Raw genomic sequence first — 72,089 nt, 5'->3', positions numbered from 1 at the left:
GCACATTTAATGATAAAAAACTATTGTTAAATAAATTTTTAAAATGGGAAGCAACAATTATAAAGAAAATGATATCCTATTACCTATATCCTATAGGTATATAACCTTTATACTATCAATTTCTTTTAACATCAGTATATATAACATTTTTGACGACCATCTCCTCCTGCGCTGGATTTAGATTCCCTCTTCTTGCTTTTTCAGTCTTGTTCATGGTAAACTGTGGTGATGAATAAATCAACGTGTCCTCTTCCTTCTATAATAAAATAAAATTAAGTTAAATTGAATAAATGCATCTTCATGAAAAATAGATAAATCAAATATTTCCCTCCATACCTGCTGACTTTGGTTATCATCAATGCCCACAACATGAGCTATTTATAGAGAGGGAAAAAATACATATTAAAGACTCAAACCAATAAATAATTATTTGGACCATTACAATTAAGAATGTTGGATTACCTTTGCAACAGCCACATGTTTTCTTCTTAATTTTGTAAACGAGACAAGATATGACAGCAAAACTTATCACCAAAGCCGAGATTAATAAAGAAAGAACTAATTTGGAGAAATCCTCTATGATGGCACCTAGGGAGAAAAAAAAATCTAAGTTTATTTTGTAAATTATAATTCACAAAATTTTCAATAATAATTGTTGTTTGCAAACATACTCTGGACACCCTTCAGTTTTGCTCCATTTCCAAATAATATCTGACCACATGCAGCCACAGCACAGTAATAAGTCCCAGCATTAGATATATCAGAAAAGTTGTAGAAACATGTCTGTGCAGAGGGAACCCCAGGACTCCTCTCACATTCAGCTTGACTAATTTCTTGTAGATAAAGAAAATTAGGATGAGAATCATCTGATCCAGCTCTGAACCAGTACACCCTGTTATCAGCGGGACATGTTGACCATTCTGATTTGGAGAGAACCGAACACTGTAAAGTCCCTAGGTTTTCTGGATGAATTGTTGTGGAAGGATTCTTCTGAAGTACAACATTTACAACTGATTCCTGTCCTGAAAAAAAAAAAAGAGATTTTCCCCTCATAACCAGCAAAATACTCACTAATATGTAAGAATATGCTGTTATAAAACATTTATTATATTCACCTTCAATTTTTACAAATGTTCCATTCATAAAAATTAATTCCGGTCCACTGACTTTAAGACAGTAGTAAAGTCCAGTGTCCTTTTGCTGAGCCTCATTTATATGAAGAAGAAATTGTTGTCCATTTTGTTTTGTCTGAATGCGAGGAATCTTGGAAACATCCATAAATTTAAATAATACTCCAAGAAATTCAGGCAGGTTTCCAGAAACGAGGCGGATCCAGTATAAATTTTCTCTGTATTGAGCAGAGGTCTGGCGAGGGCATGTCAGGGTTACATTTTGTCCAGCAGTTACTGTCTTTACCTCAAACTTAAATTCTTCTGAGCAAACTGGAAAAATACCGCACATATAATTTGATTAGTATAGATTATCATATGTGAATTTTACACAAAACTGAAAATAATAGCATGATAGATGTTAAACTGTAAGTTATATTTTTACATTCATATACGTATAAAAACATATATGTACTTACATCCAAATTTCAGGAAGAGTAGTGAATAATACAAAGAAAGCAACATTTGTACGGGTACTATTGCATCAGCTTTGCAATAGTAATAGCAACAGGTCACTGCCTTCTAATATAATCTTGCAAAGTGGGAGTAAACAATTTCTGGCAAACTGATTGGCCATTTTTTTATTTCAAACTTTCACTGCACTACAACAACAGTGGAAACAATGTAACCCCTTTTTCCAACCTTAACACATAAGACAATGTGCATACACTTTCCAACTGATAATGATTTCTGATGAATGGAATTCCTTGTTTCCTTTAACCCAATCTTTTCATCTAAATACTTTTCTGTAACAATAAAGAGCATGTCTCCTCTATGTTGTGTTGGAGTACTTTAACAACAGTGTTTGCAGCTCTTCTATAAGCTTGTTGTGGAGAGTGTCACAGCATCAGATCAAGTGACAGAAATCTCAAAAAGCTAATAAAGAAGGCTAACCTTTTTCTTTGAATTCCTCTATAACTTCACAAGTTTATTTTACGAAGAAGAAGTCTTCATATAATAAAGAACATTATGGACAACCGGGAGACCTGCATGGGATTCGGGAGAGCCTTCTAAGGTGTGTGTGAAATGTAAAAAAAGAGACTTTTTAACATGACTTATCTTGCAAAATGAGCAATACTGAAAGTGTGGTGGTAAAGTTTTTGAACATACGTAAAAACTTACCCTTGTTTTTTCCTTTCAAAGCAATTTGCTACCTGCAGATGCCTGTTTGATGAGCTAAAAACACAGTCAGGCCCTGCTGCTACAGGAAGCTGATGCTCCATTTCTTGACCCAAAAATTCCATAGCTGTGCTATTCTGTAAGTGGTTGCACTGAAACACAAAAAGAAAACAAATTGTATCAAAAGAAAATAAATCATTTCACACACACATATATATATATTTTGTTTCTGGCATCATTATATCAGTAAATAAGTTCATAAATATTTTTAAACAGAGCACAGATAGGTAGGGAGAGCTGAAGATTTAAAGGTGAAACAGATTTACTGGGATATACAACATGCAATAAAATTTAATTCCAAGTGTACCAGAAAGTTTACAAGAAAAAAAATTTGGTATTCTATATTTTTTTTCTGGATGGAATTGAAATTGTGCTTCAAGGGATGCTTGCTGTATCAATTTTGGCATTGGTTCGGCTCTTATTATTTTTTTCATCCATTGATGTTTTTGGGCCCTATATTTGTAATGGACTAAAAGGCATCTCTCTAACATCTATAAATATAAATATCAGTGTGTTGTGGTTTTGTCTTCTCAAAAATAGGAAAGCATTCAATACATATATATATATATATATATATATATATATATATATATATATATATATATATATATATATATACTGTTTTCTCACCCTTCGTGGGGTGATATGTGTCATCCTCAAGCTCGGGTCCTCTACCAGAGGCCTGGGAGTTTGAGGGTTCTGTGCAGTATCTTAGCTGTTCCTAGGACTGCGCTCTTCTGGACAGAGACCTCTGATGTTTTGCCTGGAATCTGCTGTAGCCACTCTCCCAGTTTGTGGGTCACAGCCCCCAGTGCTCCAATTACAACTGGCACCACTGCTGCTCTTACTTTCCACATCTTTTCTAGCTCCTCTTTCAGTCCTTGGTATTTCTCAAGCTTCTCGTGTTCTTTCTTCTTGATGTTTCTGTCGCTTGGGATTGCCACATCTATCACTACTGCCTTCTTCTGCTGTTTGTCGATGAACACGATGTCTGGTTGGTTAGCCATCAACTGTTTGTCAGTCTGGATCTTGAAGTCCCATAGGATCTTAACTCGGTCATTCTCAACTACCTTAGGAGGTGTCTTCCATTTTGACCTTGGGGCTTCCAGCCTATACTCATGGCAGATGTTTCTGTACACTATGACAGCTACCTGGTTGTGGCGTTCCATGTATGCACTTCCTGCCTGCATTTTACACCCTGCTGTTATGTGCTGTATTGTTTCAGAGGCATCTTTGCACAGTCTGCACCGGGGGTCCTGTCTGGTGTGGTAGACCCCGGCCTCTATTGATCTTGTACTGAGTGCCTGTTCTTTTGCTGCCATGATTAGTGCCTCTGTGCTGTCCTTCAGTCCAGTCTTTTCCAGCCACTGGTAGGATTTTTTTATATCAGCCACTTCTTCTATTTGTCTGTGGTAGACGTCGTGCAGCGGCTTGTCCCTCCATGATGGTTCTTCATCTTTTTTGTCCTCAATTTCGGTTTTCTCCTGCCTGTGGTATTCACCTAGCCATTTGTCTTTGGGGGCCATTTTCTGGATCTTAGTTGTTTCATCAGTGGTCTTGACACTCACTAGCTCTCAGCCTCCCTCGCTACGCTTGGTATACAGTCTCAGGGTGCTGGATTTTGGGTGAAATCCTCCATGCATTGTGAGGAGCTTTCTCGTCTTGATGTCAGTGGCCTCTACCTCCTCTTTTGGCCAGTTTATTATACCAGCGGGGTATCTGATGACTGGCAGGGCATATGTGTTAATGGCCTGGATCTTGTTTTTCCCATTCAGCTGACTTTTCAGGACCTGCCTTACTCTTTGTAGGTATTTAGCTGTGGCAGTCTTTCTTGCCATCTCCTCATGGTTTTATGTTAGCCTGTGGCACCCCAAGGTATTTGTAGCTGTCCTGAACATCTGTAATGTGGCCTACTGGTACTTCAACCCCCTCGGTTCTGATTATCTTCCCTCTTTTTGAGACCAGGCGACCGCACATGTCCAGTCCGAATGACATTCCAATATCGTTGCTGTAGATCCCGGTAGTGTGGATCAGTGAGTCGATGTCTCGCTCACTCCTGGCATACAGCTTGATGTCATCCATGTAGAGGAGGTTACTGATGATTGTTCCGCTTCGGAATTGGTATCCGTAGCCATTCTTTGTGATGATCTGGCTGAGGGGGTTCAGGCCTGTGCAGAGCAGCAGCGGGGATAGTGCATTGCTCTGGTATATGCTGCACTTGATGGTGACTTGTGCAATTGGCTTTGCGTTGGCTTCCAGACTTGTTTTGCACAGCTTCATTGAGTTCTTGATGAAGGCTATTAGAGTCCTGTTGATCTTGTACATTTCCAAGCATTCCAGTATCCACGTATGTGGCATTGAGTCGTAGGCTTTCTTATAGTCAATCCAGGCAGTGCACAGATTTGTCTGCCTGGTCTTACAGTCTCGAGTGTCTGCTCTATCCACTAGTAGCTGATGCTTGGCTCCTCTGGTGTTACTGCCTATTCCCTTCTGGGAAAGGTGCATGTATTGAGCCAAGTGCCTACTCACCTTAGCCGCTATGATGCCTGACAGGAGCTTCCATGTTGTACATAGGCAAGTGATTGGCCGGTAGTTGGATGGGATTGTTCCCTTCTGGGGATCCTTCATGATCCAGATTGACCGTCCTTGGGTTAACCATTCTGGATGGGTTCCATCCATCAGCAGTTTGTTCATTTGTGCTGCAAGGCGTGCATGAAGTGCAGTTCGTTTTTTCAGCCAGTAGGTGTGGATCATGTCAGGGCCTGGTGCTGTCCAGCTCTTCATACATGCCGCTCTTTCTTGGACATCTGCCGTTGTAACGGTTACTGGTTCTTATTCTGGGAGATTGCTGTGATCTGTTCTTAGATCTACTAGCCACTGAGCATTGGTGTTGTGGGATGCCTCCTTCTCCCATATGTTTCTCCAGTACTGTGCAGTCTCAGCCCTGGGTGGATCTGATCTTGAATTACCCTGCCACTGTGAGTACACTTTGGATGGGTTGGTGGAGAACACCTGGTTTATTCTCCTGGCTTCTGCTTCTCCCTTGTATCTCTTTAGGCGGGTGGCCAGGGTGGCGAGTCTTTGTTTGGCAGTTTCTATTGGCAGTTTCTAGAGCCTCAGGAATCGACAGCTTGTTGTACTTAGGTAACCTCTTCCCTACACCTGTCTGCGGGTCTGAGAGCCGACTAACCTCTTCTCTTGTTGCCTTGATCTTGGCTTCCAGCCCTCTCCTCCATGGGGGCTCTGGTTTGTGGCCTGTGGTGTTTATCTTATAGCCAAGCATCTCTAGGATCACTGTAGCTGTGGCGTAGGTCAGCTCATTGGTCTCAGTTAAGTCTTTACTAGGGATAGTACGTAGCGCTGCTTTTACATAGGAGCTATATATATATATATATATATATATATATATATATATATATATATATATATATATATTTGAGCTCATTTTTGGAAAATGAGTGGTGCATTGAAAACAATCCTGTTGCGGGAAGCCTGGTCTGGTTGGGAGAGATGGCATCCATCCCACTTTGGATGGAGCATCTCTTCTTTCTAGGAATCTGGCCAAGTTTATTAGTCCTCCACTACCAGTCTTTCACACTACCAAAATCTAATAAATTAGAGAAGATTCCCAAAGTAGTAAATCATGATCATTTAATTAAAATTAAAATAACATCAATTGGGGAAAAAAGTTAAAATGATTAAATGTGGTTTTATTTAACATAAGATCCAGTCTAGACAAGGGTGAAGGAAAGGTCATGAGAGATAATAAGTTCACACAGCCTCCTTCATGCCAGGATGCTAAAATGTATGTCCTTGATGTATTTAAGTGATTTTTTAGGGAATAACAAAATGTTCAAGTGTGAGAAAGGATCTTTATGCAGGGTGTGGCTTCGTTCCCCTGGGGGTAATGTGTTTGTGTAAAGTAAAACAGTATGTACTGAAATGCCTCAGTTAGAGATAGCTCTATCTCCCTCCATCCAAAGAACGTAAATACATTTGAACATTATTCTTGCAAGAAAATGCTTCCGCCTCAGCTTCCTAACTTCACAGGATTCTCTATAAATAAGATTGATCTTATTAAAATAAGATAATTAGCATTCCTCTAACTATGATTGGTTTTTCTCTGGAAGGTGAGGCAGCATCTGAAGCAGCCATAGAGTCTGAACAGGGTTTAGACTGCTGTGATCCAGTTGAACTTTTAGAGTTAACAAAACTACTGTCCTCATATAAGCCTTAGACTTGTATGTTGGATCCAACTCCAACCAGGTTATTTAAGGGAGTATTTCCTTTGATATTGTCCTCCATATTAGATGTGATTAATCTATCTCTGTTACAGGGATATGTACCAAAGGCTTTTGATGTTGCTGTAATTAAAGAAACTGTCTCTTGACCCAGATGACTTGCTCAATTATAGACCTATATCCAATCTTCCTTTCTTATGTAAAAGTCTGGAGAAAGTAGTTGCCAAACAAGTGTGTGACCACTTACACCACAATTAACTTTTTGAAGAGTTTCAGTCTGGCTTTAGAGCTCATCATAGCACTGAAACAGCTCTGGTGAAAGTCGCTAATGATTTTCTCATGGCTTCAGATAATATTTGTATTTGTCCTAGTAGATCTCAGTTCTGCATTTGATACAGCTGATCTTTAAAAAAAAATGAATATTTTGTAGGAATTAAAGGAACAGCTCTAGACCGGTTTAAATCTTATCTATCTGATCGATTTCGGTTTGTTCACGTTAATGACAAATCTTCCTCATTCTCAAGGGTTATCTGTGGAGTACCACAGAGATCAGTGCTAGGACCAATTCTCTTTATTATATATATGCTCCCAATCAGTAGAATTTCCACCGTTATGCTGATAATACTCAGCTGTATCTGTCTATAATTCCAGATGAAGCTAACCCATAACATAGATTACAGGCATGTCTTGAAGACATAAAAACCTGGTTGACTCTTAAATTTCTGCTCCTGAATGCAGACAAAACAGAAGTTATAGTTTTTGGACCAGAGACTTCTGTAAAGAAGCTGATTAGTCTGTCACTTCATTTGGATAGGACTAAACTGATTTAATATAATAAAGTAAAAAATCTTGGTGTTGTTGTTGATCAGGACATGTCATTTAGATCACATATCAAAGAGGTTTCTAGAATTTCCTTCTTTCATTTGCGGAATACTGCAAAAATTAGAAATATCCTGTCCATGGGTGAAGCTGAGAAAATAGTCCATGCATTTGTTACTTCAAGGCTGGACTACTGTAATTCTTTACTATCAGGAAGTCCACAAACTGTAGTTAAAAGCCTTCAGCTGATTAAAAATTCTGCAGCCAGAGTTCTGATGAATTTACACATTATTTAAATTTAAAATAGAGATCATATCTCTCCTATCCTAGCTCCTCTTTCCTGTTAAATCCATAATAGAATTTAAAATCTTCCATCTCACATATAAAGCCTTAAATGGCCAAGCTCCATCTTACATCAAAGATATGATTCTTCCTTATGTCCCTAACAGAGCACTTCGCTCTGAATTTGAAAGTTTACTAGTGGTTCCTAGAATTTCTAAAAGTAGAATGGGAGGCAGATCTTTTAGTTATCAGGCTCCTCTCCTGTGGAACCAACGACCAGTTTTAGTCCATGAGGCAGACACCCTGTCTATTTTTAAGGGTATGCTTAAAAACGTTCCTTTTTGATAAAGCTCATAGTTAGAGCGGCACAGGCTATCCTGAGCTATCTCTATAGTTATGCTGCTATAGGCTTAGACTTCTGGAGGACATAGGGACCCCTATTTCATCATCCTGCTTCATTCTATCTCTATTCTCACACACTGCAGAATCTGTTAGTTCAATCTCTAATGTTATGCTCTCTCTGCTTTTTCTCATAGTAGCTTCACCTTGTCTGTTCCTGTATGGCTGTGACACCTTCCTGGAGAGAAATATCAGCTGTGCTTCTGCCAGCAACAGCTTTGTTTATAGATGTTGTAGATCGGCCTTTTTTTTCAGTTTAGTCATGTTTCTCTGACTGTGAATAGCTGGATGTACTCTCTTCATCCTGGTTGGCTCAGAGCTCATGTGCCTGGCAGTGTGTTTGGGGCTGCCTTTTACAGCTGCTTTTTGTATCTCTGCTTCTGTCTCCTTAAACCCCAGTGGGCCTCAGCAGCTGGCCACTCACATTGAGTCTGGTTCTGCTGGAGGTTTCTTATTCTTAAAAGGGAGTTTTCCCTCTCCACTGTCACTACAAGCATGCTTAGTGTGAGGGGTGGCTATCGAGTCAATGAGTCAATGCACTCAACTTGTTTTCCTTAGATAGAAAATGGGCTGCAAGAAGAAATTAACAAATTAAAACTACTGAAAGGCCAAACACAGACGGAGGACATATGTTAGGCTGTGCTGAATTGTTTAAATGACAGTGGGATAAACAACAACCACCTGATTTCAGGGGCTACAGATGGGGCACCCAGCATGAGAGGTTTAAAAAGGGGGTTTGTGACTTTGCTACAGAAAGCGTTGGATCGAAATCTGCTTGCATTCCACTGCATCTTGCAGCAAGACGCACTGTGTGCACAAACATTCCCATCGAAGTCTATGGCGGTGATGAACCTTGTGATCGAGTTGGTGAATAAGATAATTTCAAAAGCATTGAACCACCGTCAGTTCTATGCATTGCTTGATGAAATTGACAGCAAAAAATTCTGATACCCTGCTACACAACAAAGTCCGATAGCTGTCCAGGGGTGAGGTTTTGTGCCCCTTTGTCGCTTGTTTAGAGCACGTTAAAAGATTTCTGAAAAGCAAAGACCTATACTACCTGCAACTTGCAGATACCGAGTGGCTTGAAAAACTTCACTTTATGGTGGATATGACAAGCCACCTAAACAAGCTCAATGAAAGTCTGCAGGGGCAGAGAAACACTGCACTGGAAATGCTGGAGGCTGTTTTATCATTTGAGCGCAAGCTGACTGTCTTTGCCAGAGATGTACAGCGTGGCACACTTTCCCACTTCCCCTCCCTGAGAGAATTCAAAGAAGCCCATCATGATCACACATTCAACGGTGATTATTTGCAAAATGTGATCCCTGATAGGCAAACTGCATTTGGGAGCAGATTTTGTGAGTTCTGAAAGGAAAATAATAACACTGTTTTTCCCTGTCACACCCCTGGAGATTGACCCTTCCTGACAGTTATAGGAACATGGAGAAATATGCATTTGGAGTATTATCCATCTTTGGATCAAAGTACCTGTATGAGCAGATATTCTCAAACATGAACTACATCAAATCAAAATATCGCACCCGCCTCACAGATGAGAGCTTGCAGTCCTGCGTCAAGATTAAAGTTACATCTTACATGTTAAGAAGCTGACCCTTGATGTCCAAAAACACAGGTAACATTAAATGGGCAAGAACACAATCCTGTCATAGGCACATTTTTTGTAACAAGGTGGCTGTTTTTATAAAGTGATATCTTTTTTTTGTCAGTTTATATTTGGAATGACACTTAGGGATAATATTATTTTTGCCGACATATTTTTTTGTTTTTGTTTGTTTTGTTGGTCCAATATGGCTCTTTCAACATTTTTGGTTTCCGACCCCTGCCCTAACCACTAAGCCGCCGCTCCCCTAATTCACTCCCCTAAGTCACTTGCCATAATGAGGGTTTGTGAACGAAAGCCTCCTTTACCCCAGTAATACACCCCTTGCTCTTGCTTATCTAGTTTCTTTATCAGGCTAATCTGTACGGCACTACTTTGCCTGGCGACGGACATGTGACCAAAATACCACTCTTTTTCACCGATAGTGTGTGTCTTATCACATGCCCAGGCAAAGTAGTGTAATATAATAGTGGAAAAAACCAAAACAAATCCTCTTACTATATCACACAAATCATGAAAAATCCATAGAAAAGCCACACCGAAATATACCAGTCCCAAAATGATGGTATTTTTTTATTTTCTGTTTTGAATAAATATTTAGTCTACATCTTGTTCACTTTCTGTGAAGTCAGTCAGCTAGAATGAAATTTCAATGCTGAAGGCTAAGCTGACCTATGATGACCAGTGAGGGTCTAGCATCTCCTTATAGGGTAATGCTGTAGTGTGGGGGAGAAAGGCAGGATACTGACGCTTGAGATTTTGGAAGAGGCAGCTCCTGGCATTTGTGGATAAATAGTAAAACATTTAGTAGTTCTGAGCCATTTTGCTGGTCCCACAGCTATTCACAACCTGGTACAAGTGACCAAAACCTCTCAGGGGAAGAACTGCAGCTTTTTTTTAGACTCTAATATGCATATTAATGTTGTTGTGTAGAACGGCTGTTTCACAATAAATAAATAAATATTTACTGTCAAAATGCTGGGGAAGCTTTTCAATTAACATATTCATGACACAAAATTAAAATTTAGAATACTAAAGCCTGTAAACACAAACCCAGAGAAGCAAACCACTAAGAAAGTGGTAAATATAAAAAATATATATATTTCCCAAATTGGTTTACTGGCTTCCACGCTGCATTTTGTTTTGATGACGCACGCGGCTGTAGGCTACGACACTGGTAGCTGGTGTTGCCAGATTGGGTGTTTTTCCCGCTACATATTAAGGCCTGTTTACGGTGTGATTTAGCCGGGGTTTCGCCTGGAGGGCTCTATAGAAATTTGGCAACCTATTGAACGAAGTTGAACTGAGAGAGCGTGCCGTTCACAGACACCAGAATGAACGAGTTCACAATAACGTTCATCAGGCAGTAATACAGTACGTTCAGTTCACGTTCAAAATATGAACGAGTTCATGAACTTTCGTTCAATGATCGCGTTCAGGCACAACACTGCGCAGCGCCATGCACAGTGCCCTAGTGCCTGTAAATTTAATGGTCCAATGAAGGTAATTTAAAAAAACAGGACATTTCCTTACTTTCTAAAAAAAAACCAGGACGCCCGGGACAGGACGTGAAATACGGACATGTCCTGGGAAATACGGACGTTTGGTCACCCTACCCTAAATGCTGTCTCAGTCTTACACGGGAAAACAAACTGGAAAAAATTGACCTGGATTTAGTAAGTAGACAAAACTTTACAGTAAAAAGAAAGAAAATAACAAAGACAGGGAAAGGGTTGTTTTAAGTTTATTTTTTATTTCTTAAGTAATAAAAATGTACATATTAATATGTTTTATTTTACCACATTTAGGGCCACAACTTCAAATTAGTTGTTTGTCAACAAGATCTACAAAAATTATTTTTATATAGTTAGATTTTTTCATATGTTTAAGACATCACTTGTGTGCCTCTCTTTGGTGAGGGTAAAGTTCAATATGTTACAGTTTTCACACGAAAATCTGCTTTCAGACAAGTTATTAACATTAGTTGTATGTCTAACTTACTCTGACACTCAGCTAGTTAATGCATAAAGTGTCCTTAAAAACCTAATTTAACTATAAGACATCATTACAAGATCTACTTTTGAAAATCGCTTATATCATACCTTTTTTTCTTTACATGTTCTATGTTCCCATAAAAAAATAAAAAATAAAAAACTGTAAAACAAATGAAACGAAGAAATAAAATGACCAGCTCTGTAAAATTGAAATTATCTATGACATAGTTACATAAGGATTTAAACTAATAAGAAGAATAATTATACATTTGGCTTCTATTAATCAAAACTTTTTTCAAATTTAGATTAATTTCTTCAAAAGTCAGAAATAAATAAAGGAATCTTATAAATCTATGTAAATCTATTGAAATGTTTTGACATCAGTGTAAACCGTTTCCTCCACCATTGGTTTTACATTTCTTCTTTCCACTTTTTTATCTTTGTTCCTCTTAAACGTTGGGGCAGAATAAATCAAAATGTCCTCATTCCTCTGAAAAAAAATACAGAAATGTTTAAAGAACAATGCTAAACATTATTAAAAATGGACTATACAAAAATATTTTTGTCTTACCTGCAGATTCTCTCCAACCCTCGACACAGGATCTGTGTGCAGAACAACCAAAAAGTGATTAACAAAAAACTCAAACCTAAAAATAATTATTGTGAATTTCAAAAATATAAAACTTTCTTTACCATTGCAACAACCACATTTGTTACTCTTAATTTTATAAATGAGCCAAAATGTTACAATCAGACTTATCATCAAAGCTGTGCACAATGAATACAGAACTATTTTGAAAGAATCTTGCACACCAGCACCTAGAACAATGAAACAAAAGTAAAGCGGATTATTTTAAAATGTTTTTTGTTGTAAAATTCCTTTAACATTTTTATCATAATTGGTGTATAAAAGACTTCTCCACATACCATTTAGTTTTGCTCCGCTTCCAAATAATATCTGACCACATGCAGCCACAGCACAGTAATAAGTTCCAGGGTCTACAGTCTCAGAGAAGTTGTAGAAACATTTCTGTATTGATGGAGCTTCTAAACTCTTCTCACATTCATCTAAACTGTTTCCCTGTAGATAAAGTAGACTGGGATGAGAGTCATCTGACCCAGCTCTGAACCAGTACACTCTGTTATCTGCTGGACATGTTGACCTCTCTGAGTTAGACAGAACAGAGCACTGTAAAGCCTCTGGGTTTCCTGCATGATGTGGACCAAATGAAGGGTTCTGAAGAACAACATTTACATCTAAATTCTGTCCTGGGAAAAAAAAAAAAAAAACTTTAAACTAGCACATATTTACAATTACGCATATGAAGTTATTAAACTTAAATATCACTCTTACCTTCAATCTTTAACAATGTTCCTTTTACAAAACTGAAGTCAAGTTGTCTGACTTTAATACAGTAATAAAGTCCAGTATCATTCTGCCAAGCTTCATTTATTTCAAGAAGAAATTCTCCCCTGTCTTGTTTTGTCTGAATGTGGCGAATCTTGGATATATCATCCATAGAGTTAAATGTTGCCCTGAGAAATTCAGGCCATTTTCCAGAAACAAGGCGGATCCAGTAATAAGTTTCTGGGTAGAGAACAGAGCTCTGGCGAGGGCATGTCAGGGTGATGTTGTGTCCAGCAGTGACGGTCTTTACCTCAAGCTTAAAATCTTTGGTGCAAACTGGAAATAAATCCCACATTTAGGTCTCACTAGTATAGACCATCATAGAAAGATCATTTTAGATACTACATACAAATTAACAATAAGGATAGATATCAAAACAAAGTAGATGATATATATTTTACATTTTATATATACTTACATCCAAATCTCAGAACGAGTAGTGCATAAAAAAATCCTAGCATTTTTTTGCTGATATACATTAGGGGCAAGATGCATCTAAGAGTTGATCATAGGAAAGACCTTAAGATATAATCTTGCAGAGTGGGAGTGAACAAAATCTTAAACTTTGATTGGCTATTTGTATTGTGTGGTTTCATTGTACTACAACCACAGTGGAAATAATATGAACATTTTTTGCAACCTTCTCACATGAAACACTGCGTAAAAATTCTTGATGGAAACAATTCTGGCATAGAAGTTACCATTAAGAGGCCAGAACAGACTCAAACATCACTGATTATCTGCAAGAAGTCGAGGACTGTTTAAAAGACCTTTGATTTTCTTCTCATGAGAAGTTGAAGTTGATTCCCTCGGTGTATAACTCGCTTTAACAAAATAACTCCTCTGTTGTGGGCCTGCTTTGCTAAGCTGCTAACACTGGATACATGAGAAACCCAGCTTTCAAAAATGGAGATGAAATGAGGTAGAGGTCTTACACATAACTCACGGAGAGATCCTAGAAAAATAAATTGCTTCTTTGACAATTTTTTTATTATTTCAAGTGTCTAATGTTGGGTAAAGACCTGCTAAAAAAATGGTCACCATAGTATGTCATGCTGGGATGTTTTGATCTGCTGTTTATGAATCTAAAACAAGATTTAATTCCTTAAGGGTTTGAACACTAATATAATGTTAATGTTTATGTGTTTCCTCATATCCTCATTCATTTTAATGAAAGGATCATTAAGTAAAAGTCATTTAATGGGGACCCTCGTGTTTACTATAGCAACTAGCTCAATCAAAGGAAGGCTAAGAATCAGTTAATTAAAGGTAATTTGTTCCTGATTAAGCAAATTATTCAATATTTTTCAAAATTATGTTATATTTGCCTCTTGGATTTGCATTGTGTTATATGTTTTTATATATTTTCAATGGAAGTTGTGATGAATTCATTTTATAAAGGTGTGTTTTATAAAGGTCTGCTTTAAAATGATTGTCTGTCTGAGCTTCATTCATACTTCCATTTTTTGGTATAACAAAAAGTGAAAAGTGAAAGCCCTTTGGGAAACTCCTCCAACTCCCATTGTCACACACAAGTGAACACTGCACACCATGAAATTGCATTTATGCCTCACCCGTGCAAGGGGGCAGCCCTCAATGGCGCCCCAAGGGAGCAGTGTGGCGGGACGGTACCATGCTCAGGGTACCTCAGTCATGGAGGAGGATGGGGGAGAGCGCTGGTTAATTACTCCCCCCAACAACCTGGCGGGTCGGGAGTCGAACCGGTAACCTTTGGGATCCAAGTCTGACACCCTAACCGCTCACCCACGACTAAACAGCCAGTACAGCTGTAGGTTGAGGGCAGATTTTCTCTTGAAGGATTTTTAGGGGGCTTTTATAATACTTGTTGTCATGTAGTCCAGAAAAGGACTGTTAAATCATGCTGTAAGCTGCAATGGAAATGCTCCCTCTGCCAAGAAGAACTTGAGGGCATCCCTGACTTGTCTTGTCTCTGCAGAGAATTGCTTACAGCGATCTAACCCAAACCTGACAGTGGCAACTCTCCAACTGCTGGACCCCTTACAGCAGGGTTGCTCAACAAATCCTGAAGGACCCATGAAGTTGTGAACCACACGTGGCACACACAGCTCCACAACTTCAGTGTGTACTTCTACTAGACGAAAATACCATCTCCACTATTAGGTCAGGATGTCGAACACGTCCTCCACCACGAAGCGGGCCCATAACTGGTGATAATTTTAAAAACTCATTCCTAATGTAGCATTTCATTATATTCAGGTAATGGCAGCATCATTTTCCTTCTCAGTGGGAATGCTTTATCCACCGCAGACATGGGACTGGTGAACTTGCCAATCTTCAGAGCTTTACCAAAGGCAGAGTTGGCCAGGATCCCACTGTCACTGGTCCAACCAATGGACAAACCAGGGTCCTGTGTCCACAACTGCCAAAAGGACATTGGAGAATTCGCATTGGTAGTTAAAGAACCGAGACCTGGAATTTGGGGTTGCAATCATCTACATATGCTGACCTACCAAATCACCGCAGCACGGAGGAAAGTTCCACCAGTTGTGGAACTCTTCAGCGATAACCATCCAGTCTTTGGTGGAGGTCAACAGAACATGTAATATAAGAATGAGGGAGATATGAAACAGAAAGAATAGAGATGACAGAAGAGTTGGAGAACACAAAAGAAAAATTATATGTCATAATTATTTTGCAGAAAGAATTAAGAATTAAAATAAGCATAAAAATATTAGTAGATTTTAAGGATTGCAATAAATTAGATTACATTAAATTATTTTCATTCATTCACCACACACTATGCTGATAATGCACACCTTTCGTTTCTTGCCAACAGCCAAATAAACTCCAAGACTAACACCAATAGAGATAATACATTTCCGTTGCAAAAATACTTTTGTATTTTCAAGGAATCCTGTTGGACCTACCTTGTTTAGTGAGTAATAGTTTTACTTATAATTTCTATTATTTTTTGACCAAACATGTGACTGGAGTCAAAATGCCACAGAGCTTTACAGTCAGCTTCCCCTGCTAAGCTAGTGCTAGATACAGGCACAAGATGGCTCTTGCACATACAACCTATATGCATCTCTATTTTACAAATGTACATGTGCATCTCCATAATATATAGTAAAATCCTCTTATCTGTTTTAAGAACATGGTGTAAAGGCTGGTCATGAAGTAAGGCTTAACAGGAGTGAAACACATCTGCTCATACTATGCATAGTAGAAGTCGCTCTATACTCACTGCAGTCAGTGTGACATAAAAAAAAAAGCTTGGGACCAGACCTTTGGGGTACGCTGGATTACAATGTTAGTTTATGTTGTGCCAGCTTACCAGAAGACTATGAATATAGTAACTAACTAGAACTGGAAGTTATAGTTAATTAATAGGTAATTCAAATCAAGTGTAAAACCAATGATTTATTATCAGTTGAATGATAATAACTGTAATTTGCTTACTGACCAGGGTATTAGCCTCTTACCTAACAGGTTGGACTTCTGAATCCTGCTGTTAAAAATCCAGTTGTCTTTCACTAATTTAGTAATTTTGGCTATTCCTATCAGCAACATTATTAACCACCAACCAAATAAATGTGTCTCTGTTCATTCAGATGCTACTGAAAAAAGAGTTAATCCAGCCTGAGTGATAAATTATTCACTGTGTAAAATCAACACAAAAAACGACGGGTTAAAGTACAATGGTACCTTTATTACCTACTAATCACGCAGTATTATATCCAATAACTAAGCAAAACTAAACAATACTGAAAATAAGCAATAACAAATACATAAAAGGGGAAGAAGGGTTTAAGAGTCAGTTCAAGGTTCAAGTGATGTTCGAAGTTTAAGGCTTAATGCTTTTGAAAGTGTCGTTTGTAATAGCAGCTGATAAAATGTCAATAACCCTGATGCAGAGATGTTAACTGCAGTCAAAACAGTTAAGTTTCATTCAGTTTATGGTGAAAAATGAATAATGACTCAGGAATATAGTATGTTGAGGCTGAAAGACCTGTTAGCTTAGCTGGCCTAAGGGGTTCTGGTTCCGGTCGGGTCAAACTGAAACAAAGAGAGGGTTAGCTCATGATGTAGCAGTAAGCCTCAGCAACACATGACTAGTTCGGTCTTTAGTGAGCATTATCATTCAGTTAAACATTAAAACCATTAGCAGTTGAAAGCTTCTTTCAAATAAAAACACCAACATTATATCTATTCTATCTGTAGTTCACCAAAGCAGAGCACTTATTAAGCATGAGATGGAAAGGAGGTTAATGGTTTTGATTTGGTAAAATGAAGGCCTTCGGCTCAGTTTCGGTGTTCTGCAGGCCCAGTTTTGGTCCAGTCCGTTCATCCAACAGGAACTCGAAGAGATTTGGATCAATCCGATGAAACAATAGGAGGCAATTTGCAAGGGGGTTGATTTTATAACTCACAGTAGCACGGGACATCTCTTGTTTAGCTATGATGGTTAGTTCGCAACCTGTAGCAGCTCATGGTCTGTGCTTATCTAAATCTCCGTCTCAGGCGGTCACGGCCCAGTGGTGTCTAATGGCTCCTTTGGCGAACAGCGATCGTGGCCCCCGTTGTTTGAGGTGAGCAGAGCCGGATTAGCTCTCCTCTGTCTCTGTTGCAGCAGGATTCAGGATAGGCTGCATACACTCGGTTTGAATCGAAGGAAGAATTACAACAATGCGCTCAGCTCCTTCTGAATCGCAGGAAAAGGGCAGTCTGACTCAGTCCAGAGAGCGAAGACTTCTCCGGTGGCACTTCGTTGCTACTTTGCGTAGCCTTCAGCTGGATACAGTTGCCTAGCCTTTTAGAAGTACAGAGCCACTGGAAAAATAGGTCGCTAATATGGAGAACTAGTCTTTTTAAAACCTATGCCGGAGGGGTGTGTCTTCAGAGGGGCATAGTTCCGGTTAGATCAGCGACATGTTTCATAACATTTATATAAATAATAAAAAAATTGTAAATCCTTTCAAAATATAATTCTTCTGTTATTACTCCGGCTTTAAACAAAAGAAATGTTATTCTCACAGACCTAAAGTTGGAAAAAGGTTTATTCACATTTCATAATCATAATCATAATTTTATAATTTCATAATCGACTGTAAAAGAGGTTATGGCAGAAGAGATCAGACAATTCACAGTGGACTTATAAAAGATATCCAGCATTTTGCTGCAAACACTGCATGACCTAAGCTTGCTCTAGAAATCTGCTCTGTCTCTTCTAGTAGACCACTTCACAGTTGGTTCCCCAGTCCATTTTGCTGTCCAGTTGAACACCAAGGTATTTATGCTCCACCACCTTCGCTTCTTCTCCGAGGATGCAAATAGGATTCAATTTGTTCCTTTTTCTCCTGAAATCTAAATGATATACCTTGTTTGTTTGTTTTTGTTTCACATTCAGGATCAGATGGTTGTTTCGATACAATGCAATAAAGTCCTTCACCAGCTCGCTGTACACTGTATTCCCCAACAGTGCTATAAACTCAATACAATTGCAGAGCTGTACTCAAAGCTGCCATATTGTTCATGCACCACAAATGTTTTAAGTTCACTCAACTGGTTACCCAGTTATTGATTATTTTGACAAGATTAACTCTTAGTATATGAGTAGAACTGACCCCCAAACTCATTCCTTTCAAGAGTGGATTGAATTTACGTCTGACGTAATAATGACGTGCCAGTTCATTGGATAGGTTCATATATATATATATATATATATATAAAAATATAATATATATATATATATATATATATATATATATATATATATATATATATATATATATATATATATATATATACAATTTGACATCGTACGACTAGTTGTTTGCAAGGACTACTGTGCACCCGGATGTAGGCAGGCAACAACATTTAGGAGATCATCAACGACATCAGCCTGCAAACCGTAGGCTCTGACGCTGCACAAAAGGTATAGTAAGAACGCGCTTGTAGGCTGCTTTGTTTATTTATTTGTTTATCGTCTTCCAGCGGGCAGACCTCAGCTAAAGCATAAGCTATGTGACAGACACCTTTTGCGGGATATGTTTTTGTGAGTTAACTAAAGTTCATTGTCTCAGCTGTGAGCCAGGCTCGCGAACGTCTCATGGTGGAAAGGGCGGAAAATTTGAAAGAAAAGCGGTTTGGGCATAAACTGGTTTGTGACTGGACTGGAATGGCGACTCAGGTAGATTATATGGATTTGAGTGGTTGGTCTCATGTTGTTAGTGGAAGAGGGAGAGGTAGAAACCGGCGAGAAAATTAAAGTTTGTTCGGGACACAAATGAGTAAAAGAAAGTTGGAAGAAAACAGTTCGGATGAAGGAACTCCTGTAGTTAGGAAAAAGACTGTTAGAGAGGAATTCAAAATAATTCTTAAATTTAAAGAAGAGGAAGAAAACATTCAGATTGGGCCGATAGCATTATCCAGATAGCTTAAGAAAAAGATTGGAGACATTTCATTTGCGAAAACAGTCAGAGACGGTAGTGTAATGATTATATGTAAAACAGAAAAACAGAGCGTTGAATATAGAAAGTATTTGCAGAAAAAAATGTGAAAGAAAAAAGGATTATTGGAGAAAAGAAAGTAATGAGGAGAGTGATAACAGGAATACCTGTAAATGAAGATTTAGAAAAACTTAAAAAGGGCATTCAGGATGTGGAGGTAAATCAGATAAAGAGATTGTTGAAAACGATAAATGCTGAAAGAGTTGAAAGTCCATCAGTAATGATAGAATTTCAAGAAAATATACTTAGTGATGGTGAAGTAGTAGCAGTTAAGGATGAAGAAAAGGTGGAAATGATAGCAAAGACTTTTATTAAAATAAATAGCTCAGATAATATTACTCTGGAAGGAAAAAGGGGGAGAGAAATGACAATATTAGAAAATAGACAGATATTAGAGAAGACAGAGAATGTAAATGATTTGTTGAATGTTCCTTTCACAAAATCGGAATTAAATCGAGCACTTCAGACAGTTAAATTAACAACACCAGGGAAAGATCAAATTTGTTATTTAATGTTAAAGTATCTTAGTGAAACATCTAAAGAAATTTTATTGGAATTTTATAACAAAGTTTGGGAAAACTGAAAATTACCAGAAAGTTGGAAAGAGGCTGTAATAATACCAATACGTAAACCAGGGAAAGATGATACAAAACCTGAAAATTATAGACCAATTGCGTTAACTTCAAATATTTGTAAAGTAATGGAGAAAATGATTAATGAAATAATGATTTATTATATAGAATCTAATGGATATTTATCAAAATATCAAAGTGGTTTTAGGAGGGGTATACTATGGATGCAGTTTAGAGTTTGGAATTTGAAATCAGAAAAGCTCAAATTAGTAAAGAAAGTATTGTAGCAGTGTTTTTTGATATTGAAAAGGCATATGATATGTTGTGGAAAGAAGGTTTATTTATAAAATTGATAAAGATGGGTATTACAGGTAGGATGTATTGGTGGTTCAAAGATTGTCTAACTGAAAGACAAATACAAGTTCAAATAGGTAAATATAATTCTGAGAAATATATTGCTGAAAATGGTACTCCACAGGGAAGTATAATAAGTCCTTTATTATTTTCGATAATGATAGATGATGTGTTTAAAAATATAGATAATGGAATGGGTTTTTCTCTTTTTGCTGATGATGGAGCAATGTGGAAGAGAGGGAGGAATTTGGAATTTATTACTAAAAAGATGCAACAAGCAATTGTTAAAGTTGAACAATGGTCATTAAAATGGGGATTTAAATTCTCAGTGGATAAGACTAAAACAATGTTCTTGTCAAGGAAGAGAATTAATGATGGTAAATTAAAATTATATAATCAAGAAATAGAAAGAATGAAGCAATTTAAATTTTTAGGGGTTTGGTTTGACGAAAGAATAACATGGAATATACACATTCAAAAAAGTTTAGACAAATACAAGAAAGTAATAAATATTATGAGATGCTTAATTGGTAGGGAGTGGGGAGCAGATAGAGTAGCACTAAAGAATATATATACAGGATTAATTAGATTGGTGATAGACTATGGAAGTATTGTGTATAATTCAGCAGCAGAGACAAATCTACAAAAACTGGATCGGAATCAATATCAAGCATTGAGATTATGTACAGGAGCAATTAAAACTACTCCAACAGCAGCATTGTTAGTAGCAATGGGAAAAATGCCACTTGCATTTAGAAGAGAGCGATTAACATTCAATTATTGGGCTAATTTAAAAGGTCATAGAAAGGATCACCCCCTCTGCAAGTAATAAAACCCTGTTGGGAAAAAGAAGAAAAAAATATTAGAAGTTTTGGTTGGACTGTGCAGGAAAAAATAACAAAATTCAAAATAGATCAGATTAGTATAAGCCAAACAGTTCCATTATCAGTTATACAACCATGGATAATTACAGATGCTAGGGTAGATTTTACTTTTTTGGAAAGAAGAAAGGATAAGGAATTCATATTAAACTCATATATAGTACAGGATTATATTAATAAATATTATAAGTATGTGAAAATTTATACAGATGCCTCTAAAAATATAACAAATCAAATAGGAGTAGCCTTTATCGTACCAGAATTTAATATTAAAATTAGGAAAAGAATAAGTGATGGACTTTCAGTTTATATGGGAGAAATGATTGCAATATTATTAGCTGTTCAATGGGTGGAAGAAGTTAAGCCATTAAGATCAGTCATATGTTCAGATTCTAGTTCATCTTTAATTAGTTTGCAGTGTAGACACTCAGAAAGCAGGCCAGATATTTTAATAGAAATTCAACAGACACTGTATAGAATAAATTTGATGGGTTTAGTTATAAATTTTGTATGGATACCGGCACATTATGGAATTAAAGGAAATTAACAAGTAGATAAGGCAGCAAAAGAAGCTGCTAAAAATGTGTCAGTGGATTTATTTGTTAATTTTAGCAAATCTGAAGTTAAAATGTTAAACAGAAAATAAAGAATAAATGGCAAAAGGAATGGGAGAAAGGAAATAAAGGATGTTGGTTTTATAAAATTCAAAAGAAAATTTGAGAAATGAGAAGAACAGAAAGAACAAGAAGAGAAGAAACAATCATTTCTCGATTGAGGTTTGGTCATACCGGATTAAATGGTACTCTGTTTATCTTAGGAAAACATAGGAATGGCAAATGTGAATATTGTGGGGTAGATGAAACAGTTGAGCATGTGATGTTATACTGTAATTAATATGAGGAGGAGAGACAGCAATTCATTCAAAATTTGAGTAAAGTAAAAGTTAAATTAGATTTATTTCAATTATTAAGAAGTTATTCAGATAGTAATATTTACAGTATAGTATTTCGATATCTAAAAATAACACATTTATATAATAGAATTTAATTCCTGAGAGTCATTCTGGTCCACACTCCATTCCAGTAGATGGCGGAAATGGATCTATCTGTTGTTTGCCAACCGCCAAAAAATATCAAAGAAGAAGAAGAAGATGTGAGCCAGCTAGCCTTTTGCACTACTTTAGTGGAAAACAGGACAGACAAACCGTATGGTTTTAGCACTACCAAATATATTTTATCATCCGTTTCTGGTGTTAAGCCTACTACTTTGGCCACGAAAGTTATAGCCAGCCAGACGCTGAAGCAATGTTTCATAACTTGAGCCTATGATAGGAAGCCAAGTTGTGTCCAAACTTGCCGACAATAGCCTAGCTTAGCATATTCACTGTCAATGTCTGATTCTGATAGGCCTACCTATGGAAGAGTCTGACTTTAAAGGGAAATAATAGTGATCATAATAATTTCCCCCTTAGGACCAGATGGCTCTGTGACATGGTTTCAGTTCTGTGCAAGGTACCCCTATCACGCAGTGATAAGTGATACTTTACTTGTCCTCCATTATAGTGTCACAATGTGTAGCCTACAATATAGCCTAATCGTACCCCTTTGCATCTCTCCACAGGAATATACAAGGCTAGGGTTGAGTGATGTTTTTATTTCAAATAAGGGATGACACTTTAGACTTAGTTTATGTGGCATTTTCAAAATGGGTTGGCTATGCAGATTAGGTGACGCCTCTTCCGAGACACAGGCTCAGTTACTTTGCCATTATCAGTTACATCACAGTCAGTTTTCAAGAGTCAGCCCATTGCCATGCATACACAACTCCTGCATTTGCACATTCCAGTCTATCAATGCACTGAAAATTCATCTCTCACGATTTCATAGAAAGACAGAGCAGGAGGTTGCATATCAGGAGCGTAAAGGAGTTAATCTTGTGTTTACATGTTGCCTATGTAATTTAAAAAAACCTTTTTCAGAGAGAACATTATTTGCCCATTTAAGAGGCCATTTGAGAACCAATGAAATGGTCGCATGTCCTTACAAAGGCTGTGGTTATAGGACTAATGTGTATTCTTCCTTCAATGCACACAAGGGTAGAGCACATTGGCATGAGATTAATGTACAGTTTGATGATGTGGCCCGTGCAGATGATGAGAGTTCTCAGGGTCAACATGGTGCAGAGCCAGTTGATGAGGGCCCTTCTCATTCTGATTTGGATGTTGACGATAGTTAGTGTGATAGTAGACAGTTGAAAGATCAGCTGCATAATAATTTAACCACTGTATTTTTGAAAATGCAAGCTATACTGCCAACCCACTAGGTACTTCTAGGAAAATTCTAGGAAAAATCACAAACTTCGTGCAGTTTACTGGGTTTTTGCTGATCTACCAACCAAATATCGATCAGCTCTACATGTGATACAGCTTGCAGTCCTGTGCAAAGTATCTGATGTCGAGAGTTATGGCTATGATCGAGTACTTGGGCCGCTAATTAAAGATATTCGGATATTAGAAGAGTGTTCATAGAGGCTCTTGGGAAATGTATTAAAGGCACTGTTCTCTGTCTTGCTGCTGATAACCTGGCTGCACGTGCACTTGCAGGCTTTGTCAAGTCCTTCAAAGCGGGGCATGTATGTAGGTGGTGTGTGGCCACAACAAGTCTGATTCAGAGTCATGAGGTGGCAGATGGGACTTTCAATATGAGAACCATGACTAGCCATGACTTGAATGTCCAAAATGTGTTGTGTGGTGATGGCACACCTGAGTGTGGGGTGAAGGCAGATTGTGTCTTTTGACAAAGCCTTAGACATTTTCACCCCATCACAGGTTTCCCACCAGACATTCTTCATGACCTCCTTGAGGGCATTGTGCCAGTGGAGTTGGCATTATGCTTGCAGGAGATGATTCGCCTCAAGTATTTTACACTTGACTTTTTAAACACAAAAATATGCACATTCCCATACAAAGGCACTGACAAGTTTGACAAACCAAAACCGATACCAAAGACTTTCATGGCAAAAAAGACTATCGGTGGCTATGCACATGAAAATGCTGCTTTGATTCGCCTTTTGCCCTTCCTTATTGGAAGTCTAGTACCAGAGGGTGATTATGCCTGGGAGGTGTTAATGGATTTGAAAGACATTGTGGAATTGTCCCTGTCCCCTATATTCACAGAAGAAACTATTTGCTACTTACAGAGCAAAATCACTGATCACAGACAGGTTCTCAGTGAGGTCTTTCCACAGTTTACTCTCAAGCCCAAGCACCATTACTGTACATTGAACACTATCCTGAACTCATCAGACGTTTCGGACCACTTGTCAACCTGTGGACAATGAGATTTGAGGGAAAACATCGCTTTTTTAAGCGGGTTGTTCATGATGCTCAAAACTTAAAAAATGTTCTCTTGACACTCGCAAGGAGACATCAGTACATGATGGCCTACCACCTCAGTTCTCCATCCTTTTTCAAACCATATCAACACACTTCACTCTTTTCCACTGTGTTGGTTTCTCAATTACCTGAAGTTGCCAAGCAGTTTGTAACTGAAAGGACTGACAGGCCTACAGTTGACAGCACAGAACAGATCATAATTGATGGTACTGCTTTCTGCACTGGGTCATATGTTTCAGTTGGTTTTGAAGCAGGACTGCCTCAGTTTTGTAAGATTGACACAATTATTTTGATCCACAGTGATGTTGTCTTAATTTGCAGGCAGCAGAAGTCAGATTATGTTGAACACTTAAGGGCATATGAGTTATGGCCAGGTAACATCTCTGTGCACACTGTCAATGATTTCAATGACTCACATACTCTTTCTGCATACAATATTTCAGGAAGAGTGTTCTTGACACCGAGGAGATTTATCTCTCGTTGACAGACACGCCTAAGCACACCTAAGCAAGAGCAAAGGTACTGCATTTTGCACATAACATAATACTCATGTTTTGGTAATTGAGAATTACAAATTAATTTTACTTTTTATTTTTATTTTATTTTTTTAGATGGCACAACCCCTGGTTTGTTGCTAAGGGTCTATATTAATGCAGACACAGCTCACAAGGTCATCTTACCAACCAGACCATCCACATTAGATGAACTGATGTCATTTTTGCAAGAGAGGTTTCACTTAGAAGGCCATTTTACTCTTCAATATGAAGACCCTGACTTTGATGGAGAACTCTGCGTCTTGACAGAGATGTCAGAGTTGCCCTCAAAGGCCGTGGTCAGGATAATAAGACCAGACAATTCAAATGACTCCCCTCCCACATAAGTCACTACCCAAACCTAGGAACGCACTCAGAGACGGCCCAATGAGTTCCCAGTTCCAACATTTTCTTATGATGTGGAACACATACTGGAGGCAGGTAACACTGCATATTATGCCACACAAACACCCATAAAACTCACAAAAGGGCAGAAACATAATGTTTTAGAAAAAATGGCTGAGGTCATTTTTAGTTTCAATGCCTAAGCCGGTCAAGACGTATTGGCAAAAGCTGCAGAGGCATTAGTGAGCAAGCACCCTTGCCTAAAACAGCATGGGAGTGATTGTGGTTGGTTGGCTTGGCAGACCAGCTTAACTTTTAAAATGGGTAACTACCGTCACAAGTTGAGTAGAGCTGGGTGTCTAGAGGTAGCAGTTAACTCAGGCAAAATAAGCCAGTCTAACCCTAATGGAGCAGCATCCCATGCAAACATAAAAAAAGCTTGCAGAGCTGAGCTAAATTACTTGCCAAACTTCCCCAAAGGAGAAAATGCCACTAGTTCTGAACAGTTCAGACTGCAGCTTCTTGAAGAAATGTCAAGGGCCGAGACAGATCCAGTTTTAATTGATAGGCTGATTGTTTTGTATGATACACCGGGTCAAAATGAAAAGAAATATTCAAGTAGATAAATGGAAGTTAGCACATAGCAACATTTATTATCAACAGGAAACTTTCTTCTTCTTCTAAGGCACAGCTCACCACTCTCTAGTGCACTGTCAGAGCGCCCCCACTGGCGAACTGTTATATTTACCTTAACTTTAGATTCACAATAACAAACAGCCTCCAACACACACAGGAGCCTACTTAAACCAAAAGTGTCTTAACACATCAAACCCGGCAGTTCTTTAATTTCGGTGTCTGGAACACCACAGCTACTTCCCTGTAAAATCAATACTTCTCAAACAATAACATTTGTTTTTTTGTTTTTTTTTTTAACAATATAACTGAAAAAAAAAAAAAAAACACTTTTCTGTTTTTAAACCCTCATTTAGAGTTGTAGTTTCAAGTTCAGTCTATCAGGAGGACGCCGGTTTCTCACTGGGCGTGTGTTACTTTCAACTGTAGATGATGGCAAGTCCATTGGTTGATTTCCAACAGTTTCTTCTTCCATCGGTTGATCCACACCTTTGGTTGTATCAAAAACATCATCATTCCAAAAATTTCCAGTACAAGAGTCTGTTTGTGTCCACTGAGCTGGATTTCCATTTACTCCCAGCATCTGATTTACATGTTTTTTTAACACACTTCCCATTCACTTCCACACTGTAAGTTACAGGACCCAGGATTTCTCTTATAACTCCATTCAACCACTTCTCCCCTCCCCTGTAATTCTTACCCAATACAGGTTGACCTACTGTGAAAACTCTAACACGTGGAAGCAGTGGTTCTGTTTTGTTTTGCATTCTCTGAGAGAACTGGGGTCTGATCAGTGACAATCTCGTTCGAACCTGTCTTTTTAGAAATAACTCCGCAGGAGTTTTTCCTGTAGTGGTATGGGGCGTGTTTCGGTACCCTAAAAGAAAATTTGCAACACAGTGCTCAAGCGACATACCACCTATGGCTCGATTCTTTGCTAGCGATTTCTTAAGGTTTTGAACTAAGCGCTCTGCTAATCCGTTGCTGGCAGGGTGGTACGCAGGTGACTTAATGTGCTGCACTCCAATTTTCTTTAGGAAGTACTCAAACTCTTGCGAAACAAAGTGAGGACCGTTATCTGTTACAACTTCTTTCGGTAACCCGTAAGCAGCAAACAAATTTCTCAATGCTTCAATTGTTTTAACAGAAGTAGTAGTATGCATAGGAATAATCTCTGGCCATCTAGCATAAGCATCCATAACTACCAGAAACATCTGCTTGTGGTCCTCTGCAAAGTCAAGATGGATTCTCTCCCAGGGGCTGGCAGCCCATTTTCATTTATGCACTGGCGCAGTACAAGGCATACTACGCTGCTTTTGACAAATAGTACACTCACTGACTTCCTGTTCAATGCACTCATCTACTGTTGGCCACCAGAATAAACTTCTGGCAAGGGATTTCATCTTCACTATTCCCCAGTGGTGTTCATGCAGTTCAGAAATCAACTGGTCCCTTAATTTCTTAGGAACAACCACTCCTAAGCCCCACAGCAGACAATCGTCTTCAACAGTAAGCTCAAATCGTCTCTGGAAATATGGCTTCAGCCACTCATCCTGTACATGTTTAGGCCAGCCAGTTAACACCAACTGTTTTACCACCTTTAGTACGGAATCTTTTTCTGTTTCTTTTGCTATCTCCCTTGCCGTGATAGGTAACTCATCATGGTAAGATACTCTGTAAATAGGGTTTGACGCCACATCCACTCTTGGTTTCATCGGTAGCCTGGATAAAGCATCTGCCTTACTGTGTTGCTCAGATCTTTTGTACTGAATCTCATACTTGTATGCAGCTAGAATTAGAGCCCACCTTTGCAATCTAGCAGCAGCTAGAGTAGGTACACCTGTTTTTGGTCCCAAGATTTTTAACAATGGTTTGTGGTCCATCGCCAAAATGAATTTCCTTCCATAAAGGTAGTCATGAAACTTCATAACGCCAAACACTAAACCAAGTTTGTCTTTTTCAATCTAAGAGTAATTTTGTTTGGTCTTAGTTAAAGTTCTTGATGCAAATGCAATCGGTCTTTCGCTTCCATCTTTCATTTGGTGACTGATTACAGCACCGACTCCATAAGGAGACGCATCGCATGCTAAGATAATTGGTAACTCGGCATCAAAATGTACCAAGATTTTGTCAGATTAAAAGAGCCTTCTTTGCATTCTCAAAGGCATTTTGACAACTTTCTGACCAAATCCACTCTGCATCTTTGTGCAGCAACGCTGTCATTGGCTGGATCAGAGTCGATAAGTTTGGTATAAACTTCCCGTAGTAGTTTAACAGAGCTAAGAATGACCTAAGTTCAGTTACATTACTGGGAACTGGAGCCCTCTGAATGGCAGTTGTCTTTTCTTTCATAGGATGAATGCCGGTGGAATCAATGACATGTCCTAAATATGAAACACTGTCTTGCAGGAACTCACATTTTTCTCGCTTTACCCTGAGATTGTAGCTTTCGAGCCTCTTAAGGACTTCTTTTAAGTTAGTCAGGTGGGTTTCTGCATCTTTACCAGTTATCAAAATATCATCCAGATAGCAGATTACTCCATCCATACCCTGAAGTACTTGATCCATTATTTTCTGGAAAATTGCAGGAGAACTTGCAACACCATAAGGTAACCGGTTGTATTGATACAGCCCTTTGTGAGTGTTTATGGTCAGGTAACACCTAGAGCTTTCCTCTAACTGGACTTGCTGGTAAGCCTGGGATAAGTCTAGTTTGGTAAATTTCTGACCTCCTGCTAATTTTGCAAACAGATCTTGTGTTTCGGGGAGTGGATACTGATCCACGTTTAAAGGAATAGTACACCCAAAACATGATTAGCCTTCATTTTCTACTCACCCCCATGCTGAACAACACTCTGGAGTACTTTTTTGATATCTCAAATGCATCTGGAGATCTGGGAGGCTTCTTGCTGTCTGCTGACATTCAAATAATGGAGGTCTATGGTGACCGAGACAGAAAGGTCCATAAAAGTCCACAAAAAACGTGTCAATATTCCTCCATACTGCTCGCCCAATGTATTCCAAGTGTCCTGAGTGGGTAGCATCCAGAATTTACTCGAAACGAAGTCATCTAGAATGTTTTTAGAGCATAAACAGTAGTGTATAGGATTTCCTGAAAGCGCGCACATGCGCGCTCACGAGGCTACGGAAGCCGGCAGACCAAACCAGATGAAAGTGCGCATTCAGCGTCTGCTCTGCCAATAATGCAAGCGTAGAAGAAGAAATGTGCTGTTTACCTGTGCAAAGAAAGAAACAACGAAAGAAAAATGTCTGAGGACTTCAGTGTTGAGGAAGAGCATGAGTTCTTTGCCGAGCTGAATGCGCTGGTTTGGTCTGCCGGCTTCCGTAGCGTCGTGAGCGCGCATGTGCGCGCTTTCAGGAAATCCTATACACTACTGTTTATGCTCTAAAAACATTCTAAATGACTTTGTTTCGAGTAAATTCTGGATGCTACCCACTCAGGACACTGGGAATACATTGGACGAGCAGTATGAAGGAATATTGAAACGTTTTTTGTGGACTTTTATGGACCTTTCTGTCTCGGTCAGCATAGACCTCCATTATTTGAATGTCAGCAGACAGCAAGAAGCCTCCCAGATCTCCAGATGCATTTGAGATATCAAAAAAGTACTCCAGAGTGTTGTTCAGCATGGGGGTGAGTAGAAAATGAAGGCTAATCATGTTTTGGGTGTACTATTCCTTTAACCATGGATTTATGGTGACCTTGTAGTCTCCACATAATCTCACACTGTCATCCTTCTTAGGTATACACACTATTGGGGCAGCCCACTCACTGTAATTAGTGGGTAAAATAACTCCTTCTGCCTCCAATTTAGTCAGTTCCCTTTCCACAGCTTCTCTTAATGCGTAAGGAACATTTCTGGGTTTATGGAACTTGGGCACCGCTTCTGGAGCAACGTGTAGCTTAGCTTTAATACCCTTTAATTTGCCTAGCTCAGGGTTGAACACTGATGCATACTGAGCACAAACATCTTCCACTGTTTCTGGAGCCACTCTATTAACCTGTGACCAGTCTAGCTTCAACTGGCTAATCCAGTCTCTACCCATCAAAGCAGAACCTCTTCCTTTTACTACAAGTAGTTCTAGTTTTTTTGTTGTTTCTTGGCACTTTACTTTGGCCACAAATTTACCCATCAGCTGTAATGACTCTTGGCTGTACGTCTTAAGTACGCAATTTGCTGGACTAAGTTTGACTGATTTAAATCTGCGCTTATACAAATTTTCAGATATTACTGACACTGCAGCACCAGTGTCTAATTCCATCTTCACTCTGGAACCATTTACACTGACATACACATAATAAGGTTTTACAACGTCACCATTACCTGTGTTCATTTCAAACAGACCAAAATCAGGACTGTCTAATGTCAGATCTGGAACAGTGTCAAAATTCGGGGCAGCTTCCATCCCGCACCGAACCACTTCCTCACTGGCTGCTCCATCTTCTCTGACTTGCTGTGACAGAAATTGGGTGTCGCCTGGATCCCCCTTAAGCTCGTGCCTATTGCCTGGCTCTGCATGCTGAGGCGCACCATGCTGTGGACCGGGCCAGCTGCCGACATCCTGCTGCTGGAGAGCGCTGGCATCCTGACAGGGTTGCTGCTTGAGAGCGCTGGATCCCCTCTTCTCCATATCCAGATGCATGGTTCCCCTGGTCGTGCTCGAACGGCCTCCTTCTTTGCGTGTGCGACAGGCTCTGGCTATGTGTCCTTTTTTTTTACACTCATGGCACTCGCTGTCTTTAAACCTGCAGTCATTCGGGTTGTGATTTTTTCCACCGCAACGATAACAGGGTTTCCCGGCAGCTGCATTTTTCTCAGCTTCGTGGTATTTTGCTTTAGCTTTCTTTTCCACTACATGAGCCTTGAAAGCTTTCTGTGAAAATTGCTGTGCGCTGTCCTTAGTTACCTCAAAAGAGAGTGCCATTTCTACAGCCAGTGGCAGGGTCAAGTCTTTAGTGTGCGCGGTACTGAGCAGTCGATCTCTTAATTCACTACTCTTTACGCCACAGACGAATCTATCCCGCAGCGCTTCATCTAAGAAAGCCCCAAATTTACATGTAGCTGCTAACTTTCGTAAACTAGCAACGTACTCACTGATGGTTCCGTTATCCTTTTGGTTTCTTCTGTGAAACTTGCACCTTTCTGCAATAAAGTTAGTCTTTGGTACGTAGTGCTTCTGCAGCAATTCTACCAACTCTTCGTAGCTTTTCTCTGACGGTTTATCAGGCGCACACAGATCCATCAGCAAGCTATGGGATCTTTTCCCCACCACCGTGAGAAACACCGACTTAGTTTTCTCCTCTTTAGTGTCCAGGTCATTTGCAGCAAAATACTGCCCGAGACGCTCGCGGTAGTTGTCGAAACTTTCCTCACTTTCCTCGAAGTGATAATCTTCTGGCTTTCCAAACGCCATCCTTTTAGCTCCGGTTCTGCAGTTCCTTTTCACCCAAAACGCTCAGCTTTCTGTCCCGTGTTGCCTCTATGGAACCACGCCGTCTGCGAACTCTGTGCCTTCCAACTTGAACAATCCCATCCTCGTCGCCAAAATTCTGTTGTGTATGATACACCGGGTCAAAATGAAAAGAAATATTCAAGTAGATAACTGGAAGTTAGCACATAGCAACATTTATTATCAACAGGGAACTTTCTTCTTCTTCTAAGGCACAGCTCACCACTCTCTAGCGCACTGTCAGAGTGCCCCCACTGGCGAACTGTTATATTTACCTTAACTTTAGATTCACAATAACAAACAGCCTCCAACACACACAGGAGCCTACTTAAACCAAAAGTGTCTTAACACATCAAAATCGGCGGTTCATTAATTTCGGTGTCTGGAACACCACACTGATGAACACTACGTTTGCACTGCGCAGAAAGCACATTATTGTGGACAACCCGTCACAACCTGTGAGTGAAGTCCTGGAAAATTGGCCTGCTCTTTGAATGGAGTCACAAGTAATTTGAAGTTATTTACATATTATATCTGGTTTGCTTAATTGGGGGCCTAGGAGCAAAGCTGGGAATGCACTCACTGTGTTTTTATGTACAGTGGGGCAAAAAAGTATTTAGTCAGCCACCAATAGTGCAAGTTCTCCCACTTTAAAAGATGAGAGAGGCCGGTTATTTTCATCATAGATATACCTCAACTATGAGAGACAAAATGAGAAAAAAAAAATCCAGAAAATCACATTGTCTGATTTTTTAAGAATTTATTTGCAAAATATGGTGGAAAATAAGTATTTGGTCAGTTACAAACAAGCAAGATTCCTGGCTCTCAAAGACCAGTAACTTCTTCTGTAAGAGGCTCCTCTGTCCTCCACTCGTTACCTTCATTAATGGCACCTGTTTGAACCCGTTATCAGTATAAAAGACACCTGTCCACAACCTCAAACAGTCACACTCTAAACTCCACCATGGCCAAAACTAGAGAGCTGTCAAAGGACACCCGAAACAAAATTATAGACCTGCACCAGGCTGGGAAGTCTGAATCTGCAATAGGTAAACAGCTTGGTGTGAAGAAATCAACTGTGGGATCAATTATTAGAAAATAGAAAACATACAAGACCACTGATAATCTTCCTCGATCTGGGGCTCCACGCAAGATCTCACCCCGTGGGGTCAAAATGATCACAAGAACGGTGAGTAAAAAACCCAGAACCACACGGGGGGACCTAGTGAATGACCTGCAGAGAGCTGGGACCAAAGTAACAAAGGCTACCATCAGTAACACACTACGCCGCCAGGGACTCAAATCCTGCAGTGCCAGACGTGTCCCCCTGCTTAAGCCAGTACATGTCAAGGCCCGTCTCAAGTTTGCTAGAGAGCATTTGGATGATCCAGACGATGACTGGAAGAATATCATATGGTCAGATGAAACCAAAATAGAACTTTTTGGTAAAGACTCTACTCGTCGTGTTTGGAGGAGAGAGAATGCTGAGTTGCATCCAAAGAACACCATACCTACAGTGAAGCATGGGGGTGGAAACATCATGCTTTAGGTGGGAGAACTTGCACTATTGGTGGCTGACTAAATACTTTTTTGCCCCACTGTATTCTACTTCTTCTTATTATTCATCTCTTCACTGCACTTGAAGTCTGTGGTAATTCATATGACCGTATAGTTAGATAACCGTAAGTTGCACTCTAATGGGGGGCTACCTTAGCTATCACATTTTCACCAATCATATGACTGACCCCACTGATGGGTCAGTCATATGATTAATTTCACCAAATTGCCTTTTTGCCACTGAAGGGCTTTAGTGCCCCAATAGGTAAAATTTGGCTTTTCACCCATGCACTATCCTTTTAACTGAGTATCCAATCTTAAAGGTTGTATCAGCGATTACAGGCCCAAAAATAATCACATTGATCTAATCTTCCTCACGATCCGCTAGCTGCCCTATAAGCAGGCCATCAAAAAAAAAACTTCTCTATAGTCAGCCTAGGCTCCCAGATCTGTACACAAAAACAATTGGTGCTACCAACAGCTCAAAACCAAAATAAATAGTGTTCCAACCAATCACCGACAGGGAGTGGGTGTTTTGTGGTTTAGCGCTCATATGCATGGCTGCACGCAAAGTCTGAACTGAAGGAGGGCAGCGTTTTTTTTCCATGATGCACTACAAGCTAGCTTGGTTTGTTTGCGATCTCGCTTCAAACACCCAACAGAAGTGACGTCACCCACAATCGCTGATACAACCCTTAAAAAACGGGACACTGTTGGGATTGTTGACCCCCTATTTTTGCCATAATGGATTGAAAGTGAAACATGTTTCAGCATTTGCATAATGTTTCTGTTGTTAAAGCAACACTAAAGTTTTTTCTAACTTAAAATAATGTTTCCAAAACAATTTCAGTGCTTCATCAACTCATAACAGGGTGAACGGCACTTCTGCATTCGCTTCGCGGGCCTCTATCGGCTATAACCGCACTATGTAAATTTACCAGATCGGGTAGCGGATCTGTAGTTCGATGGAATGAGACGTAAGAAACTACTAATTTGATTATTTGCTTCGATGTTGCAATACATCATACTTTCATAAAATCATGCAACATACTCTACCCTATCTGTGGACATTGTTATTTGCAAAGTAGGTGCTGGATAAACAAATAAAAGTGCTTTAATGTTGCTTTAAGGAACAGACTTATCCTCACTAAAGATACCTGTAGCAGTTACCGTCATCAGAATCGGACATGCTCTACAGCCAATAATATTTAGCAGTGTAGCCACCCCTCAGGAAGTGGTCTAAAACACACACCCAGTTGTGAGGAAGTGCAACGATTTTAGCATAGTTTGACCTATGGGTAGTGATGCCATGCTGCAGCAATATATAACTTAATGACATTGTGACTAATTTTCTTTTTGCATTTTCAGATTTGTGCAGAATTCCATCGCATAACAAGTATAAATTTAAAGAGTACATTTTATCCTGCATTTGATAAGTACATGCCACGGCTAATGACGATGTACCGTGAGAAAGCGGCCCGCACTGGCAAAACTTCTGAATTGCTAAGAAACATCTTCAGGACCTATGATCTCCTTGTATGTAACATTTCCTACCTCATGACAATTTGTACTATAGTATTATTTAATATATGCATATGATTAATATTCTGCTTATTCTGCAATTCTGTCTTCCCATTACCCACAATCCCTCTGTCTTCTAGAAAGACGTCGATGTTAACAGCAGACACACAATTACTCTGCAGGCACTTCCCATCTTCCTGCGTGAAGATGCTGCTGGATTTTTTAAGACCTGGAATGTAAGTTTATGATTCAACTGTGTGTACTCTTTCACTCTTTTTTCTTAGTTTGTGTTCTCTATATATATATATATATATATTTTTTTCTATTTAACCCTCTGTTACTGCCAAAAGACAACAACCACAACCTTCTTCCTAGCCACCAGAAAAGCTATTAAATCATACTGTACTACAGTAATTCTCCAAGAATGTCATATTTGGAAATTTTACCTGAACTTTTCATTCACTGGTATTTCATATTAAATACACATGTAGTGTTTTTCATTGACTGCTCTACTCATTAACTAATTACTGTCATGTTCGTTAGGCAGAAGACATTGACCTGCCAGACCTCTCGGATACAACTGTAGCTGTTCTCACTGTCTCGAATGATACAGTCTCTCTTGTGAAGTTTGGTCCTGCAACACATTCTTTTTTTTTTTTTTTTTTTTTTTACAGTGTCCTGTCTGGCATTGTGACAATAAGAATAATTGTCTTGATGCCAAAAGGAGCCCAACAGATTTTACTTTCACAAGTGTAGCGGTATGGCAATTGCCATACCGCTCCACTTGTTTCATGCATATAAATTGCTTTATTATAATTATGCAGGGAGTTTTACAGTTTATATCAGGCCTCCCCAAACTCAGTCCTCGAGGGCCGCTGTCCTGCTGTAATGGTTTCTGCACTGATTCTGGCCTGATCACTGAGTCCACGCACCTGCTCTGCTCCACTCATCTGCAATCAGCTCTGACTGGAGTCACCTGCTTCCAGCACTTTAAAAACCCCATCAGATCTGTCCTCTGTGCCAGCTTATCTCAAGCCAACCAGCTACGAATAATCCAGCATCAAAGGAAGAACCTGACCGCCTATCTGTTTCCGACCCGATCTGCCCCCTGACTCCGAGCCTGCCCGAACCCTGTTTGATTCTGCCTGCCTGTCTTTTGTGGTTATTTTTGTTCACTGAACTATTTATCACTCAGATCAGATCCACCCTCATTTGAGTAACATGTGATGAACAGAGACCATTTCATTGGTTGGTAATTCATAACTCTGCTGATAGTCATAGTCCAAATTAGTAAATAAATGGAGGCTATTGGATTTTAACAGCTAATCCAGTCATCCAACCTTTTTTGTAAAAGTAGTGGTGGGAAAGTATTAAACTATTCACCCTATTTAAATAAATGGAGATCCATGGATTTCACTCAGTCAGCACTTTATTTATTACATCTTTGCAAAGAGTGAACAGTTTATCCTACAGCCCTTACGGCACAGGATTCTGCCCCGCTCTGCCTGAGCAACATTTGTTCCCCCTTACTTACAACAATGGAAAGTAGTCAGAGTCAAAACAAATTACAGACACTGTGTTTAACAGTAACAAGTTATGAATAAACCTTGAGAAAGAATCTGGCTTGTTTTGGAAAGAAGCTATGTCTGGTCTACAAACACCCTCATGCAGAGAAATGTGTGGCCTTGCAGGTTAAACAGACCTAGTGAAAACTTTTATAGTAGGGAATAGGATAAATTAATATATGAAAAAAGAGAAATCAAAATTTTCTGACAACACTAAGAACCCTGATGAATAGTCAAATTACAGTTATCTTCATTCAACTAAAAATTATTAATTGGTTTTACCCTTAATTTGAATGACCTATTAATTAGCAATAACTTCTTCCTTGGTATTTAATATATTCATAAACTTGTGGTTAAATTGCACAACATAGGTCTGACTTTATTTCATAAATAAAAACAACACAAAAGTGACCTCTGCACTTAAATTAGTCCACATAAAGCCAGATATAAAAATTAATACATACAGCACATTTAACAATAAAAAAAAAAATATTACAGTTTTTAATATGGAATACAATTATATAACAACTATAGAAAAAATAAACTATCAAACAGTTTTAACATCTGCGTAGACCATCTCTTCCTGCGCTGGTTTTAGATTCCCCCTTCTTGCTTTCTTTGCCTTGTTCATGTTGAACTTTGGTGCTGAATAAACCAAAGTGTCCTCTTCCCTCTAAAATAAAATGAAATTATATGCTAATCTTAATAAAAGAGAAAAGTAAAATATTTTCAACCTTACCTGCTGACTTTTGTTGTCACCAATGCCTGGGACATGATCTATTTACAGAGGGAAAAAACGACATATTAAAGTCTCAAACCAAAAAATTATGATTTGGACAAGTAAGAATATTGCATTACCTTTGCAACAGCAACATGTTTCCTTCTTAATTTTGTAAATAAGACAAGATATGACAGCAAGACTTATCCCCAAAGCGGAGATTAATGAAGAAAGAACTATATTGGACAAATCTTCAACATTTGCAGCTAGAGAAAAAAAAAATAAAAATCAGAAAAGTTTATTTTATAAATTATAGTTCACTAACCTTTCAATCATAATTGTTGTTTGCAAAAATATGTTGAACCCTTCATTTTTGCTCCATTTCCAAATAATATCTGACCACATGCAGCCACAGCACAGTAAAAGGTCCCAGCATCAGAGATATCAGAAAAGTTGTAGAAACATGTCTGTGCAGAGGGAACCCCAGGACTCCTCTCACATTCAGCTGGACTCATTCCTTGTAGATAAAGAAAGTTAGGATGAGAATCATCTGATCCAGCTCTGAACCAGTACACCCTGTTATCAGCTGGACATGTTGACCACTCTGATTTAGAGAGAACCGAACACTGTAAAGTCCCTGGGTTTTCTGGATGAACTGTTGCAGATGGCTGCTTCTGAAGCACAACATTTACATCTGATTCCTCTCCTGAAAAACAAAATAAAAAACAAATAGGATTTTCCACTTACAAACGGCTAAAATGTATACTTATTGTATACTTATAAGGAATAATATACTGTTATTAAACATTTAATACTTTTACCTTTAATTTTAACAAATGTTCCACTGATAAATATGAAATCCAGTTGTCTGACTTTAATACAATAGTAAAGTCCAGTGTCATTTTGCTGAGCCTCATTTATATGAAGAAGAAATTGTTCTCCATTTTGTTTTGTCTGAATGCGAGGAATCTTGGAAACATCCATAAAGTTAAATAATACTCCAAGAAATTGAGGCAGGTTTCCAGAAACGAGGCGGATCCAGTATAAATTTTCTTTGTAGTGAGCAGAGGTCTGGCGAGGGCATGTCAGGGTGACATTTTGTCCAGCAGTTACGGTTTTTATCTCAAACCTAAATTCTTCTGAGCAAACTAGAAAGAGACCCCACCAAAAATATTATTAGTTTAGATAACTATATAAGGATTTTAGGCTAAAGTGAAAATCTGATAATTTAGGATTATATATATTATATACCTTTATATATAAATAGAGATATATACTTACATCCCAATTTCAGGAAGAGTAGTGGATAAAACAAATGAAAAAACATTTTTTGTATTGACCTTCAATAGTAGCAACATCCCTCTAAGAAACAAAGATCACTGCCCTCTAATATAACTGCAAAGTGGGAGTAAACCATTTCTGGCAAACTGATTGGCCAATTTTTATTTTAAACTTTCACTGCACTACAACCACAGTGGAAACATGTAAGCCCCTTTTTCCAACGTTGTCACTTGAAACAATGTGCATACACTTTCCAACTTATAACAATGATGTTTAGTGAATGGAATTCCTTATGTATTTTTACCCAATGCTTTTATCCAAAAACATAGTCCCTGTGACAATAAAACATGTCTACAAAGTGTTGTATTGAGCAACTTTATAACAGTGTTTGCACCAAGGTGCTACACATCTCCTATTAGTTTGCTGTTGAGAGGGTAATCTCTTCTGCCATAATCTACTAGAGTTAGAGCATTAGAAAAAAAAAAAAATGTTCTATGAACTCCTCTAGAACCTCTAGAGTTGATTTCACAGAGAATAATTCTTCTTTAAATAAATAACATTATGGACACCAGTAAGTATCCTGTTCAGAATATTGTTTTACAAAACCATGGTGTCTTTAGTCAAATGCTTCATAAGATCTGGTATAAGACAGATGACTACAAAAGGTCCTATGTTGCCTATAGCATCTACATCTAGAACAACTCACTAGAAAAAAAAAACTATAACTTACTGCAATATTTTATTTACCCCCCATTTATTACAGATTTTGATATGATGCGTTGCTTGATTTATACATATATGAAAAACTTTATTAGAAAAGGCTCTGATATTATTCAAAATGCAATGGTCACAAAGATGGGAATAATATATATATATATATATATATATATATATATATATATATATATATATATATATATATATACTTATTAAAACTACATATTAGGTATTAATTTTAATTTTCCTAAGCAACATGTGTTTGTCTTATTTTGTAAAGTATCAGACTGAATTCAACAAGACACAAGATAAACAACTTTGGATTTCCAAGGGAGAGACTGTTCTTAGGGTGTTGTGATTTTATGTTCTTTTCAATTCCCAGCCAGCTGGAAGTTTATATTTCTGATACTTTAAGATGTATATTGCCCTCCCCAGTAGGGTTGGTAAAATATCTTATTTAATGGTTTATTATTTCAGCTGTTATATACTGTTTATGAACACACGCCCTACTACCTGTGTGTTAGAACAATAAATGAAAGAGTGATTCGAGCTCTAATCATGGTCAAACATTTAATTCTGCACATACATAGAATAAACTCACCACAAATTCTGTTCAAAATATAAGAGTTTATTAACAAAAATCATGCAGCTCCAAGTCAAACATATTTCAGTTTAACACTATCAAGTAGGAATAGTGAAACTCAACTAAACTAAACTATGTACAAAGAGGAAGGGGAAACAAGGTTGGAAACCATATTGCAATTAAAGATGGATCTTGTGTTTGAAACCAAAGTTTATCTGGAAGAATTTGGGATATGATCAAATTAGCTTTTCACTAATTTAAAGAAATTAGAATGTTTTCAGACCAATTCACAATGAAAAATCTATGAGGTGAAAAAAACATTATTTGGCCAAATAATGTTTTATTTATTTTATTTGCTTAATCAAGAACCAATAACCCTTAGTCAAATGATTCTTTACCCTCTTTGAAATAGCTAGCAGGGAAAAGACATCCGTATTCCCCTAAATGACTAATTCTTGGTAATGGAAATGTAAAGAGTATATGGGGAACACATGAAGACTAATGTTATATCAGTGTTTAAACTCAACACATATTCCTGTAGCATAGCGTAGCATGCAGTCCATTTTGTTAGCATTGTCTTTACTCAACAGTAAACGCATGTTGTTTGTTCTGCCCCTAATCATGGCAGACCTGCAAACCTTTTTTTCCATGTCCATTGGAGGGCTTGAGGCCCCGTTCACATGAAGCCGAACCCTGGCCTAAACGCACAAATTTTTCACCAAACCAGCCTCTCATCCATACGAAGCCGGGGTTTCGGGGGTCAGTAAACGATCTTTTTTTTATTCAGCCTTCAGAGTGGGAAGATTTTGAAACGCCGTTTTCGTGTTTCCATCTTTAAGCTCTAACTGCATTTTTTTTTCACACGCATGCGTCTCAGCGTCGCCTCTAAACACGCATGCGCGACACAGTATCACAACAACAATGGCGCCGTACTGTGTTGAATGGTTGCTGCTAATGCTACTCACCCTGCTGTCGGGCTTACAACAGAATCTTCTTCTTCTGGAATAACTCCAGGAAGAACAGAGCAATATAGACGACATAGTTCAGCACCTGAATTTGACTTAACCACGAAAATGGACTCGCAGGGCAACCATGTATAAATATTAGTGCGCATGCCCAACATTTCGTCGCCTATTTTTGTTTTGGCACGACAGCGCCACTTACAGGCCTGGCATACATTTTGCAGCGTTTTCATGCATTCGTGTGGACGATCACATTTATTTTACGTCTCCGTCTTTACGACAAACGTTCTGGAAAATATTAGCGTTTCGTGTTCGTTTTGACTTCGTGTGGACGGGGCCTGAGTTTCATTGAGCTGCAGCTCAGCAGTCAGGGAAGCAACAACCAGGGGTTTCTTTGTCTCAGTCTCACACAGCAGGGGTCCTCTTTTTTCTCAGTCATTCATCAAGACAGGGTAGGCCTTCTCTCCAGTCTGGCTCTATAAGTTCTGAAACTCAAGAGAAATGTATTGCAAAAGGTCTGTTTTGCAGTAGTTTGGTTTTGAAAGGTTACCACAATGACACATCCTTGATGATTCTGGAGATTTGGGTCGCCTTGGTCCCGCATCTCCACTGTGGTGGAGAACAGGCCAAAGCCCCAGCTTCATGGGCAAGGGAGAGGAGGCACAGAGCGCAAGAGGCAAAGAGAGGAAGAATGAGAGGAAGAAATGTTCTGTGGTTTTGTCTGTCCTCACACGGGGATGGGGGGTGGGGGGTTGTTCACACCTCTGTGGGCTGCCATGTGACTTGCCTGTGGAGGTCTTGGCTGGAATTGGGGGGGCTGCAAAAGTCCCCAAGCTGTTATTCACAAAAGCTATACAGGTGCTGGTCATAAAATTAGAATATCATGAAAAAGTAGATTGATTTCAGTAATTCCATTTAAAAAGTGAAACTTGTATATTATATTCATACATTACATACAAACTCATATATTTCAGATGTTTATTTTGTTTAATTTTGATGATTACAAATGACAACAAATGAAAATCTCAAATTCATCATATCAGAAAATTAGAATATTACTGAAGACCAATAAAAACAAAGGATTTATAGAAATTTTGGCCAACTGAAAAGTATGAACATGAAAAGTATGAGCATGTACAGCACTCAGTATTTAGTTGGGCCTCCTTTGGCCTGTATTACTGCAGCAATGCGGCGTGGCATGGAGTCGATCAGTCTGTGGCACTGCTCAGGTGTTATGATAGCCCAGGTTGCTCTAATAGTGGCTTTTAGCTCTTCTGAATTGTTGGGTCTGGTGTATTGCATCTTCTTCTTCACAATACCCCATAGATTTTCTATGGGGTTAAGGTCAGGAGAGTTTGCTGGCCAATTAAGAACAGGGATACCATGGTCCTTCAACCAGGTACTGGTAGCTTTGGCACTGTGTGCAGGTGCCAAGTCCTGTTGGAAAATGAAATCTGCATCTCCAAAAAGTTGGTCAGCTGCAGGAAGCATGAAGTGCTCTAAAACTTCCTGGTATGTGGCTGCGTTGACCCTGGACCTCAGAAAACACAATGGACCAACACCAGCAGATGACATGGCACCCCAAACCATCACTGACTGTGGAAACTTTACACTGGACTTCAAGCAACGTGGATGAAGTGCCTCTCTTCTTTTCCTCCAGACTCTGGGACCTTGATTTCCAAAGGAAATGCAAAATTTACTTTCATCAGAGAACATGACTTTGGACCACTCACCAGCAGTCCAGTCCTGTTTCTCTTTAGCCCAGGCAAGACGCTTCTGACGCTGTCTGTGGTTCAAGAGTGGCTTGACACAAGGAATGCGACAGCAGAAACCCATGTCTTTCATACGTCTGTGTGTGGTGGTTCTTGAAGCACTCACTCCAGCTGCAGTCCACTCTTTGTGAATCTCCCCCACATTTTTGAATGGGTTTTGTTTCACAATCCTCTCCAGGGTGCGGTTATCTCTCTTGCTTGTACACTTTTTTCGACCACATCTTTTCCTTCCCTTCGCCTCTCTATTAATGTGCTTGGACACTGAGCTCTGTGAACAGCCAGCCTCTTTAGCGATGACCTTTTGTGTCTTGCCCTCCTTGTGCAAGGTGTCGATGGTCGTCTTTTGGACAACTGTCAAGTCAGCAGTCTTCCCCATGATTGTGTAGCCTATAGAACTAGACTGAAAGACCATTTAAAGGCTTTTGCAGGTGGTTTGAGTTAATTAGCTGATTAGAGTGTGGCACCAGGGGCCATCAATTTTGAACCTTTTCACAATATTCTAATTTTCTGATATGATGAATTTGAGATTTTCATTTGTTGTCATTTGTAATCATCAAAATTAAACAAAATAAACATCTGAAATATATGAGTTTGTATGTAATGTATGAATATAATATACAAGTTTCACTTTTTAAATGGAATTACTGAAATCAATCTACTTTTTCATGATATTCTAATTTTATGACCAGCACCTGTATGTTTCCCACTGGTCATCATGTCAAGATGAAATATGGACACTGGTTCCCAATGTCCAAAGACCATGATCATAGCATATGGCACAACAAGGTACAGAAACACAAAAAGGTCCGGATCCAAAAAAACTGAGTTGTGCAGAAGGTCTGAGGAGGAGGCTAAAATCTGGAGTCACGGCACAGAGAGAGGGGTCAGACACATGGAGGGGTCAAGCCAAGGCGTTGGTCAGGAGACATAGACATGGTAAATATCCAGAGATCAAAAGGCTTTGTAAGGTTCAGCATGTAAAGGCAACTCCAAAGCAGGGTGTTATAAAATAAACAGACCCAAAATTCAGGGTCAGAAGGAACAATAGATATATTTACTAGCTGAGAGCTTTCAATATTCAAGCACGGGCAACAAGTTTGAATCACACAGCATACGAAGCTTGGTCTCAACCTCCTGGTTTGCCTTCTCTGTTTGACTATTTGTTTGAGGGCGGAAACAAGAGGACAAGCTGAAAGTGATTCCCCACATAGAGTAGAATTCCCTCCAAAAATTAGAGATAAATTAAGGACCTCGATCTGACACAGAGCCAGCAGGGAGATCATGGAGACCTCCCTGATCATGATCATGTCCCATCTCCTTAGCAGATGGGAGTTTCCTTAAGTGAATGAGGTGGACCATCTTAGATAACCTATCATTTAGGGTTATCAAGATAGATTAAGATAAATTGCCCAATCATGTCATGTAGGATGTGATTAACTATTAAAGTCATCATCCAGTGATCAAAAGGTTTTTAAGGTCCAGCAAGCACAAGTGAACTGTGAGGCAGAAATGGTAAGAATCAGGTAATTATGTAGAGAAGGAACAATGGATATTTACTAACTGAGAGCTTTCAATAATCTAGGACTCTCAACAAGTTTTAGGTCTTTTTATAAAGGCTGGGAGACAGGTGGAAGGGAAGACTGTTGATGAGGTTAGGCTTGAGTGGTGCAAGTGGAAAGAATTGCACCACTCAAAGCAGGAGACATAGAGGAATGTAAACAGCAACTAGTTGACAACGTATAACATCTCTGTATTACATCACTTACCTTAGTATTGAAAGTAGTAGCAATATTTTTTCTACTCAACTTCTTAAAGAAAAACAATTGAAAACTAACTTCAGCCCTGTCCACTTGTTTGGACTTGTTTTCTCATGTAAACTGTATGCTGTGCCACAACCATAACCCAAACATTATTATTTTCCTTTCCAGAGGACAGTGAACCATCAGCAGGTCATTCCTCAGATGAGAGTTATTGCAAATTGTGGAGATAGGTAATCGTAACTCCATAATTTACGGCACTAAAAATATTTTTTGTCTTTAAAGAAACCCTAGAATGGCAACATCCAGTGTTACATAATTTTATTTTAAGAAGCAGACCAAAAACCTGTGGGTAAAAATGAGAATGATACATTCTCTTCCTTTTTATATAAACTGACTATAAAGTTGTGAAACCGTGCTGTCAATAGTTCCCTTTTTTCGTTTATTCTAAATGTATTTTTAAGTATAAAAAAAATATTTTTACAACTGACTTTATGGTTTGGAATAGATATGGTTAATAATGTAGAAATAAAAGGCAAAGGTTTTTTTTTTTCTGGTACACACATGATAAGTTTTTTTGTTGTTGTTTTTTTTCAGAAATGTCAAGTAAAGTTCAAATAGTCCAGCAAGACAAGGCATGGTAGGTTTATTCATATAGCACAATTCGTTACAAGGACAATTGTAAGTGCTTTACATGAATTAAACAATAAAATAAAAGCCAAATAAAAGCAAATGAAGATAAAAGCACTATACAAGTGGGTAGTAAAACAAAAACAGTTGGACCACTTTTCAACAATAAAAGGCAGTTCTAAACAAATGGGTTTTTACCTTTCAGCACTTTTAAAGTCTCCTGGAAGTTTTTTTCCAGAAAAGCACAGGAACTAAATGCTTCTTCTCCATGTTTGGTTTTAGTTCTGGGTATAAACAGTAGGCTGTAACTAGAAGACCTGGGTGGTCTGTGAGGTTGTTACATTGACAACAAATGTGTTACTGTATGTGTTTTGGTGTTGATGCCTTGGTTATTTATAGACTAAAAGAAGGATGTTAAAGTATGTTCTGTTATAAACATGGAGCCAGTGTAAGAACTTCAGACCTGGGCTGATGTGCTCTAAAACTTAAAATAATGATACAAACTTCTCACAAACATCTCAGTGGTACAATCTGAAACGATAGCATCCCACCACAGCTACAATTATGGATCCAACAAACTTCATCGCTTCTCCCTCATTGTTTAAAAGCACCTATAGTAATTAAATAAAACATATGAACATTTCTTCACAGATCAATTGCATTAGCTTTGCATAAGGATCAGAAAACGTCTAGTTTCTGCACGTACCATTTGTCTTACATGAAACTGTCTCCTGTTAAGGAAAAATATTATTAAATACTTAAAAGTAATTGATAGATTACATTTTTTATTTCAAACATATTTAGTATATTTCGATCACCTTTGTCCCCTACAACAGGATCAACAAATTACAACATGCAAATATGTGATGAGTTCATCAAGCCATTTCTAGTGAATTTTCCGACAGCCAAAATCGACTTTCCAGTCATACCGCTGGCAATAAATGATGTAATCTACACCATTTTTCTGTGTCTGGTGGGACAGGTGAGTCTAGAAAATTGCAATATATTTGTGTAGATGTAGGTATAACGGTATTTCTTTAGGTGTGAAGGTATCATGATAAACACATTCCCTACAATGCTTAGGGAGTCTTACATGGTAAAACATAGTTATAAAAACCTAGACCTAGATTTTGTAACAAGTCAAAACTACAAGCAGAAAAAAAACAGGGGAAGCATCATTATTTAAGTTTTTTTTTTCCATTTTTTGTGCTCGTGTGTCACAAAACTTAAGCACATGGCTTCAGTGTAGTTGTTTGCCAAAATTATTCATTCTATAAAATTAGATTTTTGCAAATGTTTAAGACATCTCATATTTGTTCTTTTTCTGTACTTTTTGCATCTTTTATGGTGAAGGAAAAAGTTAAATATAACTTTCAGACAGGTTTTTAACATTAGTTGTAAGTCACTCAGCCAATTATTGCATAAAGTGTACTTTTGCATATAACTGTAAACCTTTATTACAAGAGAAATATTTTCTGTCATACTTTTTTTTGTTTTACATGTACTATTATGTCAATAAAATGATCAGTTCTGTAAAATTAAATTAATTAATTAAATGTTAAACGTGGTTACATAAGGATTTAAACTATTATGACAACTAATTTTTTGCTTCTATTAATCAAAACATTTTCATATTTAGATTAATTTCCTTTAAAGTCAGAAACAAAGAAGGGATCTTCAAATGTCAAAAACAGATGGAAAAGTATTGGATTTTCCACCTCTAGGCAGTCAACTTTTCTCAAATCATTGTTTAAATCATGGTTTGATTTATTTGTACAATAAATTCATTCAAATAAAAAAAACAACTATCAAATGTTTTGACATCATTGTACACTGTTTCCTCCATCACTTTAAATTATAATATTCTTGCCTCAAATTATCTTAAAACTTGCTTTTATTGAACAACAGCAACAGAAAGAGAACTTTTAAGTTTCAATAGAGCACTCCATTGAAAGCTGCTGCTGCCTCAGTGCATGCTGGGACAGCTGTCAACCTCAAGACTTTGACAAGTCTGCTCTGATGCATACTCGATAAAGAGGGCGGAGCGAGAACAACATCCAGGGATTTGGTGCATTCTCGGTCTGGAGTTCTCGACAATTGGAACAGTGCTTGGGCTGAGGCTAATGACGTGTCACGAACACATGAGAATGCCAGAGAAAGCATATTGAGAAACGACCTTTGTCTCTGTGCTCCACTTGGCGAATCCAATAATACAAATTCGTTGGGCTTTTCCGCCTTGAAATGGGCATGCACATCCAAGATTTTTTCCCATCTCACCTTTGAATTCAGCAACCGCAGCCAGCTTCATTTAATCGCATCGAGCCTTTGGTTCAGCTCAAGGTCCTGCTCGTTCACAGTGTTTGAGCGCATCAACAGTCGCAGGTAGCCTAATCATTACAAAAACATTCTCTGTAATCATAGTTACATCAGGTATCCTCCAAAATAGAAAAAATCTGAGTATTATGTATCCAAACATGTATACACGTATTTGATGTCCTTAACTAACAGTATCATAAAACACACCATTCTCAAATCCTTCCAGTAGTCTAGGGTGTATCCCATATAGTCAGGACAGAACAGGTCCCATCTACCCTGTCTTCTAGTTTAGAAAATTTGATCAGGTGCATTTGAGAGACCAACTGACCAGATACATTGTTTGATTCAGGTGATATAAAGAGAGAGGTCAGAAACACAAGAGGCAGCAAAAGCAAGGATGGCAGGCACACACATATGTACAGCAGGGGGCAGTAAACACCTATTGTCTGCAACCAGAGAAGAAGAAGAAGAAGAAGAAGTCTACTGATGGTGGTTAGGCTAGCGCTTCGCAGATAACTCACAATCCACTTATTACTGTAAAAATATGTTGAAGTTTTTGGAATATTTAATAACATTGTCAAAGTATTTATATGAACCATCAGAGCAATTGCTTTAAATTTGAAGATCTTTTTTAATTATTTGAACTCTGAATGTATGAAAATTATATTTTCATGGATCTCTCTGCACACGCAAATGTACAGCAGGGGGCGGTAATCACCTGTTGTTTGCAACCAGAGATGAATAAGTGTAAACACAGTGGTTTGGCTAATGTTTAGCAGATCACAAGTGATCTATTTCATAATATAATATTTACAATATGGTGCCATTTTCGGAACATATTGTTACATTGTCAAAGCAAACACGAAGACAAGATTTGGTTGTATGAATGTATTGTTTATTTTTCAACACATAGACACATTTAAATTTACATACATAAACAATACTTTTTCATTATGACAAAAAAAATAAAAAAAAAAAAAAATATATATATATATATATATATAAAACCAAATCAAGATATTCAACACTCATGTAGCATCTTTCATAAACCTGGCACATGCCGTTTTTCAACTGGCATATACCAGGTTTCAACTGACAAATGCACTGTACCAGCTGGTATAGCAGTGATTCCCACCTGCAATAAGCTTGTTCCAAACAGACATATGCAGGTTCCCAACTGACCTTCGCTTATGCCACTTTTGGCTCTAGGTGTTGCTGTAATTGTGTGGGCCTCTGACTCCTTTTTATTTAGTCATTCATTTTAAACTTCTTACTGCTGTTTTGTGTGTTTGGTTTTGTGTTTGTTTTTATGTGTGTGTGTATGTCTGTGTGTATATATCATGTAAAACTGTAACTAGAGCGTGTAACAAAAGTAATTTCCCTCTGGGATTATTAAAGTATTTCTGATTCTGATTCTGATTATGTACAGCACATTGAAAATATTTGTTCTTGTTAAATGTGCTATATATATATATATATATATATATATATATATATATATATATATATATATATATATATATATATATATATATATATATATATATATATATATATATATATATATATAAAGTGGACTGGATTGAACATTTACCAACCAGCAGCCTGTATTAAAATCGTGGTCAATATTGAATTAGTTCAGTTAGATTTTCCTATTCAACTGTAATTACTGCCACAGGTGTGGCTTGTGAAAATGCAGAAATTAATGTTAAACCCTTCTTATGTCAACCTGTGAAGCCAATGAATGAAAATGAAAAATATAAAATAAACTGATACAATAAGATGCCATTACTCAATTTTAGAAAGTCTCATTGAATCTACTAACATCTGCTAAAGATAGGCTCTGTCATGATGGGTTTGGTTCCTAGCCCATATGCAGAAACACTCGGAAACAGGAGAAAAAGTTCAAAGGTTTATTGAATTAACAGGTCAGGGGGTAATCAGATTCAGGACTGGTCACGACTGGTTTCTCTGCAGAGGGGGACAGAATGGTTAGCAGATGTCCTGGTATGTTTGCTGGTTGGATGAGTGCAGGTCTGTACCTGTACAAAGGTTTGAACAGAGTGGCAGAGGAGGGGAACCAGGAGGGTCCAGAGGCTGTGGGCAGGCAGAGAGCTAGGCAGACAGGTATCTTACAGATTGAACTTCCAGGGTTCTCCAGAGGTCAGACAGACTGGTTTCAGACTGAGAAACTCTTCCTGAGTTTCTGGGTTCAGACAGGTTCTTCCTAGGAAGCAGAGAGGACAAAAATTCAATTCAATTCAGTTTATTTATATAGCGCCAAATTCACAACACATGTCATCTCAAGGCACTTTACAGTTCAACCAGATCATACAGTCAAATTGATACAAAGTTTTCTATCTAAGGAAAACCAGTTGATTGCATTGACTCATTGACTCAAATACAATCCCCCACACTAAGCATGCTTGTAGCGACAGTGGAGAGGAAAAACTCCCTTTTAACAGGAAGAAACCTCCAGCAGAACCAGGCTCAGTGTGAGCGGCCATCTGCCGAGGCCGACTGGGGTTCAAGGAGACAGAAGCAGAGATACAAAAAGCAGCTGTAAAAGGCGGCCCCGTCCAGGAAACACACAGCCAGGCAGACGAGCTCCAAGGCAGCTCCCATGCCAGAGGACGAAGAAAGCACATCCACTCAGTCACGGTCAGAGAAACAGGACCACACTGGAAAACAGGCCGATCTCCAACATCTATAAACAAGGGTGTTGATAGAAGCAGCACAGCTGATGTTTCTTTCCAGGATGACGTCACAGCCAAACAGGAACAGACGAGGCAAAGCTACTCTGAGGAAAAGCAGAGAGAGCAGAAGGTTAGAGATTGAACTAACAGATTCTGCAGAATAGGAGAACAGAGAGAGAATGAAGCAGAATGATGAAATGGGGGTTCCTATGTCCTCCAAAAGTCTAAGCCTATAGCAGCATAACTATAGAGATAGCTCAGGATAACCTGAGCCACCCTAACTATAAGCTTTATCAAAAAGGAAAGTTTTAAGCCTAGCCTTAAAAGTAGACAGGGTGTCTGCCTCACGGACTAAAACTGGTAGTTGGTTCCACAGGAGAGGAGCCTGATAACTAAAAGATCTGCCTCCCATTCTACTTTTAGAAATTCTAGGAACCACTAGTAAACCTGCAGATTGCGAAGTGCTCTGTTAGGAACATAAGGAACAATCAGATCTCTGATATAAGATGGAGCTTGGCCATTTAAGGCTTTATATGTGAGAAGGAGGATTTTAAATTCTATTCTTGATTTAACAGGAAGCCACTGAAGAGAAGCCAGGATAGGCGAGATATGATCTCTCTTTTTAATTTTCATTAGAACTCTGGCTGCAGCATTTTGGATCAGCTGAAGGCTTTTAACTACAGTTTGTGGACTTCCTGATAGTAAAGAATTACAATAGTCCAGCCTTGAACTGGTTAAAAACCTTGAACTGGTTAAAAACAGGTTAGATTCTGGTTCAGGTTGCAGGGGAGTCAGAGAATCAGACAGGCAGGTCGGCTAAGGTTTGCTAACCATAACTGGCATAACACTCTGGCGTCGGAGTGTTGCTCTGCCTCTCCTTAAATGCTGGTCTCCTGATGAGCAAACAAGCCGCAGGTGTGGTAGTCAGCTTCAGCTCCAGGAGACCCACAACGCCCTCTGCTGGAGAAAGGTGGACAGACCTCCAGATCCCAAAAGGCTCTGTGTATGCACCACAAAGCTCTATCTCAAAGTTTCTTTTTCCTAAAAAGAGGTCACTTGGGACAAACTCTTTAAAAAACACTTCATAACTTATATGTTTTAAATAACCATGTGACATGACAACAGATTCTGATAGAAATTGTAATCTTACTCAGATCAGAGAAGTTGCTTAGAATGTACGGAAGGTAGCTGCTCACCTCTGGGGTCACCTCTCAGGAAGGGGCCCCGACTAACAGTTTAAAAGGCATTTTATGCATCTCAAGTCTGCAACATCATCACATTTTACATCATACACGTTAGCAGATGAGTAGACATCATGACTCCGGGCTTATCAAACACTTCTTACACTTCTTTCTTAGCTGAAGTACACCGCTCTCTTTTCATTTGCAAATATTTTCCACGTACAGAATGAAGATTATAATTGTATATTCGGACGGAGGAACCGTCCTAACCTGTTAAACTATTGTGGAAATCATTACTTATGACACACAACTGGCAGTCAACACCGAGGAGTAATAAACTCACACATCATAAATGATAGGTATCCCAACACATCACATACTGTATTTATCATGTTTTTCTTTTACTTTTTGATTTACAAAAAAACAGATAATTTTGATAACATGAAATTACTTACAATCTCAGAATGAACCTCACAGAAATTTCAGTTTTTGCATGGACTAATCGTAAATTTGGTTTCTAATAATTGAACCGTAACAAGATACCGTGGATTTAAAAAAGCCTGAAAACAGATGGATATTTTAAGGATTAAATCTGTTGTCCCGTTTAAAGGGAACTCCCTAGTAAAAATTTCTTTTTTTTTTTAAGAAGTGGGATTTAACTTTAAAACCCTGGAAGGTAAAACTGTTAAGAATAAAAGATTATAGGTCTGACTTTGTTTAAAAAATATAAACAATACAAAAGTAACCCTGGCAACCTAATTTAGTCCAAATACAGTAAATCATGATTAAAAAATGTATGCATACTGCACACTTAATGATGAAAAACTATTGTTAAATAAATTTTTTAAATGGGAAACAATAATTATAAAGAAAAGAATATTCTATTACCTATATCCTATAGGTATATAACCCATATACTATCAATTTCTTTTAACATTAGTATATATAACATTTGTGACGACCATCTCCTCCTGCGCTGGATTTAGATTCCTTCTTCTTGCTTTTTCAGTCTTGTTTATGTTGAACTGTGGTGATGAATAAATCAATATGTTCTCTTCCCTCTATAATAAAATGCAATTAAATTACATTTAAAAAATGCTTATCTTCATGAAAAATAGATAAATCAAATAATTCCCTTCCACACCTGCTGACTTTGGTTATCATCAATGCCCAGGACACAATCTATTTATAGAGAGGGAAAAAATACATATTAAAGTCTCAAACCCAATAAATAATTATTTGGACCATTACGATTAAGAATATCGCATGATCTTTGCAACAACCACATGTTTTCTTCTTAATTTTGTTAATGAGACAAGATATGATAGCAAGACTTATCACCAAAGCCGAGATTAATGAAGAAAGAACTATATTGGAGAAATCCTCTATGATGGCACCTAGGAAAAAAAAAATATCTAAGGTTATTTTGTAAATTATAATTCTCTAACCTTTAAATAATATTTGTTGTTTGCAAACATACTCCGGATGCCCGTTATTTTTGCTCCATTTCCAAATAATATCTGACCACATGCAGCCACAGCACAGTAAAAGGTCCCAGCATCAGAGATATCAGAAAAGTTGTAGAAACATGTCTGTGCAGAGGGAACCCCAGGACTCCTCTCACATTCAGCTTGACTCATTCCTTGTAGATAAAGAAAGTTAGGATGAGAATCATCTGATCCAGCTCTGAACCAGTACACCCTGTTATCAGCTGGACATGTTGACCACTCTGATTTAGAGAGAACCGAACACTGTAAAGTCCCTGGATTTTCTGGATGAACTGTTGCAGATGGCTGCTTCTGAAGCACAACATTTACATCTGATTCCTCTCCTGAAAAACAAAATAAAAAAAAAATAGGATTTTACACTTACACAGCAAAAATGTATACTTATTGTATACTTATGAGGAATAATATACTGTTATTAAACATTTAATACTTTTACCTTTAATTTTAACAAATGTTCCACTGATAAATATGAAATCCAGTTGTCTGACTTTAATACAATAGTAAAGTCCAGTGTCATTTTGCTGAGCCTCATTTATATGAAGAAGAAATTGTTCTCCATTTTGTTTTGTCTGAATGCGAGGAATCTTGGAAACATCCATAAAGTTAAATAATACTCCAAGAAATTGAGGCAGGTTTCCAGAAACGAGGCGGATCCAGTATAAATTTTCTTTGTAGTGAGCAGAGGTCTGGCGAGGGCATGTCAGGGTGACATTTTGTCCAGCAGTTACGGTTTTTACCTCAAACTTAAATTCTTCTGAGCAAACTAGAAAAAGACCCCACCAAAAATATTATTAGTTTAGATAACTATATAAAGATTTTAGGCTAAAGTGAAAATCTGATAATTTAGGATTATATATATTATATACCTTTATATATAAATAGAGATATATACTTACATCCCAATTTCAGGAAGAGTAGTGGATAAAACAAATGAAAAAACATTTTTTGTATTGACCTTCAATAGTAGCAACATCCCTCTAAGAAACAAAGATTACTGCCCTCTAATATAACTGCAAAGTGGGAGTAAACCATTTCTGGCAAACTGATTGGCCAATTTTTATTTTAAACTTTCACTGCACTACAACCACAGTGGAAACATGTAACCCCCTTTTTCCAACGTTGTCACTTGAAACAATGTGCATACACTTTCCAACTTATAACAATGATGTTCAGTAAATGGAATTCCTTATGTATTTTTACCCAATGCTTTTATCCAAAAACATAGTCCCTGTGACAATAAAACATGTCTACCAAGTGTTGTATTGAGTAACTTTATAAGTGTTTGCACCAAGGTGCTACACATCTCCTATTGGTCTGTTATCGAGAGGGTAATCTCTTCTGCCATAATTTGCTAGTTACAGCATCAGAAAAAAATCAAAATCTAAAAAACCCTTCTGGGGTTGATTTCACAGAGTTGATTTAAAGAAGAATTCTTCTTTAAATAAATAACATTATGGACACCAGTGAGTATCCTCTTCAGAAGATTGTTTAACAAACCCACGGTGTCTTTAGTCAAATGCTTCATTAGATCTGGTATAAGACAGATGACTACAAAAGGTCCTATGTTACCTATATATATATATATATATATATATATATATATATATATATATATATATATATATATATATATATATATATATATATATATATATACCTATTAAAACTACATATGAGGTATTAATTGTATTAATTCCTCATATGTAGTTTTAATAAGTATAAAATTAACAAGTATTAATTTAAATTTTCCTAAGCAACATCTGTTTGTCTTGTTTTGTAAAGTATCAGACTGAATTCAACAAGATACACTGGTAGATGGTTAATAGATTTATTCACTGAGCTCCGCAGGCAAGGCAGCAAACTGATCAGCAACAGGTGCAGGAATGAGGACAAATCAGGTTATTAGCTGAACTGTCTTTAGGTTTTAGTAGATCAATCAGAAATTATGCCACAAACCTTCTCAAAGTCCCTAGTGATAAAAGGGAACTAGATGTGGGCCCCACAGTAAGTCTCACAGAAAGGCTTGGTCCGGCAGTAATGTCAGTGTAGGATCGCTTTGATAGCAAGTGTAACAATACTCAGTGGAAACTGAAACCTAGGGATATGCAGAGACTCGCTCAGTAAAAGATAAACAACTTTGGATTTCCAAGGGAGAGGCTGCTCTTTTAGGTTGTTGTGATTTTATGTTCTTTTCAATTCCCAGCCAGCTGGGAGTTTATATTTCTGATACTTTAAGATGTTTATTGACCTCCCCGGTAGGGTTTGTAAAATATTTTATTTAATAGGATATTATTTTAGCTGTTATATACTGTTTATCAACCCATGCCCTACTAGCTGTGTGTTAGAACAATAAATGAAAGAGTGATTCGAGCTCTAATCATGGTCAAACATTTAATTCTGCACATACATAGAATAAATCCACCACAGTTTTTGTTCAAAATATAACAGTTTATTAACAAAAATCATTCAGCTTCAAGTCAAACATATTTCAGTTTAACACTCTCAACTAAGAATAGCGAAACTCAACTAATCTAAACTAAACTACTATGTACAAAGAGGAAGGAGAAACAGGGTTGAAAACCATATTGCAGTTTAAGATGGATTTTGTGTATGAAACCAAAGTTTATCTGGAAGAATTTGGGATATGATCAAATTAGCTTTTCACTAATTAAAAGAAATTGGAATGTTTTCAGACCGATTCACAATGCAAATCCATGAGGTGAGTAAACATTATTTGGCCAAATAATGTCTTTTTGAATGATTTGCCAATAACCTTTAGTCAAATGATTCTTTACCCTCTTTGAAATAGCTAGCAATGAATAGACATCAGTATTCCACTAAATGACTCTTGGTCATTCTTGGTAATGGAAATGTTATGAGCATATGAGGAACACATGAACACTAATGTTATATCAGTGTTTAAACTCTTATTGAAATAAAGCTTGTCCAAGCTTCAGCAACAGGTCAACACATATTCCTGTAGCATAGCATAGCATGCAGTCCATTTTGTTAGCGTTGTCTTTACTCAACAGTAAGCATATGTTGCTTGTTCTATCCCTAATCATGCCAGACCTGCAAACCTTTTTTTCCATGTCCATTGGAGGGCTTGAATTTCATCTAGCTGCAGCTCAGCAGTCAGGGAAGCAACAACCAGGGGTTTCCTTGTCTCAGTCTCACATACTGTAGCAGGGGTCATCTTTGTCTCAGTCGTTCATCAAGACAGGGTAGGCCTTCTCTCCAGTCTGGCTCTATAAGTTCTGAAACTCAAGAGAAATGTGTTGCAAAAGGTCTGTTTTGCAGTAGTTTGTTTTTGAAAGGTTACCACAATGACCGATCCTTGGTGATTCTGGAGATTTGGGTCGCCTTGGGCCCGCATCTCCACTGTTGTGGAGAACCAGCCAAAGCCCCAGCTTCATGGGCAAGGGAGAGGAGGCACAGAGCGCAGGAGGCAAAGAGAGGAAGAATGAGAGGAAGAAACGCTTTGTGGTTTTGTCTGTCCTCACATGGGTGGCGGGGGAGGTTGTGTTCACACATCCGTGGGCTGCCATGTGACTTGCCTGTGGAGGCCTTGGCTGAAAGGGGGGGGCTGCAGAAGTCCCCCAGCTGTTATTCACCAAAGCTGCGTGTTTTTTCACTGGTCATCATGTCAACATGAAATATGGACACTGGTTCCTATTCTTCAAAAACCATGATCATGGCATATGGCACAACAAGGTACAGAAACATAAAAAGGTCCGGATCCAAAAAAACTGAATTACTCAGAAGGTCTGAGGAGGAGGCTAAAATCTGGAGTCATGGCACAGAAAGAGGGGTCAGACACATGGAGGGGTCAAGCCAAGGCGTTGGTCAGGAGACATAGACATGGTAAATATCCAGAGATAAAAAGGCTTTGTAAGGTCCCCCCCTTAAAGGTCCAGCTCCCGACATGGATGAAACAATGGTAGAAGTTTCCAAAACCAGGCACTTCTACAACTGTTTGCAATCTGTTGGTGTGGTCCATTGATCAACTGCAGAAACCTTAGAGGGATCCATCATGATTCTTTTTGAGGAGACAATAAGACCAAGGAAGAATGTGAGAGAGGTGTAAAACCCTTCTGGGCTGTTAAGGCCCAGACTGTTAAGGCCACACAGTTTGTTAAGGTACTTCTCAGCTTAACAAACTGATTTCTATGGAGCAGGCGGATGAGAACAAATCTTATATGGCTTTGGGGTGTCTCCAGAAGAATGAACAAAGTAGAATGTCATCAAGATAGATTAAGATGAATTTGCCCAATCATGTCACGTAGGAAGTGATTACCGTATTTTCACGACCATAAGGCGCACCGTACTAAAAGGCGCAGTCTCAGTTATGTGTGCCATTTCTGTATTTAACACACACATAAGGCGCACCGGACTATAGGGCGCATTTTTTATATACAGGTACATGTCCTCTACTACCTTTAAATACCTCTACTGCGTATTTAAAAATACAGCGGGCCCAAAACTGAGTATGACTGTGCTTTATTCATGTATTTATTACAAAGTATTAATCAAACCTGGCAGCTGGCCGTGAGACAGACACATCGCAGATGACACAGCGCTGTGATTACTCCTAAATTAACTTAAAATCCTGAAACCTGCCGACGGAATATTTTCGCTTTTATTGCCGGTATCCTGGTGCATGCAGTTTAAATTATTTAGATGAAAAACACCTGCCAGCCGCCGCGGTGAGGCTGCTGTTGAAGGGATTTCTGCTGTCGGTGCACCGCTGGTATGTGGGGGTCTGAGCGCCTCCGACAGAAATAGATAATCTGGATGAACTGACTGCAATTATTAAGTTTTCAGGTGGACTTTCTTACTTAAAAACATATTAAAACTACTTTATTCCCACTGATCACAGCAAATATAGCTGCAAGATTTAGATTATTTAGATGAAAAAACACCTGCCAGCCACCGCGCTGAAGAGGAGGAGACCCGCCCAGAGGCTGCTGTTGAATTAAGTTTTCAGGTAGAAAAATAGAGCGGGAGCAAAACTGAGTATGTTTGTGCTTTATTCATGTATTTATTACAAAGTATTAATCAAACCCATCAAAGTCATCATCCTCTGTTTCTGAAATAAACAGCTGCGCTAAATCAGACATGCCAATTTCCCCTTCTTCGCTGTCAGTCACTTTCCGTGCAGCTCGGCTCCTCAGAAATAATGCCGGCTTTTGCGAAAGCTTGAACAACAGAGCCAGCAGACACGTTAGTCCAAGCATCTACAATCCATCCGCAAACTGTGGCGTAACTTGCCCGGCGCTGCCTTCCACTTATCGTGAAACTGTGGTCTCCGTCTGTCATCCATCGCTCCCACGCCGCTCGCAGCCTTACTTTGAACGGCCGCTTCACACCGATGTCGAACGTTGAAGTTCCTTTGTCAGACCCCCCGAGATAACGGCGAGCACAGCGTTCATTTGATTCACCTTTTTTTTCACATCGGCTGTGAGATGGGCACGCAGCGTTGGTGATGCGTGGAAAAAACCACCTGGTCTCCTCACATACACCTGCCTTTCATCATCTCCTCATCCATCCAGCCTTTATCATTTGCGTTAGTGTCATCAGAGCACTGTGTCTGTCTCGCTGTCAGCTCCCAGATCAGCTTCTCTGATTGGTTGATGCGGCGCTTCCAGCAGCAAAACTTCAATTTTTCCATCTCGAGCAGCAGCAGCGCGTTGGCGGTGTGTCAGATACTTTAACGCTCCCGAGGCGCTGCGGCTGCTGCTCAAAACGCGCTGCGGGACCTTTTGCTGCACCTATATGCGCGTCAACCATTGACTTTGCATGTAAACTCGCTGCTTCTGCTGCACCTGCTGGGTCCGGTTCACACCGATGTCGAGCGGTTGAACAGCGAGCACAGCGTTAATTTGTTTCCCCATGTTTTTCACATCAGCTGTGAGATGGGCACGCATGGAGTCACATATTAACAGCGATGGTGATGAGTGGAAAAAAAACACCTGGTCTCCTTACATTCAGCCACTCTTTCATCATCTCCTCAATGAGGTGGTCTCAAAAGTCGCAGTTACAACACACATAAGGCGCACCGCACCAAAGGGCGCACCGCACATTTTGAGGGAAAAAAAAGACGTTTAAGTGCGCCTTGTAGTCGTGGAAATACGGTAACTATTAAAGTCATCATCCAGAGGTCAAAAGGCTTTTTAAGGTCTAGCAAGTGAACTGTGAGGTGGAAACAGTCAGAATCAGGTAATGATGTACAGAAGGAACACTGGATATTTACTAATGAGCTTTTGATAATCTAGGACTCTCAACAAGTTTTAGGACTTTTTATAAAGGCTGGGAGACATGTGGAAGGGAAGACTGTTGATGAGGTTAGGCTTGAGTGGTGCAAGTGGAAAGAGTTGCACCACTCAAAGCAGGACACATAGAGGAATGTAAACAGCAACTAGTTGACAACTTATAACATCTCTGTATTACATCACTTACCTCTTAGGATCTTTTGGGGTATGCTGTAGTACTGAAAGTAGTAGCAATATTTTTTCAACTCAACTTCTTAAAGAAGCAAACAACTGAAAACTAACTTCAGCCCTGTCCATTTGTGTGGACTTGTTTTCTCATGTAAACTGTATGCTGTGCCACAACCATAACCCAAACATTATTATTTTCCTTTCCAGAGGACAGAGAACCATCAGCAGGTCATTGGAAATTGTGGAGAGCACCTTCCTATGTTCATGCATGAAAAAGGTGAGGAGAACAGATTGTAGAGTGTGAATTGTTAAAGATAGCTTATCGTAACTCCATAATTTACGGCACAAAAAATATTTTTTGTCGTTTAGAAAAACTGAAGAATGGCAACACCAGTGTTACATTATTTTATTTTAAGAAACAGATCAAAAACCTGTGAGAAAAAATGAGAATGATACATTCTCATCCTTTTTTATATAAACTGACTATAAATTTGTGAAACCGTGCTGTCAATAGTTCCCTTTTTTCATTGATTCTAAATGTATTTTTAAGTAAAAAAAAACATATTTTTACAACTGACTTTATGGTTTGGAAAAGATATGGTTACTAATGTAGAAATAAAAGGAAAAGTTTTTTTTTCCGGTACACACATAAGTTTTTGTTCTTTTTTTTTTTTTTTTTTCAGAAATGTCAAGTAAAGTTCAAATAGTCCAGCAAGACAAGGCATGGTAGGTTTATTCGTATAGCACAATTCGTTACAAGGACAATTTTAAGTGCTTTACATGAACTAAACAATAACATAGAAGACAAATAAAAGCAAATGAAGATAAAACCATTATACAAGTTGGTAATAAAACAAAATCAGTTGGACCACTTTTCAACAGTCAAAGGCAGTTCTAAACAAATGGGTTTTTACCTTTGACTTAAAAAATTAGGCTTTCAGCACTTTTACAGTCTTCTGGAAGTTTTTTCCAGATAAGCACAGGAACTAAATGCTGCTTTTCCATGTTTGGTTTTAGTTCTGGGTATAAACAGTAGGCTTAAACTAGAAGACCTGAGTGGTCTGTGAGGTTGTTACATTGACAACAAATGTGTTACAGTATGTGTTTTGGTGTTGATGCCTCGGTTATTTACAGACTAAAAGAAGGATGTTAAAGTTTTTTTTTTGTGATCAACATATAGCCAGTGTAAGAACTTCAGACCCAGGCTGACGTGCTCGAAAACTTAAAGTAATGGTACAAACTTTTCACAAACATCTCAGTGGTACTATCTGTAACAATAGCATCCCACCACAACTACAATTATGGATCCAACAAACTTCATCGCTTCTCCCTCATTGTTTAAAAGCACCTATAGTAATTAAATAAAGCATATTAACATTTCGCCACAGATCAATTGCATTAGCTTTGCATAAGGATCACAAAAACTCTAGTTTCTGCACGTACCATTTGTCTTACATTAAACTGTCTCCTGTTAAGGAAAAATATTATTAAATACTTAAAAGTAATTGATAGATACAATTTTTAGTTTCAAACATATTTAGTATATTTCTATCACTTTTGTCCCCTACAACAGGATCAACAAATTACAACATGCAAATATGTGATGAGTTTATCAAGCCATTTCTAGTGAATTTTAAGACAGCCAAAAACGACTTTCCAGTCATACCGCTGGCTATTAATGTTGTAATCTACACCATTTTTCTGTGTCTGGTGGGACAGATGAGTTTAGAAAATTGCAATATATTTGTGTAGATGTAGGTATGACGGTATTTCTTTAGGTATGAAGGTATCATGATAAACACATTCCCTTACATGCTTAGGGAGTCTTACATGGTAAAACATAGTTATAAAAACCTAGAACTAGATTTTGTAACTAGCCAAAACTATAAGCAGAAAAAAGAAAAAAAAAAACAGGGGAAGCATTTTTATTTAAGTTTTTTTTTTTTCCATTTTTTCTGCTCATATGTCACCAAACTTAAGCACATGGCTTCAGTGTAGTTGTTTGCCAACAGGATCTGCAGCATTATTCATTCTATGAAGTTAGATCTTTGCAAATGTTTAAGACATCTCATATTTGTTCTTTTCTGTACTTTGTGCATCTTTTATGGTGAAGGAAACGTTAAATATAACTTTCAGACAGGTTTTTAACATTAGTTGTAAGTCTAAGTTACTCTGACACTCTTTATTGCATAAAGTGTCCTTTTGAACATAATTTAACTGTAAACATTCAAATTAAAATAATCAATTAAATTTTAAACGTGGTTAGGACTATTTAGGTTTAAACTATTAGGACAAATAATTGTTTGCTTCTATTAATCAAAACATTTTCATATTTAGATGAATTTTCTGAAAAGTCAGAAACAAAGAAAGGATCTTCAAATGTCAAAAACAGATGGAAAATTGTTGGATTTTCCACCTCTAGGCAGTCAGCTATTCACAAATCATTGTTTAATTCACGGTTTGATTTATTTGTACAATAAATTCATTTAAATTTAAAAATAAAACTATCGAAATGTTTTGACATCAGTGTACACTGTTTCCTCCATCGTTGGCTTTACAATTCTCCTTTCCGCTTTTTTATCTTTGTTCCTCTTAAACGTTGGGGCAGAATAAATCAAAATGTCCTCATTCCTCTGAAAGAAATATATAAAAGTTTAAAGAACATCATAACTCAATATAGAGTTCACAAAAATACTTTATCTTACCTCTACATTCTCACCAATCCTCGACACAGGATCTGTATGCAGAGCAAAAAAAAAGATTAATAAAAATCTTAAACCTAAATCTAATTATTTTCAAAATCAAAAATTTTAAACTTGCTTTACCATTGCAACAACCACATGTGTTTCTCCTAATTTTATAAATCAGCCAAGATATTACAACCAGACTTATCATCAACGCTATGCACAGTGAATACAGAACTATTTTGAAAGAATCTTCTACACCAGTACCTAGAAACATGAAACAAAAGTAAAGCAGATTATTTTAAAATGTTTTTTTTTTATAATAATTCTTTAACATTTTTATCATAATTGTTGTTTAGAAAACTTTTCCACATACCATTTAGTTTTTCTCCATTTCCAAATATTATCTGACCACATGCAGCCACAGCACAGTAATAAGTTCCAGGGTCTACAGTCTCAGAGAAGTTGTAGAAACATTTCTGTATCGATGGAGCTTCAGAAATCTTCTCACATTCATCTAAACCTTGTAAATAAAGTAAACTGGGATGAGGTTCATCCAACCCAGCTCTGAACCAGTACACGCTGTTATCTGCTGGACACGTTGACCTCTCTGAGTTGGACAGAACTGAGCACTGTAAAGCCTCTGGGAGTTCTGGTTGGACTGGACCAGATGGAGGCTTCTGAAGAACAACACTTACATCTGAATTCTGTCCTGGAAAAAAACGAAACCCTTATAACCAGGATAAAATCACTAATAAGTGAGCATACTGAGTTATTAAACATTAAATATTACTCTCACCTTTAATCTTCACAAAGGTTCCTTTCATAAACACGAAGTCCATTTGTCTGACTTTAATACAGTAGTAAAGTCCGATATCATCCTGCTGAGCTTCATTAATATGAAGAAGAAATTCCCCTCTGTCTTGTTTTGCCTGAATGTGAGAAATCTTGGAAACATCATCGGCCATGAAGTTAAATGTTGCTCCGAGAAATTCAGGCCATTTTCCAGAAACAAGGCGGATCCAGTACAAAGTTTCTTTGTAGAGAACAGAGCTCTGGTGAGGGCATGCCAGGTTGAGATTTTCTCCAGGAATGATGGTCCTTACTTCAAACTTAAACTCTTCGGTGCAAACTGGAAATAAATCCCACATATATAGTTCGACTAGCATAGACTATCATAAAAAGATAATTTTACATACTACAGAAAAACTAAATCAGGATTAATGTGTAAAAATACTATATAATGTATATTTTGTATTGATATATACTTACATCCAAATCTCAAAGAGAGTAGGGCATACAACAAAAACAGCATTTTTGTGCTGATCTACATCAGGGGCAACATGCATCTAAGAAATGATCGTAGCATGAACCTTTGAATAGAATCTTGCAGAGTGGGAGTGAACAAATCGTGACAATTTGATTGGCCATCTTTATTGTGTGGTTTCACTGTACTACAACCACAGTGGAAATAATATTCCATTTTTGCAACCTTCACATAACAAACAAACTAAAGGAAACTTTCCTGATGACAACAATGATTACGTCTTTTTATGTTTGAAAAACACTTTTATAAACATTGCAGATTCTTATGAAAATATCACAATATAATAAAAAAATAAATCAATGCCCCAGACAGTGGAGTCTCCTACATAGAAACTGTCGCCGATTGTCCCGTAGGAGTCCTATGTGGCAAGATGCACGAAGTTTGCATGTTGTCCCTGCGCCTGCGTGGGTTCTCTCCGGATACTGCTTCTGCTACCAGTCTTTAGCCCACAGACTGCTGGAGACAGACACAAGCCCCACTGTGACCCTGATGGAATGGTTTAATGGTTTGTTACCGTACTGATTTATGAGTCTCCTATGTAAATAAAGAAACAGAGTAACTGCTCAAATCTTTTAACAAAAATATTGCACAACCATAAATTAGTTTAAACAACACTGATATTTGTATATGTGGTGTTAACAAGGGCCTCGTTTAAATCTCTTCCATCTTCAGTGATTTATTTGGAAATTATAGATGTAGGTTCATTTTGATAATTAAAGATTGAACGTGAACTGGTTTCTGTGCCTATAAGTTTTTGTACACCCTTTAAAAATTTCCTGCCACTGCCTTCCTGTTGCTACTATACAGCAGACACATCCCATAATTTATCCAGAGACAATAAAAAAAAAAAAGAAAAAGAGTAATATTTATAATTATTGCTTTTCTGTGATTGCATCCACACAGTCCATATGAACAACTACAGTATATACCATTTGGATCAGATGTTTCTTGGCTTTTAACAGGCATAAACTCCATTTGGCAAGGGGCAGTTTTAACAAGTGGTACTCTTAGTTCTCAATCATTGTGATGATATGTTACGTAAGGCCGTCCTATGTGCTCATCACATTAGCTATTTTGTTGTGTGCATGCACACTTTCAGGGAAATATGTGTGAGCTACAGTTTCAGCCAGCCATCAAAGCTCGTCTTTCTAAGAATTCGTTGAAAATGGCCAAGGGTCATATGAGAAAAAGTGCCTATGAAGTGTATGAGAAGAAGAGAAAGGCCTCAGAAGAGAGAAACAGAATCACAGTGTTTTTGTTAGATTCTTTCACGCAATGGCGTACATTGAAAGCACAGACCAGGTTTTCCACTGATGCCTCAGGTGAGAAGTTTCTACTCTACATGTTAAGTTTGGAATGCTATTTTGAGAAATCAAATTCACAACCCTGCTAGTAAAAACTGTAGAAAATGGGCTCTTGCCCTCTCTCGCATGCGTTTAAGAGGCGTTTCCTCTTGGGAGCAAGTGCATGGTTGTGCCTGTGTATATTTTGTGGAGAGAGTGGGTCTTTTAAAAGATTTGTGAAAATCCTCCACTACACCTTTACGTTTTATACATCTATAAATGTTTACACATTTTACGTGGCTGTTTTGATTTTTTTTCAGCCTTATATATGTATATATGAATATGTATTTATGATATCTGAAATAAATTTCTTCTTAGGCAAAATAATACAAATGCTGAACAGTAACTGTTGTGTGAAAAAAGTTTTCAACTATTCAGTCCAGTTAAATAAAGGAGATCGATGGATTTTACTCATTAGGCACTTTAATTACTTTGTAAAGGAGAACAAGACATCCAGATTCACAGTATGATGTTCCGCCCAGTTCTAACTTAGACAAAGTTGTTCCCTTGCTTTAAAAGCAGAGTCAAAACAATCAGAGACACTTTGGTTAAACAATTACCTTGAGAAAGTATGTAGTTTTGTTATGGGAAAAAGGTATGTCCAGTGTTGCCAACTCCTCAGTAAGGAAAGTAGCTATTGGCTGTGCTATAAGTTGCTAGAAGTCGCTGAATGACGTCATTGCCTAATTTGCATAATCTCCCACATGATGTGATGTGCATGCTATTGATGCCGTGGGAGAAATAACGTGGTTAGACAGACAGAGTGAGTAAAAGCCATCAGAATATATATCTACTTCTTCTGTCCATTAAATATTTGTTTATTTATTTATTTAATTTTTATTTATTTATTTTTTTAATTAATGTTTATCTAATTACAATAGTAACCCTCCTACTTTAACCGGGCTTGGGAGTGGCAAAATTAACCATAAAGAGACACTATGGTGGAGTTATTTTTTTACTTTTTCTTTTTTTCCTTGTGGTCCCCTAAGGAGCTTAAAAATCATGGTAAAACATCAACATTTTGAACCATAAAACTTTTCACATTACATTAACATTAAAAATCTAAATGAAACAAAAAAATACTACAAGAATCAATGACAACGACCATTTTAGTGATGGATCGGGCTCCTATACTGGTATTGGTGCAACACTAATTTCTACTAAGTGTATTAGAGTAGCTTATTAGAGTTTTTATTAACTTATTCATTTTATTAACCAATCTTAATAATATTTTAACTTGTGAACTTTTTAATTTAATAATTTCACTCAACAACCTATTAGTGTCTTTTAACGTAATGTTAATACACTTGGTAACGTATTCCATAACAGCAAGCAACATTAGATTACTGGTGGTATTTTTCAAAGCAGTTACGCTGTGCTTTCAGACAGAGGTGGACCTTGCAGACCCCGCAGACCACATTTCACCTCAAAATTTTGCCTAGTTTGCTGCAAAACCTTCAGGTCTGGCATTTGGCATGGGCAGGGACATGGAAGAGGGACAGATCAAATAGTACTGCTTCATTTGGGGTGGGCTGCGGTGTCCTCGGACTGCAGGGGGAATATATTAATCAGTGATCAGATGAAGATTATGAGCTTCTGCAAGATCTAGTCATGGGTGACCTTAGGCTACTGGCACTCACAAACACCTTGTTTCTAAATGTCAAAGACATGGCATTCAAGGTCCTTGCAGTCCCACTTGTAGACGATCCAGGCATTTGAGAGGCTAAGATCAATAGAGTATGCTAACCATTGCAGGTACCACCTCTTGGACTTCAGGAGGGTACAGTAAACATGAACCAACATGTCACCCTCATCAATTCCCCCCATGTTGGAACTCAGAATGACAGTTGGACAGCTCACAGACTTAATCCTCTTAGTCTCATTGCAGTACATCTTGACTGAGGATATAGGCTCCACCCATATGTCTGTTGACAGCAGAATGACCGTTTTATTGTCCTTTTATCTGACGACCAAGATTCCATTGTCACTGGTGACATAGTCATATATACCACGAGCCTCCTTGGAGGACTTGAGTGGAGGGTTTTCAACCCTGTTTTCCCTTGCTGCCTCTGTGTACCTAGAGAAGGAAAGAAAAGATAAACACTCTTTTTCTACAGACTTTTTTGGGGTCTGCGTTTCATGCCATCACTGATGGCAGGGTGGGCTGGTACAAAAACAATTTCTCTGTGTTTGTTGTAAAACAGCTGCGTTGAGCGGGCAAAAAAATGTTGTTAAAGAAAGCCAAACAACTGTTATTAGATCATAAAACTGACCAAAATCGCCCATATTCACTACAATTAGATCTACTATTTAGAGATCTACAATTAGATCTACAACACTACTATTGGATCATAAAAATACCCCAAAAAATCCCTCATATCCAGGGCTAATAATTGAATCATGTAATGTATTATACAGGCTCTTGGCTTGTTGCCAAGAGTCTGTATAATACATTACATGATTCAAGAGTGAGTGTCGAAGCCAAAACGAGACCTTTTTCAACTTCTCCAGAATGAGGAAGTTTGCTGCATCCAAGGTCTCATCTGATAGGTCAAATGCCAAAATGATGAGTATGACCATTCAGTAAGATCTTTGCTGATTGGCTGGATATATATCATGGGTTTCTGGAGCTTATAGGGGGAGCTGGAATTATTCCATCTGTTGGTTGTGCGCAAGTTACCAAGAACGGTAACTTGCCCGATAAAGGGTTCTGCAGCCAGGTCTACTGACAAGCAATCAGACTTAGCAGTGAACCTTCCCAGCTTTCAGAAAATTAAGATTTTTCAATGTTGTTTGGGACTTTGAAGATGTCAAAATACAGATCGTCTGAATGTACTGTATTCAATTAGCAGAGAGGGCTGATGTGAGCTGTTCCCAAGTGCTGACAGTATCATGATCTTGGCACCATAGGCTGGGTTGTACTCCTGATCTCATCTTCTTTGCTCTACCTTGGCCTAATTATCACCTATCAGATCCACCTGCTCCTTCTGCTATTTATGCCACCGGATCCCAGCCCATGGTGTCAGCTTATTCGAGCTTCCAGCGAGTCTAATTCTCTGTATGCGTTTGTTATGCCTGATCTTGATCTGTTTCTGCCCCAGGACTTCTAAGTTTTGGTTGCCTCTGTTCTACTCTGTTTTGCCTGTTCTGTATTTTCAGACACCTGGATTTCACCTGTTGCCGACCTTGGACCTCTCTCCTTCACACGGCTTGGATAATTCCTTGTGGATCCTTTGTTTTCTCTACGTGCTCTGGCTCTGATCACTGCTCCTCTTCCCTCCTGGATCTCTGGTACTGGCTCAGTTTCAAGCTGCGGGGTTTCCGCTCCTCTGGACTTCATTCCTTCTTCTGAGCATAGACTGAACTTTGCCAGCGTATCCGGTGAACCCGCCCCAGCTGATGAGCAGCTGCACGCAGCTTTTTCAATAAACGTCTTTGAATTTATCACTGTCTGTCTCATCTGAATTCTGGGTCCAATTTTCTAAGCCTTCTGACATACAGGTGTTTAGACTCAGCAGCAATGGAATGGACTGTGTTTTTAATACTTGGAGAATAGGCCTCCAGGTGCTTTAAATCATAAGCACTCTGACTCTGGGTGGTGCCAGCCGTATCTAGTTCGCAGCCCTCAGGCTGGATCCTACCACGTTTTAAGGAGATGGACTGAACTGTTAAACCAGATAAGTGATTTACATGGATAATCATCTTCCGTCAGATTATCATGGTCGCTTACCTGTGTTGTTCTCCAACATGAGTTCCCAGTGATGGGCGGTGCCCAGCTGGAGTAGCTACAGATCTCTAGTTTCGCTTGTGCATTTTAATAAATGTTTTGAATTATCCCCCTTACTGTCTCTCCTTGAATACTGGGTCCTTCTGTCTTGTTTCATGACACATTCTCTATACACCTAAACATTCCCCTTAACCATAGCAATGTTAAAATGCTTTTCTAATTACAGTTTCCATACCCAGAATCCATTTGATCACGAGAAAGTGAGGAATCATTTTTAACTCCAAAAAACAAATTTCTGCGTTGTTAGTCTAGTATCCAAATGGTTATTTAATCATTGTTTTCTTTGCTCTTTCAAATATATTGCCTGGATGAATCTGTTCCACCATTAAACCTATTTCATAGAGCTGTGTGCACACTGTTTAGAAGTTAAGGCTACATTTTGTTGGGAAGTCTGTTGATATTGACTTTGGCAGTAAGTTATAACTTCTGCATACCCTGCACCAGTGATTTTATTTGGCTTACTACACTATCCCTGATATACTGTTATTCCCAATTAATTTCCATTTGGTGATTTTACCTCTGACAGTTGACTTTGAAACATTTGATAGCTAGAAAATCCTGTGACAACTTTTTGTCCCGATGCTACGCTATAACAGCAGTTTGAGAGAAATCTATTACAGTATTTTAAATTTTTGGGGTGCAATCAGTCTGCATGCCCAGAATTTTGATTTTATACACCTATGTCTAGGGAAGATATCAATACACCTAAATTGGTCACTTAGAAGTTTGGCATATTTACTATCACATGCACAAAAAATCCTCCTCAGCATCATCATTGAAGCAACAGTCTCTAGTCAAATTGCTGCATATGTTAATGCCTAAGTTTAAACATAGTCTGGTATACTGTAGCAGGCCATTTTTTAAAAGCACTCTCCTCCCTGTTTCTGTCATGATCTTTTCACTGATGACTGGCTTAATTATGCATTCCATTCACCTGTCTAACTCTGCCTGGTTTCTAATCACTGCTTATGCGTCTATTTAAGTTGCTTCCAGTCATCCGGCCCAGATTATTCTTGTTCTCTCTAGCAAGTGGGTGTAGAGTGTTATTAGAGTTGTTTCTGTTCGGCTTCTCAACCACTGAGCCTGCCTGTTCCTGTCTGAACGGTTCAGGCCGGACGCTCCCGTCTGAACGCCCGGCCTGAACTATCTTTGACTCCTGAACCCCTGAGCCTTCCTGTTCTGATATGTTTGCCTGACCTGTCTTTGGATTCCTGGACCTCTGAATCTTCCTGTTCTGATCTGTTTGCCTGACCTGGCTTTCGACACCTGCATGTTGTCTGGGGCTCTAGCATTTGGGACACTCTGGGTGGCCCCTGCCACATCTCGTTGGCAGCCCACCGGCTGGAATCAACCGTGTTCTCTGGGCACAGACTGAACTGTTTAACCAGGTTAGTGACAGACGTTCATAATCATCCTCCGTCAGATTATCGTGGTCTCTAACCTGTGTTTCTCTCTTGCAGAGATTTCAGCCTTAGAGGCCATAGCTGCTGCCAATGCAGATCTGCAGTCCCTGATTTAAATAAGTGCTTTTTGAGTAATCCCACTGTCTGTCTGGTCTTGAATACTGGGTCTTTCTGTTCTGAGTCTTGACAGTTGTTCAATTTGTAGATCAATTAAATAGGATTCCTCCTGGTCAAATTCACACTCCTATTTGGAGCTGTAATAACAGATTTTCTAAATTACATTTTTGCAGCAAAAACTGAATTTCAGAAAGTAAAAAACTAAATTGTACTAGTCAGTGGCGGCCGGCCCATAGGGGGCGCTGGGGCACCGCGCTCCCTGATAAGAAGAGAGAAACGTAAAATATATTTTTACAAATTAACTCATAAATGTCAGTTTTACTCTCTAGAGTGTGTACCTATAAGCAAAACAAATTATATAAACTACATTTCCCAACCTACTGTCATTCATTTGTGGATTTCCACAGACAGACTCCTACGTCTCTGTCTTGGGGCGCTGATCAGACTGCCCCACATGTGCAGAGAATCTGCCAATCATGTACTATTGCTAGGTCAATTTAATAATTGAATGGCCAATCAACGTCTCAGAATTTTATGGTCTTGGGGCGCTGAAAATACTGCCCTTTAACAGGCTTCTGCACCCAATGTGCAGGTGCAGACAATTAGAGGGACGATGGCGAACGTAACGAGTGAGGTGCAGCTTCCACCAAATTTGGTGAGATCCTTATTTATCTACCCGTTTGCCAGATGAACATCCCTCTTGTAGGATATGAAAATTTCATGTCATGGTTATTATGACTGTGACAAATCCACTTAAAACAACCTCTCTAACTTTGCGTGCCACACACACATTCCTGTTATACTGTGCTTGTGAGGACCAATACACTCGCGCTGAGCCCTACAGCAGCGGTCCATTAACTTAAAACACACAAGCTGTTCCTGGTTACCTGCTGTCATATTGAGGATGCACACTTAATATTTCAGTGGGGTTAACCGTGTGTGTGTGTACGTGTGTATGCTACGGGGTCTTGTCATCTTCAGTCTGGCATCGTCTTTGCTGGGTTCAAACCCGAGGCAACGCTCAGTAAGCGGTTAAAACGCCAGAGTTGTTGGAATGCGAGGTGACGTCACCAACACGTGACTCGCTAAATGTTTGTCAGATTATTATTTTTTTATTTTATGTTTAAAAGTTTGATGTAATTGAATAAATCAATGAATCTGTGTAAAGGAATTAAGTTGTAAAAATCATCTGTTTTTGTGAATCAATTGTTTGTGGAGGTAATATATGGACAAAACTGATTTATGAGAAGAAATCAGAAATAAGAGAGCCTGAGGGGAGAGGCTTAAACTATTTAATGAGGGCTGTGGGAAGAAGAGCGGCCATTTTTGTTTTCTGTTTCTTTGTTACATTGCTGGTAACTGGAGGGAGGCTGAGGCCTATAGTATCTTGTATATGTTTAGTTTCTTTTGCACCCTGTTTTGAGTTTTTGAGCACAATAAATCACCAACACCAGTAACCCGACTGAGCCTGGATTCTTGGAGGCCAAAGAACCCCATCACAGTGAACAAAATTATAACTGTTACTGTTATTATATAGTAAATTAAATCATTAATGTTAAATTGTATTTATTGCCCAATTGTTTATTTGAATTCATATTCTGGATTAGTTGGAGACATACACTAGGCTATATCAGCCCCACCAAAAATATTTTTCACCAGCTGCCACTGGTACTAGTAAGAATTAAGTTTTATACACTTAGAAATGTGTATACATTTTAAGTGGTCATTTTGACATTTATGAGCTTGACTGACTATATTTATGATACCTGAAATACATTTCTTCATAGTCAAAATAATACAAATGTTTTGTAGACTAAATCAGGAAAAAAAACAATGGGACTGCAGCATCTGACTGGATCCTACACTGTAAAAAAAGTCAGTAAATTTACGGTAAAAAAAGGTAAAAAACCAACAGTTTTTGACCGTCGTATCCGAAAACATTGCATTACCGTAGAAATTACATGGAACTACCGTAAGTCGAAACTGCAAAGAAAGTCAGTAAATTTACGGTAAGAAATGGTAAAAGACCAACAGTTTTTGACCGTCGTATCCAAAAACATTGCATTACCGTAGAAATTACATGGAACTACCGTAAGTCGAAACTGCAAAGAAAGTCAGTAAATTTACGGTAAGAAATGGTAAAAGACCAACAGTTTTTGACCGTCGTATCCAAAAACATTGCATTACCGTAGAAATTACATGGAACTACCGTAAGTCGAAACTGCAAAGAAAGTCAGTAAATTTACGGTAAGAAATGGTAAAAGACCAACAGTTTTTGACCGTCGTATCCAAAAACATTGCATTACCGTAGAAATTACATGGAACTACCGTAAGTCGAAACTGCAAAGAAAGTCAGTAAATTTACGGTAAAAAATTGTAAAATGCCAGCAGTTACTGACCAGAATATTCACAGCATTATACTGCCGTAGAA

At 38.4% G+C, this 72,089-nt stretch overlaps 4 protein-coding genes, 2 long non-coding RNA genes and 1 pseudogene across 6 annotated transcripts in view; 1 reads left to right on the top strand and 6 right to left on the bottom strand.

Annotated features, from left to right (window-relative positions):
• LOC119798075 overlaps nt 1-1,651 on the bottom strand; it is a 1,849-nt gene extending 198 nt beyond the window's left edge. Inside the window, exons 1-6 of the mRNA XM_038307415.1 lie at nt 1,589-1,651; nt 1,116-1,442; nt 672-1,022; nt 463-588; nt 337-374; nt 1-256 (exon numbers count right to left, since the gene is read on the bottom strand). The exon at nt 1-256 is cut by the window's left edge and continues 198 nt beyond it. Of these exons, the coding sequence (XP_038163343.1) occupies nt 116-256; nt 337-374; nt 463-588; nt 672-1,022; nt 1,116-1,442; nt 1,589-1,634 (1,029 nt within the window). The 5' untranslated portion in view covers nt 1,635-1,651 and the 3' untranslated portion in view covers nt 1-115. The remainder of the gene's footprint in view (nt 257-336; nt 375-462; nt 589-671; nt 1,023-1,115; nt 1,443-1,588) is intronic.
• A 7,630-nt stretch (nt 1,652-9,281) lies between these two features.
• On the bottom strand, nt 9,282-15,667 carry LOC119798115. Its single transcript, XM_038307457.1, has 7 exons — nt 15,608-15,667; nt 15,426-15,516; nt 13,056-13,391; nt 12,635-12,964; nt 12,401-12,526; nt 12,279-12,310; nt 9,282-9,350 (listed from the first exon to the last, which is right to left on the bottom strand). Exons 1-7 carry the CDS (start codon nt 15,665-15,667, stop codon nt 9,282-9,284), a joined length of 1,044 nt encoding a protein of 347 aa, XP_038163385.1.
• An 11,166-nt stretch (nt 15,668-26,833) lies between these two features.
• On the bottom strand, nt 26,834-31,757 carry LOC119798114 (annotated as a pseudogene).
• A 3,070-nt stretch (nt 31,758-34,827) lies between these two features.
• Nucleotides 34,828-35,518, top strand: LOC119798076. The gene is made up of 3 exons (XR_005282664.1): nt 34,828-34,886; nt 35,016-35,107; nt 35,415-35,518. It is a non-coding gene; the product is annotated as an uncharacterized LOC119798076 (long non-coding RNA).
• Nucleotides 35,519-36,518: 1,000 nt separating this feature from the next.
• Nucleotides 36,519-43,776, bottom strand: LOC119798113. Its single transcript, XM_038307456.1, has 6 exons — nt 43,731-43,776; nt 37,976-38,302; nt 37,519-37,860; nt 37,295-37,420; nt 37,176-37,213; nt 36,519-37,109 (listed from the first exon to the last, which is right to left on the bottom strand). Exons 1-6 carry the CDS (start codon nt 43,774-43,776, stop codon nt 36,984-36,986), a joined length of 1,005 nt encoding a protein of 334 aa, XP_038163384.1. The 3' UTR covers nt 36,519-36,983.
• Nucleotides 43,777-49,046: 5,270 nt separating this feature from the next.
• Nucleotides 49,047-50,735, bottom strand: LOC119798083. Its single transcript, XR_005282667.1, has 3 exons — nt 50,700-50,735; nt 49,215-49,399; nt 49,047-49,143 (listed from the first exon to the last, which is right to left on the bottom strand). It is a non-coding gene; the product is annotated as an uncharacterized LOC119798083 (long non-coding RNA).
• Nucleotides 50,736-52,482: 1,747 nt separating this feature from the next.
• LOC119798110 lies at nt 52,483-53,529 on the bottom strand. Its single transcript, XM_038307455.1, has 3 exons — nt 53,454-53,529; nt 52,994-53,320; nt 52,483-52,880 (listed from the first exon to the last, which is right to left on the bottom strand). Exons 1-3 carry the CDS (start codon nt 53,497-53,499, stop codon nt 52,483-52,485), a joined length of 771 nt encoding a protein of 256 aa, XP_038163383.1. The 5' UTR covers nt 53,500-53,529.
• Nucleotides 53,530-72,089: the final 18,560 nt, after the last annotated feature.

Source organism: Cyprinodon tularosa, unplaced genomic scaffold (genome assembly GCF_016077235.1).
Source record: "Cyprinodon tularosa strain WSP-4 unplaced genomic scaffold, ASM1607723v1 ctg61, whole genome shotgun sequence".
In the NCBI taxonomy this organism is placed as follows: domain Eukaryota; kingdom Metazoa; phylum Chordata; class Actinopteri; order Cyprinodontiformes; family Cyprinodontidae; genus Cyprinodon; species Cyprinodon tularosa.
The sequence above is the reverse complement of the archived record's forward strand: the minus strand, read 5'-3'. Positions and strand labels throughout refer to the sequence as shown.

Bases quoted from the DNA above. Each gene is read 5' to 3' on its own strand.
- LOC119798115 (XM_038307457.1), bottom strand. From the start codon at position 15,667: ATGGTTATCGCTGAAGAGTTCCACAACTGGTGGAACTTTCCTCCGTGC. The intron at 12,527-12,634 runs GTATGTGGAGAA...TCATTGTTCTAG, and splicing joins AAGCGGAGCAAAACTAAATG to GTGCTGGTGTGCAAGATTCT. The intron at 9,351-12,278 runs GTAAGACAAAAA...GAATTCTCTCAG, and splicing joins GGGTTGGAGAGAATCTGCAG to GGAGGGGAAGTGGGAAAGTG.
- LOC119798113 (XM_038307456.1), bottom strand. From the start codon at position 43,776: ATGATCATGATCAGGGAGGTCTCCATGATCTCCCTGCTGGCTCTGT. The intron at 37,861-37,975 runs GTAAAAGTATTA...TTTGTTTTTCAG, and splicing joins AACATTTGTTAAAATTAAAG to GAGAGGAATCAGATGTAAAT. The intron at 37,421-37,518 runs GTTCAACATATT...TTTTTTCTCTAG, and splicing joins AAATGGAGCAAAAATGAAGG to CTGCAAATGTTGAAGATTTG.
- LOC119798110 (XM_038307455.1), bottom strand. From the start codon at position 53,499: ATGTTTTTTCATTTGTTTTATCCACTACTCTTCCTGAAATTGGGAT. The intron at 53,321-53,453 runs GTAAGTATATAT...GTCTTTTTCTAG, and splicing joins ACTCTTCCTGAAATTGGGAT to TTTGCTCAGAAGAATTTAAG. The intron at 52,881-52,993 runs GTAAAAGTATTA...TTTGTTTTTCAG, and splicing joins AACATTTGTTAAAATTAAAG to GAGAGGAATCAGATGTAAAT.